Source organism: Stegodyphus dumicola, chromosome 11, assembly GCF_044657685.1.
Source record: "Stegodyphus dumicola isolate Sdum_Otavi_A_Nest chromosome 11, ASM4465768v1".
NCBI lineage: Eukaryota > Metazoa > Arthropoda > Arachnida > Araneae > Eresidae > Stegodyphus > Stegodyphus dumicola.
This window is the reverse complement of record NC_140778.1, coordinates 160,333,620-160,405,708: the sequence shown is the minus strand read 5'-3', so window position 1 is coordinate 160,405,708 and position 72,089 is coordinate 160,333,620. Positions and strand designations below refer to the sequence as shown.

At 33.2% G+C, this 72,089-nt stretch overlaps 2 long non-coding RNA genes across 2 annotated transcripts; one reads left to right on the top strand and one right to left on the bottom strand.

Annotated features, from left to right (window-relative positions):
• Nucleotides 1-35,867: 35,867 nt before the first annotated feature.
• Nucleotides 35,868-39,779, top strand: LOC146994473 (uncharacterized). The gene is made up of 3 exons (XR_015043773.1): nt 35,868-36,031; nt 38,318-38,371; nt 39,400-39,779. It is a non-coding gene; the product is annotated as an uncharacterized LOC146994473 (long non-coding RNA).
• A 638-nt stretch (nt 39,780-40,417) lies between these two features.
• Nucleotides 40,418-44,013, bottom strand: LOC146994472 (uncharacterized). The gene is made up of 2 exons (XR_015043774.1): nt 43,808-44,013; nt 40,418-41,654 (listed from the first exon to the last, which is right to left on the bottom strand). It is a non-coding gene; the product is annotated as an uncharacterized LOC146994472 (long non-coding RNA).
• Between the last annotated feature and the right edge of the window lie 28,076 nt (nt 44,014-72,089).

Here is a 72,089-nt window from a genome sequence, read left to right as displayed (position 1 = left end):
TTAAAGAAGCACGAAAATCAGTAAATGCCGAAGAATGGGATAAGGCAATGAAAGAAGAAATTGACACAGTGAAGAAAAGAAAGGTTTGGGAATTAGTCGAAAAGCCAGAAAATAAAACTATGATAGGAAACAAATGGGTCTATACGCTGAAAAGAAATGAAAAGAATCAAGTGGTTAGATACAAAGCACGTTTAGTAGCACAGGTATTCACGCAGAAAAAAGGTGAAGATTTTGATGACGTTTACAGTCCTGTAGTAAATTTTTCAATCATAAGAATATTTTTCACTATCCTGGTATGTTTATATGGATGAACTAATTGTCAGTTAGATGTAAAAAACGCATATTTATATGCAAACCTAAATGAGAAAATATATATGACTCAACCAGAGGGATTTATCGAAGAGGAAAATAAAGTGTGTTTATTACACATGGCTATTTACGGTCTACATCAAAGCGGCCGTGAATGGTTTTGTGAATTTGAAAGCACTTTAGAAAATCTACATTTTAAGAAAGTACAATGGTGTAATTGTGTTTATAAGGGTTCAAATGTAATTCTCTTGTTATATGTAGATGATATTGTGATTTTTAGTAAAGATCAATATAGTATAGATAAAGTAATTTCACAGCTGAGTAAGTTTTTTGATCTTAAAGTATTAGGCAAAACTAAAACGTTACTTGGAATTGAATTCTTAGAGAATGAGAATGGGGTTTTTCTACATCAGCAAAAATATATCGAAGAAATTTTTGAAAAATTTAAACATTTCCAGATACCAATAACTTCACTTCCCGCTAAAGGCACTATTCTTACAAAATTAGATTGTCCGTCTACAAGTGCAGAAATTGCGGAAATGCATACATTACCCTTTAGAAATCTGTTAGGATGTTTAGTTTCTGTAGCTAACAGGACAAGGCCTGATATTACATATGCAGTGAATATCTTATCACAATTTCAGGAGAATCCTGGAATTAGGCATTGGGAAGCATTGTTGAAATTGCTTGGTTATCTCAATAGTACTAAATTCTATAAGATAAACTTATCGAAAATTAAACACATAAATTTATATTGTTATTCAGATGCTGATTATGCAAGTAATAGAGATGACCGCGTGTCCATGGGAGGATTTATATTATATTTAGATGAAGTACCGGTAATCTGGAAAACTGTTAAACAAAAATGTGTAAGTTTATCAACCATGGAAGCGGAGTATATTACCTTATCGGAAGCAGCGAAGGAATTAATGTGGACGAAAAATGTCTTACAAGATGAAATTTTAAAGTTTAATTTAAGAGAGTGTAAACTATTTTGTGATAACAAGTCTGCCATTGATTTTTCTAGATCGCCAATAGAAAATCGCCGAACTAAGCACATAGACGTAAAATATCACTTTGTTAGAAGACTAGTAAATGATGGAGTGTTTCACCTTGAATTTATCACCAGTAAATTAAATACTGCGGACTTATTTACAAAAGCAGCGACTGCTGTTAATTTAAGAAAGTTTTGTTTAGATTTTTTCAGTGTTTAAAGACAGTAAGTGTTGTTTTCGTATAATAGAATTGAACTTCTGTAATTCTGTGTGTCTTTGCATGAGGAAAAGAGGGCCATTTGTTTAGTTTTCTACATGCAAATTTTGATCGGAGGTCAATCGGCGATAAGCTAACGCGGTTGCCGCTGATTGGCAGATGACGTCAAAATCGGCGGGTTGGCTGAGTATTATATATATGTACGCCGGTATCGGCGAATGTTCTGGAACTGCCAGCACTTCCACCACTCCTCCGACAATTGTAAGCTTAAACCACGCTGTGTGAAATGTGCTGGTGCACATAAAACGGGGGACTGCTCCAGTAAATTCATTGATAATGTCAAATGTTGCAATTGTAGACAAACGGGGCATCCTGCGAATTATCGTGGGTGTCCCAAATTTCCAGTATATCAGGGAGCCAAAACCCAGACCAGCAGAGGAAAACCTACTCCCTCTGTTATTAAACCCACTGCAATTAACAGTAACCCTGTCCAACCAGGTGTGTCATATGTTAATGTTGTTAGTGGACGAACTGACACAAAAGTCGAGGCTAGCACCACCAATGTTAAAATTGTTAATCGTAAAAAATCTGAGGGAAAAAATGATGTACATGTAAATAATAACAATGGTAATATTAATGATAATGTTCAGAATAGAAATGATGTGGGCCTCTCTGGTCTCTTTGAGGTCACTAAACTAGTTAAAGACATTGTTAATATGTTTAACGGAATCTCCTTTTTAACTGTATTAAAGAAAATTACTAACAAGATGCCTGCATTACAGGCAACGCAAAATACTGTTGACAAGCTATTCCTTCTTTTTGAATTGTTTGAAGAAATTTTTGGCTCTGTTAATGTAAGTAATCATGAGTAATGTATGCAATATTTTGAATGTGATTACATGGAACGCAAATGGATTATCTCAGAAAATTCATGAATTAAGAGATTTTATAAATGAGTACACTCCCGATGTTATGTTCCTACAAGAACACAAGCTTGGCCCTGCCTCACCCATCTACGTGCAGAACTATGCTGTCTACAGATCCAACAGAGCTCCTACCATTTCCCGCCCTAGAGGGGGTGGCACTGCAATCCTGATAAAACGCTGCATCCCGCATATCCCTGTCACAATTCCGCAGCTTTCGGTCGTGGAGGCCTCTGCAATCTCACTCACAACAAACACCTCCATAACATACACTTTTGTCTCCACTTATATTCCCCCGGGACGTCATGTATCTGCAGTCCGGGCTGATCTACAAATCTTACTCAATCTTGGAAAACACATTATCTTAGGTGGAGACTTAAATGCACGACACCGCGCGTGGAACTGCTATAACTCAAACGACATTGGACGTGTAATTCTAAACTTAGCCCACACGGCTGGATTACACATAGCAGCTCCGAAAACCCCAACACGGTACACCACTAGGTCCACCGGAATCCTCGATTTCTTCCTGCTCGGAAATACCAGTGTCCCACTGGATATTTCCGTGCTGGATGAGTTATCGTCGGATCATAACCCGGTTAAAATGATTCTGGACATTAGTGGGTATACCAAAACAGACAACAGAGCCTTTCGGATTGACTGGCAAAAATTTGCCAAAGCTCTCAACAACATACCATACACTCTTCCTACGATACAGTCAGGGGATGACATTGACAGTTTTATTCAGGAAATTACTCAAAAAATTTCCAGGGCGAGAGACGATGCCAAGGTAGAAGTACCTAAAAGGAAAGAGCCACGCAATAGAGAGTTGAAACTGCTTATCAAACAGCGTAATGCTGCACGGAGAAGATTTCAGCAAACCAGACACAGGGAAGATAAACAACTGCTCAATCGACTGTCGAATGCAGTCAAGTCTCTTACACGTGAACAAGCACAACACAGCTGGACCAGTTACCTTAACTCACTTTCCACAGATGATAATTCACTGTGGAAAGCAATCTCAAGGTATACTAAATGCTACAATAACATTCCGCCCCTTAAAGGCCCAACGAGGATTCACTACACTGAAACTGAGAAAGCTGAATTGTTAGCACGGCAGCTGGAATCTCAGTTTTGCACAAACAACATATCTGACACTACAACAGAAAATCTTGTTTACACCTTTCATAACAGTCTCACAACAGATACAAACATAAACAACATCCCTCCAGTCATGCCCTCGGAAGTTGTTGACTATGTCAATAAACTCAAAAAGAAGAAAAGCCCAGGATTGGACAACATTACCAATACCATGTTGAAGAAACTGCCGATCAAGATCATCTTCCTGCTTTCCAAGATCTTTACTAAAATCCTCCAGCAGCAATTTTTCCCTACTGCATGGAAGACGGCCAAAATTATACCAATCCTGAAGCCGGGTAAGACTGCATCAGATCCTGAGGCTTATTGGCCGATAAGTCTTCTATCATCTATGAGCAAACTCTTTGAAGCAACTTTATTACAGAGAATCAATAATCACCTAGAAAGCAACAACATCCTGATCCCAAGCCAATTTGGTTTCAGAAAAGGCTTGGGAACTACAAACCAGCTTTACAGAGTTGTGGAGATGATTTCAGAAGGCTTTGCTCAGAAGAAAATTACTGGAGGACTGTTTATTGACATAGCCAGGGCTTTCGATAGAGTCTGGCTGGAGGCACTCGTCTACAAAATACACACTCTGGGTTTCCCAGATTACATCACTAACATCACAAAGTCCTACCTAACAGGTAGAAATTTCGTCGTTCACGTCTCAGGAACAAACTCTACTGTACATCGCATAAGGGCTGGGGTCCCCCAGGGATCCCTCTTAGGACCCACTTACTTCAATATTTACGTGAACGACATCCCTACAACACATAACACAACACTGGCTATGTATGCAGATGACACAGCAATCCTCACAGAATGTGCATTTGCTGGTTCAGCTATACAACACTTACAAAATTACATACAAGCATTAGAGACTTGGCTTGTACAATGGAAAATCAAAGTCAACATAAAAAAGACTCAAGCCATCTTATTCACTAGGAAGGAGAAATTCAGAAGAAACCTCATGATGTATGGAAACTCTATCCCCTGGGCCAAGCAAGTCCCTTACCTTGGGGTGACCCTCAGTAAAACTTTGTCATGGAACCCACACATTACAAATATTATTAACAAGTTTCGAGCGCGTAAAGCTAAACTCTTCCCCCTAATTGCTCGAAACAGTGTTTTATCAATAGATAATAAGCTACTCATTTATAAATCCATTTTGCGTCCATTACTATGCTATGCATGCCCTGTCTGGGCGTATTCATGTAACAGATACCGAGGGAAACTACAGGTGGCCCAAAATTTTATGCTACGCCAAACTGTCAACGCAGCTTGGTATGTGCGTAACAACAAGTTACATGAGGAACTAGGAGTGCGTCCCCTCAAATCATTTTACTATAAAAATAGCCAAGAGATTTCACAATAGGCAACTCACCATCACCAACCCTGCAATTAAGATCCCTGATTATGATCAGTATGACCTCGAGAATAAAAATCGACCACTGGCCATTCTCAATGAATGGATAATGTAAGTGTACTGCATAGCATAGTAATATTCTTCTCTCTGAGCACCTTCATTATTTTTCTTTTGTTCCCATTATTACGTATTATTTGTTCTATCATGTATGCATATCCTGTATAGTAACCTTGCACCTTTATATATTATGTATGGGCATGTAGCACTTTTGTACTCCTTGCACCACTTAACTTCTACCTTGCAGGACATCAGCTCGGACAGCTTTCTGATCCTATTAGGAAAAACAAAAAACAAAAAAATAAAATAAAAAATTATAAAAATTAATAAAAATAAAAATAAAAAAATAAATAAAATAAAATAAAAAATAAATAAATAAATAAAAAAAAATCTCATGTAAATATAAATGTACATAGTCATAAAAATGCTATACATGTAATATCTGGCTAATTTTTTGCAATAATTCGCAATGTCTTGATATGTTCTACAAGGGGTAGGGCCTTTGGCCCAGGTACCCTGGTGTACCAGACACCGCTCCACTGGAGAGAGCGAATGTTCTGGTTCTCTTGTGTGATTATCAGTTAGCATTATGCTAGTTTTTCTTTCACTAAATGATTTTAAATGTAAAGGCTACAGTCTTTTATTTTAATTTACAGAATAAAGCATAAATTTTATTTAGATTAGGGAATATTATTAATAATAATAGATTAGGGAATTCCTTTATTTAAGGGAAGCAAAATATGCTTTGCCTTCATCACCACTGCCAACAATTTAAACGAGAGGCTGTGAAAGATAAAAATTTCAAATAGACAACTTCAGCAGTAGCCAATATACAGAAGCGTTTTACAAAGACAGAGAAGAATTGTGTTTAAATAGGAAGATCAGAAATTATATTAACTCACAAAGTAACTGAATAGCAAATGGTTACACATTCAGTGAAATAAGCATTGTATTTATATTATTTGTTTCCTGGTAAGTTTTCATGGATTTGTTTTTTATTATTCAGCATTGAAAGCATGCCATCGTTTGCTATCAACTGCAAAAGGCCTAGAATATTTGGTACTTCGTAATTTTTCGTCATGCAGATAGATACACATGGTATTTTTCCGTTATTCACTGACATGCCAAAATGCATGGTAGACGTATAATGGAAAGGTACTGAATGTTTAAATTCCCCTACGCACATATGAAATGCTTGAAAACAGGAAAGATGTTCTTCATTTTGCATTCCTTGTGATGCTCTAGATATTGTTTGGGTCCAAATGTCAACTGTTCAGAAGCAAATAAGTTTCATGCAATTTTACTGAAAAGAGAAATGAAAATTCATAAAATAATAATTATACAAAAATTTGTCAATTTAGTTGGAAATCTTTCACCTCAAAGCAGTCTTTCTCTAAATTTCAATACTTAGTACTGCAAAGATAAATTCTTGAAACACTGACATTAATGATCACATGTTATGAGAAAAATGAAATTACAAAAGGTTAATAAATAAATTTAAGTCTAGTATATTCTACTTTCTTATTTTACAGGTAAATAAAAAAAAGAGAGTTTCAAGTTGAAGTAAATCGAATTAAATTATCAAAAGGAGTAAATTTTGTACCGGTAAGTAATAATGCACAGTGTTATAATAATTTTTATATATTAAGTTTTGTAAATATTAATAGTATTATTAAGAAGCATGTATTTTTAAATCAGTCAATTTATACAAGTTATTTATGATTATAATTATCGCAACGAGTAAATTTTGTACCAATGCTTAATAATACACAGAACAATTATCGTAACTGATGATTTCTATGAATGATTCGAAAAGACGTTGGAATCCCCTAGTAGTGGAGTGCTAAGCCACTGAACACTGGTAGTTCGGATTAGCTGTACGGGAGTTTTGTGGTTTTCCTTACATATAATATGAATCTGAGCCAGTTTCTCTAGAGTTCTTTACAGAAGCATCCTTCCTCTGCTAGCATGCTTACATATTTACTACAGTCAAAAGTCGTTAATCCGGACTCGTCCGGACTTCTGGATTATCAATTTTTCCAAATTATAGATCATCAGTTTAAATCTGGTAAGATGGCATGCAGAAATTATAAAATTAAAAATATGAAACCGTAATTTATGAAATAAAGAACAATTATGATCTAAAGGGTATCAAAATTTACACACACACACACACACACACACACACAAAAAAAAAAAAAAAAAAAAAAAAAAAAAAAAACCTTAATATTTATTTGTTTATTTTATTAAACATTTCTTTCAATGTAAGTTGTTTAAGTTGCTTCGTTTTATGCGATAATACTTTCTCTTTAATTCTATAAACAGACATAATTTCTTCTTCAGTTAGAAAGTTCCGCTGTTGAAGTCCTATAATTGCTGTGTCGAGAATACCGACTAATTTGTCAATCGAAATTTTTTCGTTTTCAATAACCTCTGTGTCACTTTCTTCACTATCGGAAGCGAATTATAATGACGAGGAATTTTATTTAAATCATATCAAAGACGGAGTACATCGAGATGAAATACTACATTTAGTAAGAAATTATAAGCCGAATAAAATAAAAACATCTGCTCTGAAGATAACGATAGTGCTGACAGATTAACTTCCAATTCATTGCGCGCTTCCTGGAATTAATATCTTAAATTAAATGAAAATACATCACAATTAATGTGTGTATTTGGAACTCAGTACTTGTTTGGCAAATATATATTAACATTTTCTTCTCTGAAATGAGCATGGAAATATGCTACAAATTAAAGACAAATTCCATTAAAAATTTAATTTTCATATATTGATGTAATATTATTTATTATTTGAAATTTCTTTTAGGCCTCTTTTTGAGAAAGCAAACACCTGTGGTTATGATAAATTCTAAGTTTTTCTAAAAGCACAATAGAAAAAAAACAAAGCTTTAAAAATATTTTGAAAAAAGCCAAAATTTGATTGTTAAGTCTGGTGCTTTTAATGTTATCATATGACTGTTGGAACTTTTTTAAGTGTCAACTCTACCCCTACCAAAATAATAATAACACTAAAAACAGATTTTTAGTAGCATAAAGTAAACTCTTGGTAATTTCTCTGCTAAGGAACTACATGCAAATTTAAACTTTCATATTTATATATTTCTTAAAATGTGCCATGATCAAAATAACCATGGTCTAAAAATCCTTTTTTCCTTCATTTCTTAAATTAGGACTATAAGATGTGTAACTGTGAATTTATAAAGTAAAATCAAGTTTTTGTTACTGCTTTTATAATAATATTTTTATAATTTGTCTAACTATAAGTAGTATAAACTTGATCTAATCTAAGGTTATGCAATATACGGCACATAATTTACAGTTCTCAAGTCTTGTAAATCTCATAATCTAATAATTGTGTATGAATAATTGAGTATCATTACTTTTATTAATAGCATATTAACATAACTGCCGACTTTTTATTTCATATTTTATGAAAATTTTTACATTACTTAGACATTTAGTCTAACAGAAATCTGAATGTTTTGTAATAAAAGTAAGAGTATAATTTATATATAAAAATCTGAATATATAGCAAGTACTTAAATACCGATTTCAACATCTTTGAATGTAATTATAATTTAGATATAGTCTTTGCAATCATACATTGTAACTTAACTTTAGGTAGACATTAAGTGAATTACAGCTAACAACAAACGGACCTGAGATGGGTGTAAAAGATCCTTTGCTAAAACTTTATAAGAAGCGAAGGCACACTTTATGCTTACAACTCAGCCAACCCCTTGTGACAAGATAAATTTATAATGTATTTCTCCCGCCTTCTTAGCGTGCTTTTGTGGTGTAGTAGTCTGTACGCTCGGTGCGCATTCGAGACGTCCGTGGTTCGATTCCCGGTGAGAGCATGGCTCATTTTTCAAATCTCCTGCTTCCAAAAAGTACTAATATTTCTACAGTGGCGCCCGAACTACGGCGCCACTGTAGAAATGCCCGACTGCGTCAGGCATGAGGAACTTATTTATAAGGTGATTTTCTTTGACTTCAGTAGAGAAATCATTGAAATTATTTACTCCTTTATCAAAAAAGGGAAATTCTTTTTCTCCGTTGGTAAAGATTTTTCAAGTCACAGAAATATCCATGCAGGCGTGCCCCAGGGTTCAATTTTGGGACCTATAATTTATCTTTTTTATGTGGCCGATCTTCTCAGAGATCACATAAATTACGGCTGCTACGCGGATGACACCGCGTTAGCAGCTAAGTCCATGAATGCTGAAAAGGCCATTTAGAACTTACAAATCTTGATGCCACAACTTGAAAGCTGGTGTGTAAATGGCGAATGGAAATAAATGCCCAGAAGTCCCAACTTCTTTTGATCAAAAGAACTCAAACTAGGACACTAGCAAAGGCCAAAAGCAGCTTTTTAATGTAAGCATCCAAATGGTTAAAAGTGTTACATATCTAGGCATTGTCTTTAACAGAAAGCTCATTTGGTCCGACCACATCAAGAAAATTAGCAGGACTACGGGAATTATCAACCATCTCCGCCTTTACTTGGAAACTTCTCAGAATTGGACCTTTATAAAGAAAGGCATATTTACACTGCAATTCTTCGCCCGGTGTTTATCTATGCTTCATCGGTTTGGGCAGCCTATTCAGAGAATGATATTCTCAAACTGCAAGTAATGCAGAACAAGTTCCTAAGAAACATCACAAATGCGCATTTTTATGTTTCCTACAATACTCTGCACAAAGATCATAAAATTGAATATGTTGACAAGTACTTACAGCGCATGAATGACAACTGCTTTAGCAAAGCTGTCTCTTGCTCCCACCTTCAAAACTTCTATTGTTTTGATTATACAATCTTCGCTGAAGATAAAAATACTCGTCCATATGCAGCTCACCTCACCAGGGACACTAACTTTCGACTTAACTTTCAAATTGTGCCTCACATTAACTTACTATATCTCAATACTATGTGCTTCATTTGTAATTCTTAATGTCCTTTTATTTTATATTTTATATTAATTCAATTTGAAATTGCTTATTTCTCTTTCCTCGCTTTTATAAATATCATGTAGCTTGTTTTCACTTTATTGTATTACGTGCTTTTAAGGGTTCTTGTATTTTCTTCGCTCCTCGGTCTGATCATCGCTCGCCTCTCCATAGTCTGTAATTGGTTGGTTCCGAGCTTCGCGGCTATTGGTCGCCCCTCTCTTACACACTTTTGACCTTCTTGTGGCTACGCTATCATGATGAGTACACGACTTGCGCCTTTTGGTACATTTTCATTGAGCCGGATAAGTTGTGCTCTGCACGATATCCCGGCAATACTTGCACAGATTACATTAGATTCTTAGCGTGCCTTCGTGGTGTAGTGGTCTGCATGCTCGGCGAGTATTCCAGAGGTCCGTGGTTCGATTCCCGGCGAGAGGATGGCTCATTTTTCAAGTCTTATGCTTTAAAAAATCCTAATGTTTCTACAACTTAAGGTAACAGTGAGTTCAAATGTAAAATTTAAATTCAAATAAACTAGTAGCCAAAAGCTACACAAATCAGTTTAATGCGAAGTTGGCTCAAAATTTAACCGGCACGGAATTCAACAATCAGCAATTATAATGCGAGACCAAAGACTGTAAACCGTATCTTATCTAGCCACCTAGTAACATGGCCTCGAATGGCAAAACATGTTTTCTTTTACAAACTAAAAACCTCTCCTAAACTATATAAGGTATTTCTCCCACTTTCCTAGCGTTCTTCGTGGTCTAGTGGTTCAGCACGCCGGGCCGGTATTCCAGAGGTCCGTGGTTCGATTCCCGGCGAAGGCGGATGCATATTTTTCATCTTTTCTGCCTCTAAAAAAATCCTAATGACACTACAGTGGCGCCCGAACTAAAAGGGTTGGGGATGATGATTCTCCGTACCCATGATTAGGCGACTAAGTCATCTAAAACCCTAGTCGCCCTCTAAAAAGGGGAGTATATAAGGTATTTCTTCCACTTCCCTAGCGTGCCTTCGTGGTGTAACGGTAGCACGCTGAGCCGGTATTCCAGAGGTCCGTGGTTCGATTCCCGGTGAAGGCGGTTGCTGTTCGAGATTTGCAAGAACTACCCGTTCTCCTTTCTTCTAATAAACTTAAAATAAAATAACTTTACATATAAAATTCCAAAGCGTTAGATTTATTTTCAAAATCCGTAGAACTACAACAAAAATCAGATGGTTGCCACTCTTACAGTGACAAACTATGAACAGTTGCATATTTTTCATCTTTTCTGCTTCCAGTTGACCTAATGACTCTACAAATATACGCAAACGAAGTTTGCATTCTGGTGGGAAAACGGAAGGGAAAAGTGACAGTAAAGATCCGAAACTTAAAATAACTGTTTACTTAAAATAAGGGAACTTATACTTGGTTTCTCTGATTAATTATCCACTACATGAAATAGTGTACAGTAAAATGTCCGAAATCCGGACGTCCAATATCCGGAATGATCAAAACCAGCAATAACGTTTTTTCGTAGACTTTACACATGCGCATTTTATTCCGCCCTCCGCGAAATAATAAAACATCCCGATTCTTAATTTCACTTCGACACTAAATAAAATACCTTGTTATTGAAGACACAATCATTTTACATAAATTTGTACGATCAGTAATTTGGCTCCGTCGCTGCGTATCTGCTTGGCACACATTTCAAACCGTAACATTCCACATAGATACATCGTTCATCTGACGCCAACCTGACGAATCATTATTTATTATACTTTCCTTTCATCACCGCATGTTTATCAACACATGACAACTTATGTATTGATGCCTAAACATATTTTTTTTTATGTTAGTAATTGAATAATAAAGGGTTACCGTAACCTTTTATGCTGACATTACGCTTGGCGATGATTACAGATTTAAGTTAAATTCGCTAAAAAATGTTGACGAGGATTCAGACCAGGATTAGATTTTGCCGATGATACTCATAGACCCAAAGATTACATTTAGGGCTATTTGAATTAAGAATAACTCATTTGTTATTCACATAAACCCAGAACAAGCGCCAGGGCTCGTATGGCCGCACCGGGTCGCAGAATTTAGGACCCACAGAGACTGACTGCATCAGGCGGTAAAATATCTATCGTCGACCGTTATTAAGGCTTAAATATATGTGGGAATTTATTTATTCAGAACTCTGATAAGCCTTAAGCATGTGCAAGAAATAGATACAAGTATATCCAAATATGTATAGTAATCGATAGCTAAATTGATGATGATAGCCGTGAATTTTAAAAGTTTTCGGATATCGCAAAACAATGGTGAAATTTTCCAATTAACACATTTTGTAAAGAAATGCGGGGAAGCGGTAATAAATGAAGATGATATAAAAGAAGCTTTTCATTATACAGCATTGTGATGACAATGCTTCTCAATCATCAATCAATTAATGAATAGCGAAATCTGTGGTATAGTTCTAAAACAAAAACAGAAAATGCCGCTACCGATAGTGAAGAAAGTTACAGAGAAGTTACTGAAAGCGAAAAAATTTCCATTGCCAAGTTAGTCGGATTTCTCGACACAGCAGTTACAGGACATCAACAATGTAACTGAACAAGAGATTATATCTGTTTACAGAATTAAAGAGAAAGTATTAGCACAAAAAACGAAGCAACTTAAACAACTTACATTGAAAGAAATGTTTAATAAGGTAAACAAACAAATATTAAGTTTTTTTTTTTTTTTTTTGTAAATTTTGATACCCTTTAGATAATAAATGCTTCATTATTTCATAAATCAAGATTTCATATTTTTAATTTTATAATTTCTACATGCCATCTTACTAGATTTTACTTATCATATGATGCAAAAATCTAGTGCAATAATTATTTAGTTTATTTAAATGTTGACCAAAACTAAACAGCATTTCAAAAATATATTGACCATATTTTCAACCTATAGTTATGACACTTCTTCACTTCAGAAACATTAATTTTCTAAGAGATCAATTAATTTCATCTGTTAAGAATGATCACTCAGATGCTGTTTAAAAAATTATTTCAGAATGAAAGGTATTTACAATTATTATTATTACAACTTTAAAGTATTGACGTGTAAAGATTTCTTATAGTAATGATGTGAGTAGCTACTGCAATGTGAAGCATAGAAATAACAAAAATAGCATTGATTTTCAAAGTGTTTCATTTAACTCTTAATTAAAAACATTTTTTTTTTCGTTATCAAAACAAGCTTAATTTTGTTGCCCAACAGTTATTGCGAAAGGGAAAGCAAATTATAGAGATCTGTATTTAAGGAGGAAAGGATAGTATTTATGAATAAAAAGTAAATATGTATGCATGCTAGCAGAGGAAGGATGCCTCTGTAAAGAACTCTAGAGAAACTGGCTCAGAAACATATTATATGTAAGGAAAACCACAAAAACTCCCGTACAGCTGGTCCGAACTACCAGTGTTCAATGGCTTAGCACTCCACTACTAGTGGATTCCAACGTCCTTTCGAATCTTTCATAGAAATCATCAGTTACGATAATCGTTCTGTGTATTATTAACCATTGGTACAAAATTTACTCGTTGCGATAATTTAATTTTAGCTTTTAAATTATAATCATAAATAACTTGTATAAATTGACTGATTTAAAAATACATGCTTTTTAATAATACTATTAATATTTACAAAATTTAAAAAAATTATTTATAACACTGTGAATTATTACTACTGGTAAAAATATTACTCATTTTGATAATTTAAATTCGATTTACTTCAACTTGAAACTCTCTTTTTTTTATTTACCTGCAATCTAAGAAACTAAAGTAGAATATACTAGATTTAAATACATTTATTAACCTTTTGCAATTTCATTTTTCACATAACATGTGATCATTAATTTCAGTGTTTCAAGAATTTATCTTTGCAGCACCAAGTATTGAAATTTAGAGAAAGACTGCTTTGAAGTGAAAGATTTCCAATTAAATTGACAAATATTTGTATAATTAATATTTTATGAATTATCATTTCTCTTTTCAGTAGAATCGCATGAAACCTATTTGCTTCTGAACAGTTGACATTTGGACCCAGTAATTATCATTTCTGAAACTTTTTCTTCATTAAAAGACTGTTAGTTTTCAAACTTTAAAAAATTCTATAATTTATAATTTAATAACTTGCTCTAATAAGACACAAAAAGTATATTTTATAACTCATAATGATAGTGTTTCATTTAAAAACTGTTATTAGAAATGTAGGTACTTTTTCTGTTATATGGGCACTGCAAAAAACAGTGTTAAAATATGTGATAACTTGATGAAGATAGCAACAAAGTGATCAGCTAAGTCATCTTCGTTTTATGAGTGAACTGAGACAAAAATTCATGTGTTATTTATTTGTTTATTACACTTTCTTATTCTCATTAAATAAATATAATTTACTTGCCATACAGCATGGGTTGTGCATTTTTCCAATACTAACCATAGTCTTTGTGCATTTGCCTGCAATATATAAAGCATTTGTAATGAAATCTAGAAATTGTTCCTTTCGATGTCATTTCAAAACAGAAGATGTATTTTATTTCCCAGGCCTCTATGAAAGCATGCAGAACCTATTTATCAGGCCCTGTTTGACATTCTCATTCTGAGCATATGCCACAGAAATTAAAAAAAATTATGCACGATGTTCCATCGATTTAATTTAATTTCTGCTGGACATGTTTTTGGCTGTGCTAAGCAGCATTTCCTAAACAACAAAATGTTGTTCAGACCATGAACATCCTTGAAAAAGAAACTGTAACTGCAATTTTTTATATCCTGTATAGCATGGCTTTACACTGACTGCTGTTAGAGATATAGTACAAAGTCAAAGATCTAGAATATTCATGACATTGGCAATTTCAGATTTGGGATTTTGCTGCATAGTAGATCTTAAGTTTATATCCAGTAAGATGTTAATTAAAAAATTAAAAATATGAAATGGTGATTAATGAAATAACAAAGTATGTATGACCTAAACGAAATCAAAATGTACAAAAAAGAAAAGCTCAATACAGTCAAAAGTCGTTAATTCGGACACCCATAATCCGGACCTCAAAGCTACAAACTTTCTGCTACAAACTTTCGCATTGACGCACGCGCATAAGACCTTTACGGCTGCGAATACGCGTGCGCAAAATACGTTTACGAATGCGCGTTTAATGTATAACAGACGGTATAAGCTAAGCTAAAATTATCTAATTCAGTTAATGTTGCAGATTGCGTTGTTCCTTAATCTTCGAATTGGATTCGGCTTATTATTTTTTGCAGACTGTTAGAGCAATTTTATAAAAGTAAGCTTGAACTTTCGATTATGTCAAATAGAATTTCTGATATATATTTACTAATATGTAAAGGATCTACAAAGCGAAAGTATGTTTCGAAGTCCATTAAACAAAAAGTGGAATTGCTGCAAAAAATGGATAAAGGCATATCCTTTGTTTATCTAAACTTTAACGTTTGTTTATCTTTAACGCCGAGGCGCGCAATGAATTGGAAGTTGTTCTGTCAGCACTATCCTTATCTTCAGAGCAGATGTTTTTATTTTATTTGGCTTATAATTCCTTACTAAAAGTAGTATTTCATCTCGATGTACTCTGTCTTTGATATGATTTAAATCAAATTGCTCGTCATTATAATTCGCTTCCGATAGCGAAGAAAGTAACAGAGGTTATTGAAAACGAAAAAATTTCGATTGACAAATTAGTCGGTATTCTGGACACAGCAATTATAGGACTTGAACAGCGGAACTTTGTAACTAAACAAGAAATTGTCTGTTTATAGAATTAAAGAGAATGTATTATCACATAAAAAACGAAGCAACTTAAACAACTTACATTGAAAGAAATGTTTAATAAAGTAAACAAAAAAAATAATAACTTTTTTTTTTGTAAATTTTGGTACCTTTTAGATCATAATTGTTCTTTATTTCATAAATTACGGTTTCATATTTTTAATTTTATAATTTCTGCATGCCATCCTACCAGATTTAAACTGATGATCTATAATTTGGAAAAATTGATAATCCGGAATAGCCGAAGTCCCGACGAGTCCGGATTAACGACTTATGACTGTATTTATTTGTTTGCTTTTTTAAGCATTTATTTCAATGTAACTTGTTTAATTTTTTGTGAAAACACTTTCTCTTTAATTCTTTAGATAGAAATTCTTGTTCAATAGCTAAGTTGCCTGGGATTTAAAAAAAATAATAAGCTTTTTTTTTTTTTTTTTTGTAAATTTTGATACCCTTTAGATCATGATTGTTCTTTATTTCATAAATTACGGTTTCATATTTTTAATTTTATAATTTCTGCATGCCATCTTACCAGATTTAAACTGATGATCGATAATCCGGAATCGCCGAAGTCCCGACGAGTCCGGATTAACGACTTATGACTGTATTTATTTGTTTGCTTTTTTAAGCATTTATTTCAATGTAACTTGTTTAATTTTTTGTGAAAACACTTTCTCTTTAATTCTATAGGTAGAAATTCTTGTTCAATAGCTAAGTTGCTTGGGATTAAAAAAAAAAAAAAAAAAAAAAAAAAAACGAGGAGGAAGCAGTGGAATTACTACAGAGAAAAGGGATTTCTCATAGCTGAAAATTTTATAAAAATAATCCTGAAATGATATGTTTTACCAATTACGATACACCAAAATAATGTTTCAATCTTGGATCTTGCTCAGAAAAAAAGTCTCAGATCTCAGACTTGGTTTGAAGGATCGCATATAAATTTCCTTGGAGCTGTAAAATTTATGTACCATTGATACTATGGACTGACCTCAGTTGAGTTTTGTAATATGCAATACAGTTGTTGATTGGAACAATTATATGCAGAAATTTTTTTAACCATTTTATATCTAGGTATGTCTCATGCTTGTTTCTTGTTTTTCTTGGTTAATAAATGTTATTTTATCAAATCCTAGTTGATTTCTCATTTAAACTAGAACACTGCACAATCCTAAATGTTGGAAATTATTTCTTACAAATTTTAATTTTTATGAAAATTGTTAAAAAATATATAGAAGCATTTATCATGCCAGCAAATTGGAGTTAATGGCAATCGTATAGACATTGAACAGGTTAAGAGAATTCTTAATCGACATAAGATTTACAATATAGAAGCATTTACTGCAAGAAAGAATTATTTCTAATGTATCAGCTAAGTAATTTGACAATTGTAGTGTTTAAATATTAATTACATTGGCAAAATGACAATTTTATGTGCTATCTCTCTTGCAAGAAATAGATCTCATTTTAAAAGCATGAAAATATTTTAAGACTTGTTTTTAATATTTTTTCCCCTCTTATTATACAGCAAGGATTATATACACCATAAGTTTGGCATATTGTTACTATTTTAGGTTATGTGCTATTAATATGCACTAATTTAAAGGTTAAAAATGATGGCAGTTATTTTAATTAATAGTGTTAAGTTGATATAATTGCAGAACAATTTCCAAATTTTAATTAAAATCAGATTTTTTAATACATAATGAAAGCAATCTTTCATTGAACATTTTTATAAACAAATTGGTATATATCAAATGACTATTTACCATTAATTTAAATGGAAAAAGGTTCTCGGATTAGGAAAGAAAAAAAAAAAAAAAACTTTCAAATTATATTTAAACAAATTAAAATTACTAAAATATAAACTGATGTAATAAATATATAGTCTAATTAATAATATATATATTATTAATTAGTATTTAAAAGGCCAACAAGTGCATTATAATTACAGGTAGTTGAGTAATGATTATGTTAGGTATCCTAAGTCAAAGAATCTGTAAGATCTCCTTACAGATTCTTTGCCTAAGTTGTCAAAGATCTGATAGTAAGATATGCAATTCTTTTATGCAGAAAGAAGAACGAGGATCATTTAGTAGTATCTTAACCATTGCTTGAGTGTGTACTGTTCCTATGATTTCTATGCCTGTTTGCTCACAGCACTCGCAATTCAGGTTTATATTGTCTTATGGTTAGCGTAAAATATTAAAATTAATATATTCAATAAACAAACATTTTTTTTTCATACATGATCAAAGCATTTTGAAAAAATTGCGTTAGATCAGTATACTTTCTTAAAATTAAGGCGTACATTTTTGCAGTCATTACATTAAATAAAAATATTAAATGATAATTTCACTTTTTCATTCTAGAAAAATGAAAATCCATGCTTTCTTTTACTACCCTTAGTTCTTTCTGAGAGTAAATTTAAGACCTTTGTAAAAGAGAAGTGGCATAAAGGATTTAGTTATTATAGTCATATAATTTGGGAATAATAAATTTCCAAATATTAATTTTTAATGTTTAGAGATTGAGTGGGCTTTCTACTAAAAATACAGAACTTGCTGCCATTGTTCAGATATAATTTCATTTTTTCTTTCAAATTATTGAGGTCACATATGAGATTTTTGAAGAATAAACAAACAAAAACAAAAAAAAAAAAAAAAAAAAATTGAGTACTACATATATTTTTGTTTTGATGCACTGTATTCATACGATAAATCTGTATTTATTTTGAAAATTTTAGAATGAGAATTAAAGGGGTGCAAGTTGGTGGCATTTAAATTTCACTTCACTTTGTGGCATTTGTGTATACAGCAGAACTTAAATTGCGTCGGTACTTCTCAGTTTTCGAGATAAATTATAATTTCAGCCGGAGCCCTAAATAAAAGGGCTCATGCACTTTTTTTATGCAAGTGAACTACAATTTTAACACAGAAATTTTGTTTTAATAGTAAACATGTCTTAAAAATCATTCTAACTTCTGAATGCAAGCCTGTCTTTCCATCGCAATCAAGCCTTGCACAGAGATTGAGACTTTTGAGGAAAGAAAAGCCTCCAATTATATGTCAAAAGCTTATTCTCCAGGATATGCAATGAATTTATGAGAGCGGGTAAATTTTGTATTCCCTTAAAGAAGTAAAAGTGACACCCTGGTCGTGGACGTTCCATGCTAGTGACTTCCTTCTGCAGATCTGTAGACTTTCTGAATGATGTAACCAAACGGGGTCCTGCCACTTGTACCGAGAAGTTATATATTTATTCTCACGTTGTATTCAGGAAAAGTAATCAGGGAAAATTTCTGCTTGACGGCTAGAATTATATCGACAGGGCATCGCGATCAGGTAGTCTTGAACTCTTCCCTCTTTATCTTCAAAGCTACACTTTTTAGTTAAATTGCTTTCCATACCCTCATAATCCTTCTAGAATTCTCACTTTTCTCCTTAGTGGAGCTTTAATCATTTTATCTTTTTTCCTTGAGGGTGCTGGAAAAAAAAGAGTGATACTTGTGATCCCTTGGAATAGTACATTTGAATGTGTAATCAGGGTTTAAACTCAGACAGAGATTAGCTGAGCTGCTTCTTAGCATCTAAGTGTATTTGTAATTCCGGACAATGCCTCACATAAGACGAGGTCTGATACTTTTTTCCTATTTAACTATTCAAAATTAATTTAATAACTTATTAAATTTCTCTTTATCTTTACATTTTTCTTAATTCAATTAATTTAATCAAATTAATTAATTTAAATTTATTATCTAATTATTAGCTATTTTAACTATTTATTTATTTTTTCTTTCCTTCGTCACAGTCTTCCATAGGGGTCCAGCACTTCTAATTTTATAAATTAAGCCCTGGTATACAGCATGGAAAAAGAAGTCCTCAAGAGTTAATGGGAATGGAAGAGAGGTAGATGATCTTTGGATCTATCTCATGGTCATTGTTTCAAAATGAGATAGAACTGGGCAAATTCATATCGTCACCTATAATGTGTCCAAGGTTTAAACTAATGACAGACATAATCAAGTGCACTCTTGGTCAATGATTTCTTAGACGTTTTTGATGTTACTATCAGAGGAGTCTGTGATTATATTTAGAATTTAACTAAATCAAAACTTACTATGTGTTATTAATTGCTTCAACATTCGATTAATTTATTACAGTCAAAAGTCGTTAATTCGGACACCCATAATCCGGACCTCAAAGCTAAAAACTTTCTGCGCATGTGCCGCGTTGATGCATGCGCATAGACGTTTACGCGTGCGCGTAATACCTTTACGACTACGCATATGTGTGTGCGCAAGCGCAGAATACGTTTGCGCGTGCGCTGTTAATGTATAACGGACGGTATAAGCTAAAATTATCTAATTAAGTTAATGTTGATGATTGCATTGTTCCTTAATCTTCGAATTGGATCCGGCTTATTATTTTTTACAGACTGTAAGAGCAATTTTATAAAAGTAAGCTTGAACTTTCAATTATGTCAAATAGAATTTCCGATGCTGGAGCTCCCAAAGGATCTACTAAACGAAAGTATGTTTCAATGTCCATCAAACAAAAAGTGGAATTGCTGGATAAAGGCATATCCTTTGTTTATCTAACCGTTCCGAAATCTGTTTATCAATTTCACGCTGCTCTGCGTGGGGGGGAGGGGGAACGTCATGGCGCGTAATGAACTGGAAATTGATCTCCCAGCACTATCGTTATCTTCAGAGCAGATGTTTTCATTTTATTCGTCTTATAATTCCTTACTAAATGCAGTATTTCATCTCGATGTGCTCCGTCTTTGATATGATTTAAATGAAATTCCTCGTCATTATAAATATCACGAATAAAAATCAAATAGTTTTCTGGTTGCAATTTTCTAATTTCGGCTATGCGTAATGTATGCTTTATGCATGCGCACATCGAAAGAAATGTTTAATAAAGTAAACAAATAAATATTAAGTTTTTTTTTTTTGTTTTTTTTTTGTAAATTTTGTAAATTTGAAATTTTGTCATAATTGCTCATTATTTTATAAATTACGGTTTCATATTTTTAATTTTATATTATTTCTACATGTTATCTTACCAGATTTAAACTGATGATCTATAATCCGGAAAAATCGATAATTTGGAATCGCCGAAGTCCCGATGAGTCCGGATTAAATACTTTTGACTGTATTAAATAATCAATTAGTTAAGTGATTTCTCCTTCTATCGTGTCTGAATAATTTTATATTCTGAAGCTGTCATTTGAATATACATATAGAAATATAAATTTATTCATTATTCCATAATGTAATGGATAATTCTAAGCAATTGCAATCAAATGTGCTTTCGCCTTCAAAGCTTCTTAACTAGGGCAATTAAAATAATGCCGATATCTTAAGTAAAATTCATTGTACGAAATATGAGGTACTGAATATCACAAAAAGTAATAAACATATTGCTCATTGGGTAGAACAATTCTATGTTCAGATACATGTTTATGAGACTGCCTTTATCGTCACCATTTTGACGGTATTTACTAACAGTGAATTCTGTGGATGTATAGCAGAATAAAAATATTATATTATTAATTGTTATTTTACCGGCATGAAAGTAGTTGATGAACACTTCTTTCACCAAATCAATTGGGCGCAAGCAATTCCACGCTTCAGCAACATCACATCAATGTGTATGCCGAAATGAAATTTTAATCGAAGTGCACAGATTCTTTTTTACATACTCATCACGACATCTTGTATACTTATTATTTTTTAAAATTCTGACATGCAAAGCAGCTAAACATTCTTTATTTCTGAAACTAGCCTATTTCTCATTTAGTCTTGCATGTTGACACACATGGAAGACACTAGTTCGTAGGAATATCCATCGAATAAAATTTTATAAAGTTCATTTTACACTTCCTTTTGAGATACTCATGGCCATCACAAATTTGAAACATAAACCGACAGCATCATTTCCTTTTGCGAATTCGCTTGGTGTCAGAATTTCGCCAAGAGCCGATAAATTGCCAAATTTAGTTGCGGGTTGCGTTTCCTATGGAGGAAGTAAAAATACGCTGCCCGGGGCATCATACACCCCCTCGTTACGCCACTGGCTTCGGCAAAGAATATGTATTGTAGATGTTCTTTGGCTTCGGTCTCCAGATAAGTTTTTTTTTTGTTTACAATCAGAAGTTGCCTTGACAGCGCTTTGACTTTCGACACACAATTCCATACAAATCGAGAAACGTGACACTTCCACATAAAAAGAAACATTCATTGTGTAATGGACAAAAGCAATTTGTATCATTTAGTGCCGTTTATGCAAAAATCATTATATCTTTGTTATTTTTCGATAACTAACAACACCGATTTTGATGATGAATTTGTTTTATAAAATTCTAAGCTGTTGAACTACAAAAATATCAAATTTTAGCAAAAATGTTATCCTTAAAGAATGAAAAATACCTTACGTTACCTTTAAAATTGTATACGTCTTTCGATGCCCTTGATAGAGTATTCGCTACTTTTATTTTATGTTCCAAATGCCAAAATGTTTTAAATAAAAAAAAATTTTTTGTCATCCGCACGTTATTATAACATGTACTTTTTAAAAATTTTTAGAGGAGAGGCTTTATAGTAGGTCATTTTAAACTCAACATTTTATTTTTATATAACTAAATTTATAACAATTATAAATACTATCTAAATATATAATAACTGTAACATTGAATTGTAAATATGAATTGAAATCCTGTTCACAAATATGTTTATTAAACTACTTAAGCGTTCGAATTGTTCGTACTGGAAAGTAATCTGTTAAAGGTATTGTAAAGCAAATTCTATGTGATGTGTACATAAAAAAGTAATAAAGGAGAGTTTTAGAGTATGGTATTGCTGAAATTAAGGGTAAAAAAAAATCTCATAAGTACGATTAAAAGAATTTCATCCTTACATTTTATAACAACTCAGTTACAAGTTTTAGAATATAAAAAATAAATAAATAAAATAATATTAAAAAAAATATCCCCTTTTTATTCCCTTTCAGAAATATTCAGGGAAAGTTAAGTACATGAAAATGAGCACCAATATATAACGTATTTCACTATTAAAATAAAAAGTGCTCTAATTTGAAATGGACCAAATAGAGCATTAATTATAAATTGACTTAAATTTTCGATTTAAATGATGCCTCAGAAGTATGACCATCATGCCATATTTTAGAAAGTATTTTAGGAAGAAGCACTATAAATAGAAAAGAATGCATAACTTTAATATTAATAATACAATAACCTTTGATATGAATTTTTGTAATCCTTAACCGAATAAAATCGAATTATCTTAAAATTTTTTCCTAATGTAATTAATAAAGACTTGTAAAAATATTTCATTCAAATTAAACCACTATGAGCAAACTGTTCTGTGAAAAGTATACCATTTAATTCTGTTCAAAATGAATGGTTGTTTAAAAATGTATTTTTTTCACATTAGAATTCTTAAATATTGTAGAAAAAGAAAATATCTACATTTATATGTAATGTTAATGGTAAGTCATTCAATGTTTTGGTCACCACGAAGGGTTTGCCAGTGCTTCAAAGCTATGTATGGGGAAAACCAGTTAGGGCCTTTCCATCTTACTTCCTACCTCCATGGCGTTTATCGCACATAACGTAACATTACCAGCTGAATTGAAGTGTTGCTTTAAAGACGCATGAGATTGGTGAATACTAGCTACGTATTGTGTCCAAGGGATGGGAACTTTATGAATAGTACAGCTAACTGAAATATAACTTTAAGTTGCATGGTGATCTCACAAATAACCAATACATGGAACCTAATATATTTTTTAAATTTTAAACAATTTGCCACTGTTTAACTATCTGGGCAATTTAACAGTAATAATTCTTTATAATTTAAAAATTTTAACTAAATAGGTAATTGATATAATTCAAAATGCATTAATTGGATAACATATGAACATTTGTAACATTTAGTTTAAATATCACACTGAACAGCAATCAAAAACAAAGTTCAATATTAAGAATCAGCATAAATTTTAATTTGATTTGTAACATTACTGTAATAAATAAAAGATGAATCTATCACTATTGTGTTATATACCTGCACACAGAATCATTTGGTTTTTTTTAATAGCAAATTTAATTAATATGATTTAAAATAAACTTAGTCTGATTGGTAATTTGTTATTATGGCAAAGCCTCGAGGGCTATTTGCCTAAGGGTAAGAATGCCTTCATGGAGGACTTTCTAAAAGACGCTGACTCGTATTATTGACATTACACATAGGGGAAAACACTCATGCAGCCAGCCCATTCGTGGGATTCGAGCCTCGGACCGAACTACCAGTGTTCAGCAACTTTACCGCTCGGCCGCTGATGGGCCTCGTTTACTCTGAAATGCATTCAGGTTGTAATTATGAATAACTGAAGCAATATTTAAAAAAATAAAGTATTTCTTATACCATACCTTTCATGCCTATTAATGCACTTTTTAGTGATGTCAGCATCCTTTAACTTTGAAAATACTACATGCTATTCTGCATTTCATGAAGTTTATTTTTATCGAAATTTGAGGGAAAAACAAACAGCAATTATATCCCTCTTTACAAACACTAAATTGGTTTAATCAATGATTGTATATTAAAGACAGGTGAGGATCTTACAAGCGTGAGGTCACATCATGATTATCCATTATTGGTACTAATCACAATGTATCCCAACAGCATTTTGTTCAAAATGGTCAACAAGAAAGCACATAAGAGTAAAAAAATTACAGTGAATTTGAGAAATTTTATTTTTTTGTCAGTTAATGCTGAATGTCTCTTTGGTACTTTCTGATTAGCCCAACAGTAATTTTAAATAATTATAAACTCTTTTTTTTTTCTTTGCTATCATGCATTGTACTTCCATCAGAGTCTATTTTTTATAAACTTGCAATCATAAAATTGTTAAATTATATCCTTCTGTTTTATGCACATGCATCTATTCAGACACTGCTGAATTTTGCATGGCATCCTTGTTGTATTCTACAGCATTGCATCCTTTTGAAAATTATATGCTATATGCAATGTCGTATTTGTACACTGAGGTTTCTTTATCAATACTCACTTTATTTTTACATTGACAAAACTGGATATTTTACATCTATATTCAGCCTTTCATGTTAACAGTGATTACTTTATATTCATACACATAATGGAGAATTCTATATTTCCTTATGCACATAATGATTTTCCCATTTATACTTACATTTTAAGCATTTAATAACGTTTATTTGTATTTAACATCATCTGTTTTAAATTAATATCAGTTTATTTACTATGTTCACTGCCCCCATAGGAAGTGAAAGTAATAACTGGGGCACCAATCTTAAAAAAGACTAATTCAATTGTTTGTAAAATGCTTACTGGTTGTAAAATAAGTGCAGTATATATAAATCAGAATAAGTTCACAAAAATACAGCAAGACCAGTGATGCTCACTGTAGTAATATGTTATAAGTTACATGCCACAAGCATCACTAATTACCCCAGGGAAAAAAATAGCTCATAGGATATAATGTATTAATTTAAAAGTCAAACAACAAAAATCAGAGTTATATTTTAAAACCGTCACAGGACTCGTTTCGATGGTTTTACCGAACCATTATCCTCAGCTGTAAAAGTGCAAATGGATATATTGTGTTCGGTATCTTTCTGTAAAACGTATAAAATATAAGAAAATATTACATTGGCTGCATTTTTTTCACCTTTTGCCTTTAGAACTAATGTCCTACCATTTCTCTGGTTACATTTCTCATAACAGCTTGTGCATCGGCTTCTTTCTGTTATTTCTAGTCATCACCCCAGTCTATGTACAGAGGCACTTTTTTGACAATTTTGCTTTGCTGTAAAAAAAAAAAAAAAAAAAAAAAAAAGTGAAGTGTCTGCTTAGAAATTTTTGTTTTAACAGAAACTAAGTTTTGGAAAGTACAAATTATCATCTGCTACTGCACAGATATTTTTTCATGCAAAACAGCACTTATAAGAGAAGCAGTGGATGGGAACCTGTGTTTCTGCTTATTGTGAAGAAAGTTATTCGTATCTAGTTATCAAAAAACTCTGTGAAAGAGCTATGGTTTTTCTATATCTGAATCTACAATAGGTAATATTGTCAACAAGAAAGAGAAAAGAACATCAGAGTTCGGCTTCAAGTGAAAAAATTTTTCCAAATGCATCAAAAGAAAAAGCGAAGTATTTCGAATGTTGCAAAGGTAAGATTATGTTAAAAGAAAGTTCGCAAAGCCAAAGGACAGTTGAAAAATCATTAAAATTCTCCGTGTCAATTGTAAACAAAGTGATTAATGCTGATTCGAAAAGTCGAAAAAACATAATGTGCACAGTCTTTCAACATGACATACCACCAAATGCAGAATTCTTTATGAGAAAAATTTATCCAGACAGAAATGAAAAAATGTTTTCATGATAGATGAATCTTGGAAGCATTTAAATGACTGCAACAAAAAGAGATACATGATCATCAAAGAGGGAAAACAATCTTAAAACATGGTTCAAAGAATCTAAACAAAGCTTTTTTTTTTTTTTTATGATTGCTGCTGGTTTTTCATCTAAAGGAAAATTAAAAATAAAGAGAGTGGAGAAAAATGTTAAGATCACCTTCATATGTTATCAGAAACCTATTTTATACCCAGTTTTTAAATTTGAAATACATTCTCTCTACCCACAGTATCATCAATCAGTAAAACTACATCAAGACAAAGCAAGCAGCCACATTTCAAAATCTACTGTTAATTTCCTGGAGGGGGGAAGAAAAAAAAAACGAGTATCTAGGCTATACCATTAACTCATATCCCTACAAAATTTCCTGATGTATCTCTCATGGATTTTTGTGCATCTAGACTTTTCAAAAACATATTATCCAAACTTCGACTTACGACCTTCCTCGGAAAGCTGTTAAAGAGAAATGGAATAAAGTATCTGTTCCGATGTTACAAAAAAGCCTTCTTCTTTTGGAAACTATGGCGGAAAAAGATAGTGAAGAATAAGAGTTATCAAAAGAACATTTAAAACACATTTTACGTGAAATATTTGTTTAAATACAACAAAAATCATCCAAACAATGTGTGATCAGCCTCCGTATGTGTTTTTCCTGTATCTCTTCTACTTCATTTATTCCAACCATTTCCAAAACCATTGATTCTCAGAATAGTTTAACAGATACCTTTTCATTTTTGTAGATAATTCAAGAATTATTAATTAAATAAAACTAATATTTCTTCCAGAAATAAACAAATGAACGGAGAAACTATCAAATATACACAACATTTTTCAACATATCCTTCTCAGGATTTTAAGATAACACAAAATTTATAATTCTATAATAAAATTAGCCTTTACGATACCTTAAATGAAATGTACTTGAGGGAATGAGGAATATACTTACCAAGTTGCAAAACTGAAATGCTATTCTATAAGCAGATCAATATTTGACATACAGTGTAACTTACATAAGGATATTATTTTATACATTACATAAGGATTCATTTAATACTTTTAGCAAAACCTTTATTTATATTGTTTTATCACAATACCCAAGAAGTGAGATTTCAACAATTCATTAACTTTTAATTCAAATTCAACAACATAATATTCAATTCAAAAATTAAAATAATTCTAATGCTAACTTATACAATACAGAGTTTGAAATCCGGTCGTCCATTATTCGGAATGATCTAAAATCCGGACCTCAAAACCACGACCAACATTTTCTTCGTAGCCTTTACGCATGGGCATTTGATTCCCCCCCTTCGGCATAATAAGACATCTGGAGAGACCCGATTCTTAATTTCACTTTGATACTAAATAATATACCTTGTTATTGAAGAAATAATCATTTTAGCATAAATTTGTACGATCAGTAATTTTCCTCCGTATCTGCTTTGGCACACATCTCAAACCGAAACATTTCACATAGATACATCGTTGCTCTGACGCCAACCTGGAGAATCATTATTTATTATACAGTACAAAATCTGAAATCCGGACGTCCATTACCCGGAATGATCTAAAATCCGGACATCAAAGCCACAAACATTTTTTTGGGTATGCTTTAAGCATGCAAATTTGATTTTTCCTTGCATAATAAAACATGTGAAGATTTTAATTTTTAATATTGAAGATTTTCACTTAAAATTCCGATTCTTAATTTCACTTAGGCATTAAATAAAATACCTTGCTATGGAAAAACAATCATATAAGCATAAACTTGTGAAATTAATAATTTGGCACCATAGCTGAGTACAGTCAAAAGTCGTTAATCCGGACTTCGGCGATTCCGGATTATAGATCATCAGTTTAAATCTCGTAAGATGGCATACACAAAAAAATTAAAAATATGAAACCGTGTTTTAGGAAATAAAGAACAATTATGATCTAAAGGGTATCAAAATTTACAAAAAAAGAAGCTTATATTTATTTGTTTACTTTATTAAACATTTCTTTCAATGTAAGTTGTTTCGTTTTATGTGATAATACTTTCTCTTTAATTCAATAAACAGACATAATTTCTTGTTCAGTTACAAAGTTCCGTTGTTCAAGTCCCGTTAATTGCTGTGCCGAGAATACCGGCTAACTTGTCAATCGAAATTTTTTTCGTTTTCACTAACCTCTCTGTCACATTCTTCATGTCTTTATCAGCTTATTTTTTTGCAACAATTCCACTTTTTGTTTGATGAACATCGAAACATACTTTCATTTTGCACGATCCTTTGGGAGCTCCAGAATCGGAAATTCTATTTGACATAATAGAAAGTTCAAGTTTACTTTTATAGTATTGCTCTTAAAGTCTGCAAAAAATAATAAGCCGGATCCAATTTGAAAATTAAGGAACAATGCAATCATCAACATTAACTGAAATCGATAATTAGATAATTTTCGCTTATACCATCCGTTATACATAAAGCGCGCACGCGAAAACGTATTCTGCACTTGCGCACACTCATATGCGCAGTCGTAAAAGGTCTTACGCGCATGTGTAAATGCCTATGTGCATGTGTCAACGCGGCGCATGCGCAGAAAGTTTTTAGCTTTGAGGTCCGGATTATAGATCATTCCGAATTAACGACTTTTGACTGTATCTGCTTGGCATACATCTCAAACCGAAACATTCACCTATTTTATATCTCTGACAATCTTAATACGTGACAGCTTCAGTAATAACTCCTGCAGTGATGTCTAAACTTTTTTTTATATTAGCAATTGAATAACAAGAGTATGGCAACCTTGTATGCTAACTTTATGCTTGGCGATGATTATAGATTTTTAAATGCTCTAAGAAATGCCGATGAGGAAAAATTCAACAATTTTTTTTTTCATATGCTAAAAATAGATTTTGTTAATGAAACTCATATGCCAAAAGATTACATTTAGTGCCATTTTAATTAAGAACAACTGATATGTTATTCACCATAAACTCAGAAGCGGGGTCAAAATATGTCGGCACCGGACGGCAGAATTTAGGGAAGACGAAATTTTGGGAAGCACCGAGCGGCAAAATTAAGGGATGAGAAGTTTTTTATGATTTAGAGAAAGCACTGGGATGCAGAGTTTAGGTTCGGTGAAAATTTAGAACTTATGAAGGCGCTTTGTAGCAGAATTTAGAATCCGTACAGACTGCACCAGGTGGTATTTAGTGCCGGTCCTAGATAAAGCGTTAAGTATATGTGGGAGTTTATTTATTCAGGACTCAAATTAGTTTTAAGCATGTGCAAGAAATAAACATAGGTATAGTAAATAACTAAACTAATACAATTCAGGCTTAATTCAGTACGTAATAGGAGCAAGCTAAAATTTAGCGAAACAACTTGGCTTTCGTCGCCAATCTTGTGATACACAGCCAATAATTTATAACAGATGCTACTAAAACTAGGCTAAAATTATCTTTACTCATTCTAAGGCATTTCATTTCAATATAGCGGACTGCGCTGCTCCCTAATCTTTGAGTTTGATCCAGCTTAATATTTTCTGCAGATTGTTATTATTATGGCAATTTTATAAAAACTAAGCTTGAACTTTCCATACGTCGAAAAAAGTTTCCAATTCTGGAGCTGCCAAAGAATCAAGAATCTACAAAGCGAAACCATGTTTCGATGTCCATTAAACAAAAAGTGGAATTGAAAAACATGGATAAAGGCATATCCGTCTCAAAATTATGAGAGGAGTATGGCATTGGAAAGTCAACTGTATAATGACATAAGAAAAAAGGGCTAATCTTATGAGTATGGTTGCCAGAATTTAGTACATTTTAAAAATTTGGCGACTTCTACTAAGGTAGTTGCATTAATACCTAAGTACCGAAACAGATTTTGTAAATGATACTTATAGGTGGAAAGATTACATTTTGAGCTGTATGAATTGAGATTGATTTGCTATTAATGTAAGCCCAGTATCCATTTCAGAGTTTATGCTGCGACACTTGGGGAGAATTTTTAGTACTTGGAAAAACACTGAGGCAAAATCTTTATAATTTAGCAGTGGGATGTAACATTTGGGGGTGGCAAAATTTTTAGAATTTAGGGAGGCGGCAGCAGAATTTTGGACCCGCAAATAGTGCACTGGATCGCAAAATGTCTAGCACTAGTTCTGGTCAAGCTTTACGTGTATGTGGGAATGTATTTATTTGAGACTCAGATAGTCCTTAATCATATGCAGGAGATAGGCATAAATAACTAAACTAATGTAATTCTAGCCTAACTTCCTCAGCGTGCAATAGAAAATTTAACAGAACAACACATCGCCAATCTCATGATATATTGCAAACAGAGTATAGCAGACACTAGCCAAGCTTCATGACGATAGCTACAAATTTTAAGAATTTTGGATATTGCAAACAAAAAGTGAAATTTTCAAATTACTGGAATTTGTAGAGAAGGGGTAATAAATAAATATTTATATTACCCTCATTTATTACCAAGTTTTTCATTGCAATGGCAATGTCCCAATCATCAATCAACTAATAGGCAGCAAAACCTGTAATATAGTTCTAAATCCAGAAAAATCACCACCGATAGTCACAGACATGTTGTTAAAAAAGATTGGTGAAATTAAAGATAAAGTATTAGCACAAAAAAACAAAGTAAATTAAATAATTTACAATGAATGAAATGTTTAATAAAGCAAAGAAATAAATACTGAGCTTTCTTTGTAAATTCTGATTCTTCCCATAAGGTCACAAAGGTTTCCTTATTTCATAGTTTAAATTTTTAATTTCTACGTGTCATTTTAAAAGATTTAAATTGATGATTTATTATTTGAAAAAATCCCAAAAGTGGAATCATCTAGTCTGGATCTCAAACCTCGTACTGTACTTTTTTTGGCCTTTAAGTATTTTCTGTCTATGCTATTATAACTTAATTTTGTTATGCAAGATATTTTCTCTTTGATTTGAATTACAGATTTATCAACTTGAATTTGAAATTTTAAAATAAAAGTATTTATATGGTTTTCTTTTATAAATGAAGATGCTAAGTGACTTTACTGAGGAAAAAAAATACTGTAAAATACTACAATATATTTCACATAGGAAAATGTATTATATTTCATGTCTGAAATTTCTGTTTTAATTATTCTGTAATTAAATTTAATTGGTATATCAAACACTTAAAATGACAAAACGATTTTAGAAACATCAGATGCAATCATTAACTTGTATTCAGTCAACTATACATTCTGTTTATACTACCAATTAATTTTCTAAAGTGTAAGAAGCTACAGTGGGACCTCGAGATACGAGCACCTATATATATGAGAAATTCGTGATTATGAGGAAAGCACGAGTGAAAAATTCGTCTCTAAATACAAGCACTGACTCGAGTAACAAGCCAGGGTGTTGGTATGCGTGGCGAGCTTCCCGATCCGGCTCGTCTTGAGGAATCCTCTCGTCAGATCACTCAGAGTTCTTTGATCTACGCGCTTGTACGCTTACGAGTTGTTTTTAGTCCAAAGGGGCAATTTGCCCTGGAACTCTATTATTTTCGTTTTGGCATTTTGCCTTGGTTCATTATAAATGTCCTATTCACTTTTCAAATTTTTGCTAACAAGCATTATCACCCTGTATTATATTTAAATAATGAAGAATCTTCATAAATGTATGTATGCTTCTTGCGCTGTGATAAAACAAAGATACCTAGAGCCATCCAATTTTGAATAACATATGTTTCCACCCAAATATGGGAATGTGGAAGCCCAAATTTGGAATTTTATTTTTTGTTTCATATTTTGCAAAACTTTAATGAATATTTTACTTTTAATGTGAAAATATTTTTATTTCACCATGCCTCCCAAGAAGATTGTTACCTCAACTAGTGCTGCAAAATAGAAAAAGGAAGCCATGGCTGTGAAATTAAGAAAGAAATCATAGATAAACATAAGTGTGGGGTAGGAGTGATGGAATTGGCAGACTTACGACCATTCAACATCGACAATCTGCACTATTCTGGAGAAGAAGGAAGAAATTAAGAAACTTCATTTGGCCAAAGGAATTACTATTACATCCAAGCACCATGCAAACCTCCTAGAAGATATTAAGAAACTGTTGTTGGTGTGGATTAACGAGAAGCAGTTAAAAGGAGATTTGGTGTCAGAAGCTATAATTTGCGCTAAGGCTCGGAATCTTTAGATGGACCTCCTCCGAAAAACACCAGGTACGTTGACTGAAGATGAGATGGTAATGAGATTTTGGGGGTGCTGAAGGGTTTAGCTGGATTTCCATTATTTTCAATGGGGAGGTTTGATTCTAGATACAAAAAATTCACTATGCGAGTTCAATGCTGGAAAAAATTAAACTCGTATCTCGAGGTTCCACTGTATTAAAATTTTACAACTACATTTAATATTTAAAAATTCAAACTTTTAACAACACCATAAGCAAAGTGCAATTCAGTATGAAGGACTCATGTTTAGGAATGAGAGCAATGTGAGAACCACACATTCATCTCATTCTGAATAACTGAATGTCTCAAAACATTTCAACTTTCTTTCCCTCTTTTATCAGAAAACTTCTTTAATATCATGGATAAGGAAATGTTGCTTAAAGTTCGCATTTCTTTAAAACAATCTTGCGATGTAAACCATGTGGATTGCGATGTATACTGCATACAAGAAGTTTTTCTCTTATAGAAGTTAATAAATGATGAATTAAATTTAGATAAAATTACAGGTTACATACAAGGAAAAAGCTCTTAAATGCACACAATGTGTAAAGGTGCTTGTTAATTTAAATGAATGATTACATATCTCATACACACAAGGCTTCAACTCAAAAGCTTCTATTTTATGTAAATAAACATGTTCCTTCAAATTCTTCCTCTAGCCAAATTATTTGTTGCATACTTCACACAAGAGGTTTCTCTCTGATGTCGATACATGTATGGCCATTTAAACTACCCTTTACCACAAATGAATTTTTATATGTCAGGTTTGAGTTTTCTCTCGTCTGTGAATTACCATATGCTCACTTAAATACTTCTTCAGTCTGAAAAATTTGTTACATATCTCACACATATGAGGTTTCTCTCCAGTATGAATAAGCATGTGATAATGTAAATCGATTTTTCGTCTAAATGATTTGTTACATACTTCACACACATGAGGTTTCTCTCCTGTGTGACCAAGCAAATGCAAGTTTAAACCACCTTTTTGTCTAAATGACTTGTTACATAACTCACACACATAAGATTTCTCTCCTGTGTGAATAAGCATATGATTATTTAAATATCTCTTTAGTCTGAAGAATTTATTACATATCTCACAGATATGAGGTTTCTCTCCAGTATGAAAAAGCATATGATTATTTAATTCAGCTTTTCCATTAAAGGATTTGTTACATACTTCACACACATAAGGTTTCTCTTCCGCGTGAATAAGCATATGCTTATATAAATATCTCTTTTGCCCAAATGACATACTACATATTTCACACACATGAGGTTTTTCTACTGAGTGAATAAACATATGATTGTCTAAATGTTTTTTATGTCTAAATGACTTATTACACATGTCACAAACATGAGGTCTCTCTCCTGTGTGAATAAGCAAATGCTTGTTTAAAGCACCTTTTTGTCTATATGACTTGTTACATAACTCACACACATGATGTTTCCCTTCTATGTGAATAAGCATATGCTGGTTTAAATAACCTTTTTGTGCATATGATGCATTACATACCTTACACACATGTGGTTTCTCTCCTGTGTGAATAAACATATGCTTATTTAAATTACATTTTTGTCTATATGATTTGTTACAGACCTCACAATTATGAGGTTTTTCTCCTGTGTGAGCAAGCAAATGAACTTTTAAACCACACTTTTGTACATACGACTTGTTACATAACTCACACACATAACGTTTTTCTCCTGTGTGAACAAGCATATGCTTGTTTACAGTACCCTTTTGTTTAAAGGTCCTTTTACATACCTCACACATATAAGGTCTCTCACCTGTGTGAATACGCACATGCCTGTTTAATTCACATTTTTGTCTAAATGACTTGTTACATACCTCACACACATGAGGTTTCTCTCCTGTGTGAGCAAGCATATGAATGTTTAAATTGCGTTTTTTTGGTATGTGACTTGTTGCATAACCCTCACACGACATTTCTCTCCTGTGTGAATAAGCATATGCTTGTTTAAAGCACTCTTTTGTCCAAATGACTTCTTACATACATCACACACATAAAGTTTCTGTGTAGTGAAGTAGATGCACATTTACCATGTTTTCCTCTAAATGACTTACATTCCTCACACTCATGAGGTTTTTCTACTGTGTAAATAAGTGTATGTTGATTTAAATGACTTATTTCTTAATCACATCTTACGCTCCTCACATACAAAGTCAATTTGTTGTGTGGATGAGCATATGGTTGCTTAATTCATCCTTTTGTATAAATAACTTATTACATTCCTTGCACACATGAGGTTTTTCTCCTGTGTGTATACACATATGTTTGTGTAACTGGATCTTTTGTTGAAAAAAATTGCTTTATTCCTCATAAGGTTTATCTTCACTATGCATGTTTAACTTGCATTTTAGGGTAAATGGTCTGTTACATAGGTACATAAAATTTATGTACTGTGTGAATAAGCACATACATGTCTGAATTACATATCTCATACACACAAGGCTTCTTTCCTGTTTGGTTATGCATGAAAATCCTTTAAAATATTTCTTTTGTCAAATGATAGGTTACATATCTCTAGATAAGGACTATACACATAGCTATAATATTATGGTCTTGATGTTACGTAACTAACTACATGATGTTGTTCGCATTCTGTACGAAGTAAAATGCTTTGGCTTATAGAAATGTTACCCTATCTTTCAATATTTTTTCAAATAAATATATTACATTCTTTCTAAATATACAGTACTGAGTCATATCCAGAGTGCGATGATTTCCAGAAAATATTATGAAAACGAAGCTCATCGCAGTTCTCATAAATATGATTTTTTTACCTAAGTTTATATAAAACTTTAATTATGAATTTACGCTTTTCGCTTACATACTACTTTGATTTTCTAGAGTTGTTAGGCAATTCTTAACAATTTGAAGAACTTACATACTTAAACCTGCCAAAGGTATTACAGATTTCACCATAAACATTATATAAAGTATTTCCAGCAGAAAAGGACATTTAGTATTAATTTGTCATCAAATCTCTTCATTCACTCCTTTAAAAAAAAAAAAAAAAAACAAGACAGAGGCCGACGCAAAACATCTTGTTTAGCGCCCATTACGTCTTTCTGCCCGTAGGGCAAAAAATCGAGCTTAGCTAAGGGGCGAATTCAACTGCAACGCTCTGATAAATTGCAAATGTTAGCTCGCAAGAGGCGTTCCTGCTATCGTCTGCTAAAGTCGAATTCAAGTGCAACGCTTTACCGCTCTGGTAACTGATGACGTCAAAGTTGCAATGGGGAGCTGGTTTGCTCTCGTGCCAGGAGAGGTTGTCCGATAAACTACATCAATATCCAATGAGACTGCGTATCGATGTAAACAAAAAACATCAGTTCCCATGATTTCTCTGAGCTTATGGTCAAGTGTTTACTGCGTAGTAGTGTGGTGTAACGAAGTGTTCCAGCCCTGAAAACGAAAGAAATATACAGACATGTATATTTATTTTAATGTGTACAACTTTATTTACTATAGAAAATTCCCTCCAAAGTAATCTAGAGCAACAGGTGTGTGTAAAATATATTTTACTTTTCAGACAAAAATCCTTCCTTTTTCAAATATAAACCACATTTTTTTTCCCATTTTCAAATTACAGCATTTGGTTTTAATTCTTCTTATAGTAAGTTTAATTTAAAATTCAAATTTGTGTTTTTAAAATTCAAATTTTTGTTATATTTTTATTGTTCAATGCAGATGCATGATTCTTCAGTGACAGTAGGCATGTTTACCATGTGAAAATTAACTAGTTCTTGAATTATATAGTAATTAATAAGCCCATCTATGTACAAGCAGATAAGGCTGCTGAACACCGGTATCCCAGTCTCTCTTTAAATCCAGGTGAAAAAGCTAGCTGCATGAGTGTTTTCTTCATTTTTTTTAATGTATAACATGAATACTAAGTTTTCCTTAGTCTTCCATGCAGGCATTCCTTCCCTTAGACATTTATTATGTGATGAAACAGTTAAGAGAAATTTTTAGATTAATATTGTACATCGTTGGGAAAATATAAAAATGAAATTAAAGGTATTTCAATGTAATACAATAAATAAAAAATTATATGAAACCCTGAATTGTAGTAAGTGCTAATTCTAATGTGATATTAATGTAATATATACATCCAGAGTAAAGGTTCATTTATAAATTATGCTTTGTGTTCTGCTCATTATATTGTGCATTTACAGTACACTTTCTGCTTCTTAAGTGAAAGTTTGGACCCATTCTCGTTTGATATCAGTTATGTTCAGATTTATTTATTTCATAAAATTAAAAAAAAAAAAAAAATTGGCTATTAAAAGCTACAAGTGCAGAAAAAGCTTAATTTCTTTACTGTAATTGTGTCATGCTTCTTTGCTGATAATGAAAGTCGTCTTTTAATAAGATTTCTTTCATTGCATATATTAATTATATCTTTTACCATACTGGTTGCCATCTTTCATTGTGCATTCTTCAATATTTTTTGGTACTTACGTATTAACACAAACACCTGGATCAGTTTGGTGGTCTTTATAAATGAAAAGAGAAAAATACTTATCAGGAGAAGTACGTTGTTTTTGCAGCTTGCTTTTAGCATAACCAAACTATCAATATTTATCTAAGTTGGCAAAATGTTATCAACATATCAAAGGAAAAAACATTTAACAAATTTTAAAATACTAATTTGAATTATTAAATAAAAATTATATAATAGTTTAAAAAAATACATTTTCCACAAATTTTTTAGCACTTGCGCCAAGTGATCAGTTTTCACTTAAAAAAAAATCAGAGAATTACATAAACTTGATACTGCATGCCTTGTCTATGTACCAAATTCATCTCAAGTTGTTTCCATTAGAAATTTTTGTACTAAAATATTCTATTCCTGCAGAACTTTTAACACAGCTTCATCTTTTGATGGTAAGGTCCACAAAGCAGTATTTTAAATCTGAAATTAATTTGAAACAACTATTCGTATCTAAAATCCATTGGAACTTGAAATACAACATAAGGAACACATATGAAAATGATGACATTGCTTGAATGAAAAATAGTCATGAGCATGTTACCTGAAAAATTTTGATACATAATCGTTGCCAGAGTTTGGCACATTTTTGAAAATTTGGTAACTTTTATTAAGGTGGTTTCAATAATATGCAAATGTCTTTTATTCTTATGATTGCTTCATTGTATACTTTTCCCCTTTCCCTAGAGTGCAGCACAATACCACAAGTTTTCCAGCCAAATGCGGTATATATTTCAAGTTTCTATACATTTATATAAATTTTAAGAGAGTAAAATATTGACAAAAACTGCATTAAGTTTTCAACTCTTGTTTTGTTTTTCATTAAAAATTTGCTACCATTATGTATAATTCATTTTTTTAATGTAAATGTTTTTAAGTATTTGTAAGATAAAGGCAAATTACACTTATTCATTCTTTCTTTGATATAATACATGTAGCTCTTTACCTGAAATCAATGTTTGTCAAATTATTGTGCATAAATTAGAAGTATGCATGTTTAAGTCAGTTATGTTTCAGGAACTATCTTTAATGAATTGTATAGAAAATTGTGGACGAGGTGTTAGGTGTACAGGAACGTGGTATATTATAAACATGTATAGTATCTCATAGTATATAAACTCATAACTTTTATTATGCAGTATGCTTTGTATATTATTTCTGAAAGCATGTATATTTCAATCAAGATTGTTGAGTAAATTTCCTTACTTTATGCTATCTCTGAAAGCATGTATATTTCAGTCAAGATTGTTGAGTAAATTGTGCTTATTTTATGCTTTTTTCTTTTTTACATTAGAAAATTCCACACCTTTATCAGGAGGAAATCTGCAATGGCATTTAGGAATGACAAGTTTGTATCTATTACATAAAATCTAATGTTTTCTGGATTCTTCTTTTCCTCTTCCTCCCAACAAAAAAACTTTAATGGTACAAATCAGTGGTTTTCAACTTTTTGACTATAGTGTACCATCTAAGCAAAAACTGAAAAACATTAATACCACCACTAATTTTACAATGATTATTTTTCAATTCCTCAATAGAAATATTAAAAACATATATATATATATATTGCCATTTGCACATTCTTTGTATTAAATATGTACACATAAAAAACTATTAGATTAAAAACTGATGATTACTTAATTATCAAAATTAAATTTAATTAAATTAATTATTCACTTAATTATCAAAATTTCAGTTATAATACTTTAATATTTAATTTCTTTATGTCTGCTCTTATTTCATTTAATGGTAAATTAGGATCCACTTTTTATTTTGGTGAGTATTTATATTTCAAATTTAACATGGAAAAAATCATTTTTCACACAAACAGGTTGTGCGATTTACAAATTTGATAGCTTTATTTGAAATGCCTTTAAATTCTTTTTTTCGGTTCAGCCAAAAATTAACAAGTGTGTCATTTTCCAAACCTTCGAGTCAATTTCGATCAAAGGAAATTTCTATTAACTATTTTTTTCTTTATGTGATTTTTGAATTTAATATTTCAAAATACTTTTTTTCTTTGCGTACCACTGTCTGAGAACCGCTGGTATAAATTAATTATAACAGATGTAAATTAATATTTCTCATACAAAAGAGTTATTTCAATTCTTTATCGCGAACATTATATACAGAGTATGTCTTTTATTAACAAGATTTTAAGAATTTAAAATAATAATCATTAAATCCTATTGATATATAAACAGTCTTAAAAATTATAAAGGGAAAAAAATTGAAAGTTAAAGAACTCAGTATTATGAATTGTTCCTTTTTAGAGAAGTTTCATTGTTTAATTAATTATAAAAAGTGTTTTACATTATGAAATATTAAAATTAAGAATATTTGAATTTGAATGAATATTTTAAAATTTTCCCTCAGATAGAAGCTCAACTATTCGAAGCAGGAGACTGAAGAGAAAAAAGGAAGAGAGATGATATTACAGCTGCAGAAAAGGAAATAATTGAAACGCAGAAGAATATATTAATGTACTGTGTGAAATATGTGACTTGTATAAGCAATCAGTTGCAAATCAGACTGCTGTCATAGAAAATCAAAATATAATTATTAATTTATTAAAAAAATAAATCATGCATTTCAAATATTACAGTGTTTTCATTCTTGTATACATTTCTGCAGTGTGGGATTCATATTTTAATTGTAAAATTTACTACTTTCTTAATTTTATAAAATTTTGTGATTATAAAAATTATTTAAAAGAAATTCACAGATCCATTATATGACATAAACATTATAATAATTCTAATACCACTATCATAAGTCTCGTGAAAATATTTATGCATTTTACACAGCAATTACCTTTTTCCTGGAGGAAATGGGAATAAGACCTGTAAGAATTTTTAGTCAATGTATTACAAATTTTAATTTTCAGATATAACATGAAATGAATTAAATTGTTTTTCAATTATGTAAATAAGTTATATGAATGAAATGTGGTATTAAAAATTTCATTTCTTTTTATCACTGAAGAAATAACATTCGATATCCTACAGCTCCATAATAATGGCAGATAAAATTGGCATTCTAATTTCAAAGTTCTAAAAATACAGAGATGACAACTATTAAAGTATGGCTAATGTCTAGTTTACAATCACAATGTTGAGTCGCCTACTACAAAATTAAGTGAATCAAACTGTATTTATTTTCCCCCTTCTCTTTTTTTGGCTGAAAAACAATTTATTATACACTCATGATTTTACTTAAATGTATTTCTTTTAATGGCAAACCCACTGAGGTAAGTATGCAGTAAGTTATTATAGTGAATGCGTAATGATGATATAAATCTAAATTCAGCAAACAATCTTTCCCTTACTTTAATATTTTAAAATCTAGAATTAAAGGAAAAATGCATGTTCTTTAAATAATACAAGAGGATATGGAGGCATAAATCATAGGCTGTTTATTCTTTACATATTATGCTAATCAGGAATTGGAGCAAAACCCTGCTTAATCGAAGAATACGCTCACAGGAATGGTGGAGGAAAATTGAACTGTCCAATATTTGTTTTGCCCACCCTCAAGAAGACAAACAGTATAGAGTGAAATAATTGTTTTTAGGAAATACATTTAAATATCTTTGACAGAATATGTCAGTTTTAATTTGTACTATAATAAATAAACATGAAGTTCTTGTGCTATTAAATGTGCATTGTCACATGGAAATTTTCTATCTTATCCCACGGAAGGGGATGAAAAGGAAACATTTGACTTTTTGGAAGAAACTGAATTTCGATGCAGTAAATCTTATAAGTTTAAGATAAATTAAGTGCAATGCTAATTTATAGTGACTTACTATTGTAAATCATGACTGGCATACCAACACTAAAATATATATATATATCGAGCCTATTAAGTTATTTCTGGTAGTCAAGAGTTTTTAAACATAAATGATGGAAACAAGAAATTGAGAGGGAAGAACAATAATGATAAAGGTTATCAGCATGCATTTGAAACCAAGACAAATAAAATTATTTAGGATTATTATTATCAATTGAAATCATTTAGAGTTGTGAATTTAGTTACAGGTTTAAATATAAACCATGGCTTGTGGGTCACCAAGAATATATTATGAAAGTAATTTTTTTCATAATATATTCTTTGTTATCCATGAAGGGGGTTTCACCTTTGCCAGAGGTTCATTGTTGCCCACTTTGGGATTTTATTATCGAGTTTCAAAATTTAAAGATAATTCATTGTGCAATTCAATTTCAACATGCACTGACTGAAAACTTTCTGAAGGTACCAACTCATCATCTTCAAACACATCAATCTCAGGATTTTCAACACAATACCTTAAGCATATATTATGTAAAATGACCACCAGATATGACCATTTTACATATTTTGCTTTGTGAATACAATAGTGTTCCACCAGTATCGTACAGTACCCTAAATCTTGATTTAATATCTATAGCTGCACGAACTTTTCTGTGCTTCTCATTATAGAGATATTCCCGTGATAAAATGGGAATATAATCCACTATCTCCCAAAGATATGCACAATGCGACAAAATACTATCTAGATTTTGTTTGAGTCCACTCCATATAAATGCATCATGAGTATTGCCTGACCATTGTCCTATAGCATAGAGAACCTTCAGACCAGCATCCCATACCTAGAAAAACATAAATCCTAAGTCAAAAGAAAGTTTCATCTGAAATTTTAATACAGATTTTTTAACATTAAATATAGTTGATATATTAATAAATCAGTCTTTTTAAGGAGTTTACTTTCCATTTTTAACAAAAATATGTCACTGTTTTTTCATTATTCAAAAATATGCAATAAAACGTTAAAACACACACACAAAAACATTACAGCTACCCTTTTTTCATTAAATTGTAGTAATTATAGTAAATAGGTGATTCTAAAATTTATTTAATATTTTGTATTATTTAATATCTATACTTCACTATAATTATAGTATAGACAGCTTTTTGTTATTATTATTTGAATAATAATGAAACATTCTTGCAATAATTTCAAATGACTATAATATTATACTTATTATCATATATTTCTTACCTTTTCACCATTAATGGAAAATTTATTTTTCCAGTTAATGAAGACAAAACAAAAATTAATATCACCACACTCACAACATCTGCGGTTTCATTTGTATGTAACCCAAAATAATTCTTGGTAAGCTAGGTAGAATCACATTTGTGATTGCACTCCAGTTCTTTTACAGCTGGTCGAGAGAATTAACATCTACTGTATGTGGAAATAGCGAACAAAACAGTAAGAAATTGGAACAATTACCTGAGGACAACTTGTATTCATAGCATTCTAAAATGAGCTTTTGGTAAAATTTGACCGCAAATAAAACAGTAGTAATGAACGAATGTTTTTTCACGAAGTGGGTCCAATACTTTCACAGCAGGGTTATTTCATGTATTCTGCAGAGAGACTGATGTATGGTTTGTTGTAACTGCTGTATACAAATGTCTGGCACAGAATTCCACAGCAGCAGTTGGCACAACTTTCATGGATGATGGTATATATGGAGGTACCAAAAATTGGTATTATCACAGTAACTGCAAGATGGCTTATATTTCTAAAACTCAGTTAACACATTTCATGCAGAAAGAAAATATTATCCAGTTTCATACTTAAATCAAGGTCACTGAAATGTAAAAACAAACTGCTTAAGAAAACAGATGCCCCTGTAGAGGACTTTCTATGGAAAACTGGCTTTCATTCCCATTATACATGGGCAAAACCAATGTTGTGTAATATAATAATCTATTAGTACAGTAAATACATTTAATTTCTTTGGATTTATTTATGTCATGCTGCTTTTCGTGTAATTTAGTATGATAACCTTATAAGTTTATTTAATTATGATCATGGTCTACAGAAGTAAGGTTGCGAGAATATCAAGTTATTAATATTTATGTGAAAGTCTGCAATAACTTTTCATATCGTAAGAGATTTACGAATGTGTATATAACTTACATGTGTAGTTATTATGCAAGATCTATAGAAAGTATCCAAAATTACCATGACATTAATCACACTGTACAAACAGGCAAGACATTATACATTAGGAGAAAATTAACTAATATTTTGGGGGATGAAATACTATTTTACACATGGGAAGCTGAGAAAAATTCGTGCTTTTTCCCCTACAGTTACAGAATATATATATATTGTTTCATAAGAATAAAAAGTAAAGTTAAATTTAAATAATTCTCATGCGCCATTGCTGCAAAGAATGAAATTTGAATTTAACAAATATTCTCTATTCATATAAAGTTAATTTAAATTATGAAATTTTAATTGCATACATATCAAAGATTAATTATTGCTGCGAACTAATTTACTATATCACTGAAATTCTGAGAGCATATGTAAATTAAATGCACGTATCTAAAACCATGAAAAAATATATAATATATAATATTCCAAAAAACTAATCCCAAATATATACATATATATATATATATATCTCAAACACAGGCATATGCATAATTTCTGTTAGAAAAACAATTTCTCCGAGATTACGTTTTAGACTAATTAAAACAATAAATTAATGGTGATATTATTACTGCATTCCAAAATTTCGCAGTAATTAACGATTTCGATCATTACTACGAAAAAAAAACGGGATGAAAAAGAAAGAATCCTGATACAATAACATTAAAAATTTGTGTGTTTACGTATAAAAATATATAATATTCTCAAATAGGTCATTTAAGCATAGTCTTTGATTCGGAAACATTTCCAGAAGTATTTCAGTTTTCATAATCTGAAGTAAAAACAAACCTGCTTTTGCAGAGAATATCCATTGGCAGTTGCCTTCAGAAAAGGTTTCAATTCATTGAAACAAACCGATTTAATCTGAATCAACTGATGAATTCACGCTCCGACATTTCAAAAGCATTACGACTGTCTCTTAATTGCCAAGGAATTCGATCAGCATTTCTCCGATTTCTTTTAACGTCTGAGCAAAATCACTTCAGCCATCTTGTTTACAGTCGCTGTTAAGAGTTTGCGGTAGGTCAGGAGTAGCCGCAAAATTCCTCTATGGTAGTGACGTATTTTCAGTAGGCGTGTCCGAAAAGCGTTGCACTTGAATTCGGTTTTGCAATGCAAGTGCGATTACCATGACAAGCGTTGCACTTGAATTCGCCCCTAAGAAAAGGCATCAAATTATAATAACTATAAATAACTGCACGTAACTTTTTAGAATACATGAAAAAATACCGATAGGAAACTGTTAAAGAAATAAGAAATTATGATCCAAAAGTGAAAACTATTGTAAAGTGACGTATAAAGATCAATCACAATGTGAACAATATTTTGACTCCAATGTTTTTGTTTACATTTTTTTTCTTACTGCAGCTTCTAAGTAATATTGCACGAGCTTCAAGCAGATGTAATGGCTTTCGATAGAGTATGCCTGGATGCCCTCATATACAAATTACACAACCTGGGACTTCCAGGCTACATCACAAACATAATTAAATCCTACCAAGGCCAACTAGATATCTACAGGCCTGCTCCACCGATTTGTGACGTCACAATCGAAGGCGATCGTTCCTCGGTAGACGTAGCCGACTGATTCATTTATGTAGTACGCAGCGTTTTATTTCAAACTCAAGTCAAGTTAAATTAATTTTTACAACTAATATTTCGAATTTTAGGAATAATTACGTACTATGTTACATCGTAATGATGGATATTTAAATACTAAATACTGTTCTACCGATTTATCAAACAGAAAATAAAAATAAGATTCGAGTGATATTGTAAATATAGTAGAGCTGATTTAAATAAACTGAAACATATCTGAACTTTTATACAGAAATAAAATGGACACAAAATTATTTATAAAAAAATTATCGGTATGTTAATATCAATGAAAATACTATTAATGTTAGTTGTTTGATTTTGCGTTGCAGCACAAAAAACAGTATCAAGGATATTAACATTTGGATTTTTGGCATCGAAAAACTCACACTTACCTTGAATTATTCTGCAGAGTCCTTCCGTTACGGCATAGTAATTGTTGAAATCCTCTTGTAGTTTCTTCTTAAGATCAGCATTATTATCGACCATTTTCATCGTGCGAGCAACAGCAACTCCTCGAGCTTTAACTTCCGTTGAGCTCATAGAGATGGTTCTGTTTTTTGCTCTCTCTCTTGCTTGACCATTTTTATAAGTATGATTTTGAATATGTGACTAGCCGGATAGCCACCAAAATGTCAGTGGATAATAAAGGCAAATGCGTTAACAAGCGGAAGCCTCCTGCTAAAGATATTGACAGCGATGCCCAAAAAATTATTCAACATATCTCTGAATTAAAAGATACCATAAATCAAGTGCAGCAATTACTGACCACGCGCGAAAGCGTCGAATTACGACGATCTATGCAAGCGGAACTAAAAACTCAAGAAAAGAAATTACATTCATTCATCCCTAAACAAGACTTAGATCAAATTATTTCTCAATTCTGACCTCTAACTACTAGCAATAACTCACAAGATTCGACAACTGTAAAACGCCCAAAAAGATCACGTAGACATAGCGGCTTTTCCTATGATTCTCAACCGATTAGCAGCTGCTCGCGATATGATTCACTAAATAATGAAGAAATACTAGATGCAAATAATGAAGATGTTGATATGCCACTAAAAGCTGAAATGCTGAAAAAACCAAATAGCTCGTATCTTAGGGGCGAATTCAAGTGCAACGCTTGTCATGGTAATCGCACTTGCATTGCAAAACCGAATTCAAGTGCAACGCTTTTCGGACACGCCTACTGAAAATACGTCACTACCATAGAGGAATTTTGCGGCTACTCCTGACCTACCGCAAACTCTTAACAGCGACTGTAAACAAGATGGCTGAAGTGATTTTGCTCAGACGTTAAAAGAAATCGGAGAAATGCTGATCGAATTCCTTGGCAATTAAGAGACAGTCGTAATGCTTTTGAAATGTCGGAGCGTGAATTCATCAGTTGATTCAGATTAAATCGGTTTGCTTCAATGAATTGAAACCTTTTCTGAAGGCAACTGCCAATGGATATTCTCTGCAAAAGCAGGTTTGTTTTTACTTCAGATTATGAAAACTGAAATACTTCTGGAAATGTTTCCGAATCAAAGACTATGCTTAAATGACCTATTTGAGAATATTATATATTTTTATACGTAAACACACAAATTTTTAATGTTATTGTATCAGGATTCTTTCTTTTTCATCCCGTTTTTTTTTCGTAGTAATGATCGAAATCGTTAATTACTGCGAAATTTTGGAATGCAGTAATAATATCACCATTAATTTATTGTTTTAATTAGTCTAAAACGTAATCTCGGAGAAATTGTTTTTCTAACAGAAATTATGCATATGCCTGTGTTTGAGATATATATATATATATATGTATATATTTGGGATTAGTTTTTTGGAATATTATATATTATATATTTTTTCATGGTTTTAGATACGTGCATTTAATTTACATATGCTCTCAGAATTTCAGTGATATAGTAAATTAGTTCGCAGCAATAATTAATCTTTGATATGTATGCAATTAAAATTTCATAATTTAAATTAACTTTATATGAATAGAGAATATTTGTTAAATTCAAATTTCATTCTTTGCAGCAATGGCGCATGAGAATTATTTAAATTTAGTGAGTGAGTGAGTGAGTGAGTGATTATGGCGCAAAAACCAGAGATGATTATGACGCGCCAAACACAAGATGGGATGATTACAATTGAAGTCATTAAAATTCAATGAATAAAAACAAGTAGATAAATGTACCAAATCCACAGGATGAAGTCATATAAAAACAAGTTAAAAGCACATATTAAAATTCAAGACACAGTCTTCAAAACAAATTACATTAGGTAATAAAAGCCAATCTCTTTTAAATAGTAAAATAAATTACAATTGACCTCTCTTCCGATTAAACGGTCGAGAGGTAAGTCACAGCTATTAAAATATTTCTGGCGAAGATTATTAAAACATGGACACTCAATTAAAATATGATGAACAGATAAACAAACATTACAATTAAAACAAACAGGCTCATTTTCAGCTTTGAGAAGATAGTTATGTGTGACTCTAGTGTGACCAATTCTGAGGCGAGTCAAAAGAACGTCCTCCTTACGATTTCCAGAAAAATCCCAATGCTCAATTCTAGGCTTGACGTTTTTCAACTTGTTGTGATGCTGAACATCCCAAATTTGCTGCCATTTTTTTCGGACCTTTCCTCTGATGACACTGCAGATATCTCTAAAAGGGATAAGGCGACTGGACAGTTCAACAGCAGATTTGGCTGCGATATCTGCAAGCTCATTTCCCTTTATTCCAGCATGTCCAGGAACCCAGCAGTACAGGACTTCATAACCTCGAATCGTTAAATTTATATGAATTTTTAGAACATCCACAACCACAGGATTCTGATTGTTGGGAAAAGCTTCCAAGGATTTAAGAGCACTATACGAGTCTGTATAAACTATGAACTTTCTATGGCAGAGCTTTGATATGTACAAAAGACCATAATATATTGCAGTTAGTTCAGATGTTATGACTGAGCAAGCATGATGCAGGCATTTGCCCTCAATGTAATCTTCAAATACAAAAGCCGTCCCGACATGATCATTTGACTTCGATCCATCTGTGTATATCGGATAATAACTGCTATATTTCTGCCTGTGCTCAGCAAAGAATTGTCTGTAAACGATCTCGTTAGTGCTTGCCTTCACGTGATGTTTGAAAACATCAAGCAGCTGAATACGTGAATTTTCCCAAGGTGGGATTTCAAAGTTCTGTACTGCTTGGGGGGGCATATCAGAGAGGGAATGTTCCTCAATGATAGGGCGAAGTCTTAAAGGAAAGATAGGAATAGAGGATGGACGTGTTTCAAATAATATATTACACTCATTATCAAGTAAGCATAGCTTATTGGGATGTTCAGGTTGTGATAGAATATTAAAATATTGCAAAAGTGACAATTGCTCACGCCTCAGATAAAGTGATGGTTCGTTAGAGTCAACATACAGGCTCTGGACAGGAGAAGTCCTGAAAGCTCCTGAACAAATCCGCAGAGCTTGATTGTGAACAGGATCGAGTTTTAACAAAACTGATGACCGAGCGGATCCATAAACAACTGAGCCATAGTCCAGTCTAGAGCGAACAAGGGCTCTGTAAATGCGAAGCATGGAGCAACGCTCTGCACCCCAGGAGGTGTTCGCCAACACTTTTAAAATATTTAGTGTTTTTAGACACTTCTTTCTCAGGTTTAAAACATGAGAAAGGAAAGTCAATTTTCGGTCGAACGTCACTCCTAAAAATTTTACTTCGGGCGTAACTGGAATAATTGTACCATTCAAATATAACTCAGGTTCAGGATGGAGACCACGCTTCCTACAAAAGTGAACACACACAGTTTTCTGTTTCGAAAATGTAAATCCCTGTTTGTCTGACCATTCTTGGATCTTATTCAGAGCCATCTGCAGTTGCCGCTCTACATATCTCATGTCTGCTCCTCGACAGCTAATCTGCAGATCATCAACATATAGAGATCCCAAGATGGTGGGAGGAAGTTCTTTTAATACAGAGTTTATTTTTAAACTAAACAGGGTTACACTAAGCACACAGCCTTGAGGCACACCCTCTTCCTGTTGAAAAACATCCGAAAAAACAAAGCCAATCCTTACTTGAAAAGTTCTAGCGTTCAAGAAATTCTGTATGAAAATTGGTAGGTTGCCGCGCAAGCCACTCTCGTGAAGATCCCGGAGTATACCGTATCTCCATGCCTTATCATAAGCTTTCTCAATGTCGAAGAATATTGAGACAAGGTGACTTCTTCTGACAAAGGCTTTTCGAATAGATGTCTCTAATAGAAGCATATTGTCTACGGTCGTTCTCCCCTTTCGAAAACCGCTCTGATAAGGCGATATAATATTATTCTTTTCCAAGAAGTAGACTAGGCGGCTGTTTACCATCTTTTCAAACAGTTTGCAAACACAACTGGTAAGGGCAATTGGCCGATAGTTCGAGGGATTCCTCGGGTCTTTCCCTGGCTTCGCAATAGGAATGACAATAGCTCTCCTCCATGCACTGGGAAATGTACGCTCCTTCCACACTCTATTGTAAAGTGTGAGAAGGGCACTCAGTGACTTATAGGACAGATGCTTTAGCATTTCATAATACACGCCATCCAGACCCGGACAAGACCTATGTGTCTGCAACAAAGCTCTCTTTAGTTCAACCATAGTAAAGTCTCTATTGTACGGCTCAAAGTTGGAAGAGTTGAAAGCGATGGGATTTTTTTCAGAGCGTTGCTTGATAGAAAGAAATGCAGGTGAGTAATTTCGGCTGGAAGAAACGGCAGCAAATGTCTCACCAATTGTATTTGCAATTTCTTCTATGGAGCTAATCACTCGGCCATCTTTTTCCAGAAAGGAAAGTGAGTGGTCTTTATACATTCCGCATGCTTTTCGAACTCTTTCCCAAACCCGCGTACTAGGCGTAGAGGATGTTATTGAGGACACATATGAAATCCAGGAATCCCTCTGGCTCTGCCTTCTTACTTTCCGTGCATTTGCTCTGGCTCTTTTAAAAGCTATGAGGTTTCGCAGAGTAGGATATCTACGAAAAATACCCCATGCTTTTTTCTGTTTTTTCAGTGCTTCATGACAGTCGCGATTCCACCACGGTTTCGAATATTTTAGTAGTTTTCCTGATGTTCTAGGAATGGAGAGCATAGCTGCCTGAATAATAGTATTAGTAACAGCTTCAACAGCGTCATCGATATGCACACCTTCTACCATTTGATGTGTGAGCTCTGCAATGGAAGAGAAGAGTTCCCAGTCTGCCCTGTCCAGGATAAAACGAGGGAGTCTCGTCATGGGATTTGCTTCTCTTCGTGCAAGAGACACAAAAATAGGATAATGATCGCTGTTGTACAGGTCATTTCCGACACTAAAAGTGCAAAATGGCAACAGAGATGGTGAACAGATGGCAAGGTCGAGAGCATGGAATGTCTTTGTAGGCTCATGGAAGTAAGTATCCTGCCCATTATTCAGGAGACAAAGGCTATGATCTTCGATCATCTGCTCAATTTGTCTCCCTCGGCAATTTGTATCTTTACTACCCCAGAGCGGACTATGGCCGTTAAAATCTCCTATTATGATGAAAGGCTCAGGCAGCTGCTCTAAAAGACCATTTAAATCTTGCTGATCAATATGCTCATTTGGAGGCAAATACAGAGAAACGACTGTAACAACAATATCAAAATTTGTTTGAGTAGCGACAACTTGGAGGGATGTCGTCAAAGAAAGCACATTTGAGGGATAATCCAGTGAGGTGAGGAGACCTACACCTCCACTGGCACGTTCACCTGCAATGTTATCTTTCCTGACGAAAGAAAACCTCCGAAGTTTTGCCTGTTGTTCTGGTTTTAGATTTGTTTCCTGTATTGCGAAGCATACAGGATGATAAGCATTGATTATGGCTTTGATGTCGAGCAAATTTCGGTGGAAACCGCGACAGTTCCATGAGACGAGGGTGGCCATTATGATTGATGTTTGTTGTTCCTGTGTTCCTTTTTAGTTTTGCGCGGAAGCAGATGATCGGGAACTTCTAGACCGTCTTCCACTTCCATACTGTCTGAATCTGCAGATTCAGAAATAATTTTATTTGCAGAACTATTGCTGGGACTTCTATTTTTGGTTTCTATTATTGGAGGCACAGTTTTGGGTTTGCTCGGGATTGCTATTTCTTTATTTTGTATGGTATGTGTTGGATTTTCTTTGTTCTTGCTTGCAGGCTGCTGGTTTTTATTTGGTGGAGTCTGTGTACTTATGGAAGTTTGGGTGGCTATTGTGCGGGTTGATTTCACGGCATTGGCATATGATTTGTTCGATATAGGCTGTGTGCTTTGAACTTGTCTTCTGGCTTCGGAATACGAAATGTTCCTGGTAACTTTTATGGTCTGCACATCCTTTTCTAATTTCCATTTCGGACAGGAACGAGAAAATGCTGGATGGTTGCCCTGGCAATTTATACACAGTGCTGCAGCGGTGCAATTTTCGCTATCGTGGCCAACCGACGAGCATCGAGCGCACGTCAGGGTCCCACGACAGGACATCTTGGAATGGCCAAAACGCTGGCACTGGAAACATCGCATAGGGTTTGGAATGTATGGACGTACAGGACAATTGAGGTATCCAGCCTTAATATTCTTAGGCAGATCAGGCGATTTGAAGGTCAGGATCACGTGTTTGGTGTCAATCAACTGACCTTCCTTACGCATCTTGATCTTACGCCTAGCGCCACAGACATTTTGGTCAGCTAACTCGGAAAGGAACTCTTCTTCTGAAACAGAGAGAAGGTCGATTTCCGAGATAACACCTCTACAAAAATTCAGAGTTTTATGCGCTGACACAGTTATAGCTACATTTCCAAGTTTGGTTTGTGACAAAAGGGAAGCAGATTGTGTTGGCGAAACAGTATCTATAAGCAGGTCTCCAGAACGGAGACGCTTAATATTCTTTGGCTGACCTATGCATGAGTTAATGTATTTGCTTACTAGAAAAGGAGACATCTTTTGCAGTTCACCAGAAGGACAAGAGACAACTAGGAAGCGCGGATTTTCAGTAGTTTCCTTTGCATTTACATCAGTACGGGTTTTCTTACTAATAGGTTTCTCAATTATTTCTATATCTTGTTTAATTTCGTTTGGGTCAGGTTTTTTTAGTATGAAAATTGAAGCCATGTTTAAAAGAGAAAAAATTCGGGTCCGACGGCCCCGCCCACCACCGAGCCCTACAAGGGAACACAGATTCCTGTGTTAGGGCTAGCCGGACCTATACGCAAACTGAAGCCCCACAGTCGGCTTTCCCGAAAGCAGGTACTCCCGAGAGCTTGACCCCAAGCCACTGACACAAGGACTAGTGACCAGCCGATTGACACCCGTGAGGACGACTAAGGTGCTTCCCGTTTAGCTGAAGCAGAGGCCAAAGTAGTGTGTTGGGGACAGTACCTCGCCCCTCAACTACCAGGACCCTCCTTTCCAGCGACACGGGTCTCCACGCACGGCAAACACGTGGGCAGTTTTCTCGCCACTCGAAAACTAGAAACAAGGTCTGTTCCAGCCTCTCGTGACGAGCCCCAAACTCCGTAGAGAGAAACCACAAGGGAGAAGGGAAGGGAAAAAGTTCCAGCCAAGAGGAGAGGAGACGGAAAAGAGGATAGATCACTGGGGCTCCAGGATCGTGACACCCGTCTCACCAAGAAGATGATCCCCCGAAGGGCTAGGGTACCTCGGGATTGCCACACCCGTACTCACAAAAGTGAGCCCCTGAGGGCTATTTAAATTTAACTTTACTTTTTATTCTTATGAAACAATATATATATATTCTGTAACTGTAGGGGAAAAAGCACGAATTTTTCTCAGCTTCCCATGTGTAAAATAGTATTTCATCCCCCAAAATATTAGTTAATTTTCTCCTAATGTATAATGTCTTGCCTGTTTGTACAGTGTGATTAATGTCATGGTAATTTTGGATACTTTCTATAGATCTTGCATGTAGTTATATACACATTCGTAAATCTCTTATATGAAAAGTTATTGCAGACTTTCACATAACTATTAATAACTTGATATTCTCGATAACAGGTGCCTTACCTTACTTCCGTAGACCATGATCAGAATTAAATAAACTTATAAGGTTATCATACTAAATTACACGAAAAGCAGCATGACATAAATAAATACAAAGAAATTAAATGTATTTACTGTACTAATAGATTATTATATTACATGACATTGGTTTTGCCCATGTATAATGGGAATGAAAGCCAGTTTTCCATAGAAAGTCCTCTACAGGGGCATCTGTTTTCTTAAGCAGATTGCTTTTACCACATTTCAGTGACCTTGATTTAAGTATGAAACTGGATAATATTTTCTTTCTGCATGAAATGTGTTAAACTAGTTTTAGAAATATAAGCCATCTTGCAGTTACTGTGATAATACTAATTTTTGGTACCTCCATATTATACCATCAACCATGAAAGTTGTGCTAATTACTGCTGTGGAATTCTGAGCCAGACATTTGTATACAGCAGTTACAACAAACCATACATCAGTCTCTCTGCAGAATACATGAAATAACCCTGCTGTGAAAGTATTGGACCCACTTCGTGAAAAAACATTCGTTCATTACTACTGTTTTATTTTCGGTCAAATTTTACCAAAAGCTCATTTTAGAATGCTATGAATACAAGTTGTCCTCAGGTAATTGTTCCAATTTCTTACTGTTTTGTTCGCTATTTCCACACACAGTAGATGTTAATTCTTTCGACCAGCTGTAAAAGAACTGGAGTGCAACCACAAATGTGATTTTACCTAGCTTACCAAGAATTATTTTGGGTTACATACAAATGAAACCGCAGATGTTGCGAGTGTGGTGATATTAATTTTTGTTTTGTCTTCATTAACCGGAAAAATTAATTTTCCATTAATGGTGAAAAGGTAAGAAATATATGATAATAAGTATAATATTATAGTCATTTCAAATTACTGCAAGAATGTTTCATTATGATTCAAATAATAATAACAAAAAGCTATCTATACTATAATTATAGTGATGTATAGATATTAAATAAATTTTAGAATCACCTATTTACTATAATTACTACAATTTAATGAAAAAAGGGTAGCTGTAATGTTTTTTTTTTTTGTGTGTGTGTGTGTGTGTTTGTCTTAACGTTTTATTGCATATTTTTTAATAATGAAAAAACAGTGACATATTTTTGTTAAAAATGGAAAATAAACTCCCTAAAAAGACTGATTTATAAATATATCAACTATATTTAATGTTAAAAATCTCTGTATTAAAATTTCAGATGAAACTTTCTTTTGACTGAGGATTTATGTTTTTCTAGGTATGGAATGCTGGTCTGAGGGTTCTCTATGCTATAGGACAATGGCCAGGCAATACTCATGATGCATTTATATGGAGTGGACTGAAACAAAAGCTAGTATTTAAAATAGTATTTCTTTAAAATAGTATTTTGTCGCATCGTGCATATCTTTGGGAGATAGTGGATTACATTCCCATTTTATCACGGAAATATCTCTATAATGAGAAGCACAGAAAAGTTCGTGCAGCTATAGAGATCAAATCAAGATTTAGGGTACTGCACGATACTGGTGGAACACTATTGTATTCAGAAAGCAAAATTTGTAAAATGGTCATATCTGGTGGCCATTTTACATAATATATACTTAAGGTATTGTGTTGAAAATCCTGAGATTGATGTGTTTGAAGATGATGAGTTGGTACCTTCAGAAAGTTTTCAGTCAGTGCATTGCACAATGAATTATCTTTATTATTTCTCCGTTGGTAAAGATTTTTCAAGTCACAGAAATATCAATGCAGGCGTGCCCCAGGGTTCAATTTTGGGACCTATAATTTATCTTTTTTATGTGGCCGATCTTCTCAGAGATCACATAAATTACGGCTGCTACGCGGATGACACCGCGTTAGCAGCTAAGTCCATGAATGCTGAAAAGGCCATTTAGAACTTACAAATCTTGATGCCACAACTTGAAACCTGGTGTGTAAATGGCGAATGGAAATAAATGCCCAGAAGTCCCAACTTCTTTTGATCAAAAGAACTCACACTAGGACACTAGCAAAGGCCAAAAGCAGCTTTTTAATGTAAGCATGCAAATGGTTAAAAGTGTTACATATCTAGGCATTGTCTTTAACAGAAAGCTCATTTGGTCCGACCACATCAAGAAAATTAGCAGGACTACGGGAATTATCAACCGTCTTGGACCTTTATAAGAAAAGGCATATTTACACTGCAATTATTCGCCCGGTGTTTATCTATGCTTCATCGTTTTGGGCAGCCTATTCAGAGAATGATATTCTCAAACTGCAAGTAATGCAGAACAAGTTCCTAAGAAAAATCACAATTGCGCATTTTTATGTTTCCAACAATACTCTGCACAAAGATCTTAAAATTGAATATGATGGCAAGTACTTACAGCGCATGAATGACAACTTCTTTAGCAAAGCTCTCTCTTGCTCCCACCTTCAAAACTTCTATTGTTTTGATTATACAATCTTCGCTGAAGATAAAAATACTCGTCCATATGCAGCTCACCTCACCAGGGACACTAACTTTCGACTTAACTTTCAAATTGTGCCTCACATTAACTTACTATATCTCAATACTATGTGCTTCATTTGTAATTCTTAATGTCCTTTTATTTTATATTTTATATTAATTCAATTTGAAATTGCTTATTTCTCTTTCCTCGCTTTTATAAATATCATGTAGCTTGTTTTCACTTTATTGTATTACGTGCTTTTAAGGGTTCTTGTATTTTCTTCGCTCCTCGGTCTGATCATCGCTCGCCTCTCCATAGTCTGTAATTGGTTGGTTCCGAGCTTCGCGGCTATTGGTCGCCCCTCTCTTACACACTTTTGACCTTCTTGTGGCTACGCTATCATGATGAGTACACGACTTGCGCCTTTTGGTACATTTTCATTGAGCCGGATAAGTTGTGCTCTGCACGATATCCCGGCAATACTTGCACAGATTACATTAGATTCTTAGCGTGCCTTCGTGGTGTAGTGGTCTGCATGCTCGGCGAGTATTCCAGAGGTCCGTGGTTCGATTCCCGGCGAGAGGATGGCTCATTTTTCAAGTCTTATGCTTTAAAAAATCCTAATGTTTCTACAACTTAAGGTAACAGTGAGTTCAAATGTAAAATTTAAATTCAAATAAACTAGTAGCCAAAAGCTACACAAATCAGTTTAATGCGAAGTTGGCTCAAAATTTAACCGGCACGGAATTCAACAATCAGCAATTATAATGCGAGACCAAAGACTGTAAACCGTATCTTATCTAGCCACCTAGTAACATGGCCTCGAATGGCAAAACATGTTTTCTTTTACAAACTAAAAACCTCTCCTAAACTATATAAGGTATTTCTCCCACTTTCCTAGCGTTCTTCGTGGTCTAGTGGTTCAGCACGCCGGGCCGGTATTCCAGAGGTCCGTGGTTCGATTCCCGGCGAAGGCGGATGCATATTTTTCATCTTTTCTGCCTCTAAAAAAATCCTAATGACACTACAGTGGCGCCCGAACTAAAAGGGTTGGGGATGATGATTCTCCGTACCCATGATTAGGCGACTAAGTCATCTAAAACCCTAGTCGCCCTCTAAAAAGGGGAGTATATAAGGTATTTCTTCCACTTCCCTAGCGTGCCTTCGTGGTGTAACGGTAGCACGCTGAGCCGGTATTCCAGAGGTCCGTGGTTCGATTCCCGGTGAAGGCGGTTGCTGTTCGAGATTTGCAAGAACTACCCGTTCTCCTTTCTTCTAATAAACTTAAAATAAAATAACTTTACATATAAAATTCCAAAGCGTTAGATTTATTTTCAAAATCCGTAGAACTACAACAAAAATCAGATGGTTGCCACTCTTACAGTGACAAACTATGAACAGTTGCATATTTTTCATCTTTTCTGCTTCCAGTTGACCTAATGACTCTACAAATATACGCAAACGAAGTTTGCATTCTGGTGGGAAAACGGAAGGGAAAAGTGACAGTAAAGATCCGAAACTTAAAATAACTGTTTACTTAAAATAAGGGAACTTATACTTGGTTTCTCTGATTAATTATCCACTACATGAAATAGTGTACAGTAAAATGTCCGAAATCCGGACGTCCAATATCCGGAATGATCAAAACCAGCAATAACGTTTTTTCGTAGACTTTACACATGCGCATTTTATTCCGCCCTCCGCGAAATAATAAAACATCCCGATTCTTAATTTCACTTCGACACTAAATAAAATACCTTGTTATTGAAGACACAATCATTTTACATAAATTTGTACGATCAGTAATTTGGCTCCGTCGCTGCGTATCTGCTTGGCACACATTTCAAACCGTAACATTCCACATAGATACATCGTTCATCTGACGCCAACCTGACGAATCATTATTTATTATACTTTCCTTTCATCACCGCATGTTTATCAACACATGACAACTTATGTATTGATGCCTAAACATATTTTTTTTTATGTTAGTAATTGAATAATAAAGGGTTACCGTAACCTTTTATGCTGACATTACGCTTGGCGATGATTACAGATTTAAGTTAAATTCGCTAAAAAATGTTGACGAGGATTCAGACCAGGATTAGATTTTGCCGATGATACTCATAGACCCAAAGATTACATTTAGGGCTATTTGAATTAAGAATAACTCATTTGTTATTCACATAAACCCAGAACAAGCGCCAGGGCTCGTATGGCCGCACCGGGTCGCAGAATTTAGGACCCACAGAGACTGACTGCATCAGGCGGTAAAATATCTATCGTCGACCGTTATTAAGGCTTAAATATATGTGGGAATTTATTTATTCAGAACTCTGATAAGCCTTAAGCATGTGCAAGAAATAGATACAAGTATATCCAAATATGTATAGTAATCGATAGCTAAATTGATGATGATAGCCGTGAATTTTAAAAGTTTTCGGATATCGCAAAACAATGGTGAAATTTTCCAATTAACACATTTTGTAAAGAAATGCGGGGAAGCGGTAATAAATGAAGATGATATAAAAGAAGCTTTTCATTATACAGCATTGTGATGACAATGCTTCTCAATCATCAATCAATTAATGAATAGCGAAATCTGTGGTATAGTTCTAAAACAAAAACAGAAAATGCCGCTACCGATAGTGAAGAAAGTTACAGAGAAGTTACTGAAAGCGAAAAAATTTCCATTGCCAAGTTAGTCGGATTTCTCGACACAGCAGTTACAGGACATCAACAATGTAACTGAACAAGAGATTATATCTGTTTACAGAATTAAAGAGAAAGTATTAGCACAAAAAACGAAGCAACTTAAACAACTTACATTGAAAGAAATGTTTAATAAGGTAAACAAACAAATATTAAGTTTTTTTTTTTTTTTTTTGTAAATTTTGATACCCTTTAGATAATAAATGCTTCATTATTTCATAAATCAAGATTTCATATTTTTAATTTTATAATTTCTACATGCCATCTTACTAGATTTTACTTATCATATGATGCAAAAATCTAGTGCAATAATTATTTAGTTTATTTAAATGTTGCCCAAAACTAAACAGCATTTCAAAAATATATTGACCATATTTTCAACCTATAGTTATGACACTTCTTCACTTCAGAAACATTAATTTTCTAAGAGATCAATTAATTTCATCTGTTAAGAAACATCACTCAGATGCTGTTTAAAAAATTATTTCAGAATGAAAGGTATTTACAATTATTATTATTACAACTTTAAAGTATTGACGTGTAAAGATTTCTTATAGTAATGATGTGAGTAGCTACTGCAATGTGAAGCATAGAAATAACAAAAATAGCATTGATTTTCAAAGTGTTTCATTTAACTCTTAATTAAAAACATTTTTTTTTTTCGTTATCAAAACAAGCTTAATTTTGTTGCCCAACAGTTATTGCGAAAGGGAAAGCAAATTATAGAGATCTGTATTTAAGGAGGAAAGGATAGTATTTATGAATAAAAAGTAAATATGTATGCATGCTAGCAGAGGAAGGATGCCTCTGTAAAGAACTCTAGAGAAACTGGCTCAGAAACATATTATATGTAAGGAAAACCACAAAAACTCCCGTACAGCTGGTCCGAACTACCAGTGTTCAATGGCTTAGCACTCCACTACTAGTGGATTCCAACGTCCTTTCGAATCTTTCATAGAAATCATCAGTTACGATAATCGTTCTGTGTATTATTAACCATTGGTACAAAATTTACTCGTTGCGATAATTTAATTTTAGCTTTTAAATTATAATCATAAATAACTTGTATAAATTGACTGATTTAAAAATACATGCTTTTTAATAATACTATTAATATTTACAAAATTTAAAAAAATTATTTATAACACTGTGAATTATTACTACTGGTAAAAATATTACTCATTTTGATAATTTAAATTCGATTTACTTCAACTTGAAACTCTCTTTTTTTTATTTACCTGCAATCTAAGAAACTAAAGTAGAATATACTAGATTTAAATACATTTATTAACCTTTTGCAATTTCATTTTTCACATAACATGTGATCATTAATTTCAGTGTTTCAAGAATTTATCTTTGCAGCACCAAGTATTGAAATTTAGAGAAAGACTGCTTTGAAGTGAAAGATTTCCAATTAAATTGACAAATATTTGTATAATTAATATTTTATGAATTATCATTTCTCTTTTCAGTAGAATCGCATGAAACCTATTTGCTTCTGAACAGTTGACATTTGGACCCAGTAATTATCATTTCTGAAACTTTTTCTTCATTAAAAGACTGTTAGTTTTCAAACTTTAAAAAATTCTATAATTTATAATTTAATAACTTGCTCTAATAAGACACAAAAAGTATATTTTATAACTCATAATGATAGTGTTTCATTTAAAAACTGTTATTAGAAATGTAGGTACTTTTTCTGTTATATGGGCACTGCAAAAAACAGTGTTAAAATATGTGATAACTTGATGAAGATAGCAACAAAGTGATCAGCTAAGTCATCTTCGTTTTATGAGTGAACTGAGACAAAAATTCATGTGTTATTTATTTGTTTATTACACTTTCTTATTCTCATTAAATAAATATAATTTACTTGCCATACAGCATGGGTTGTGCATTTTTCCAATACTAACCATAGTCTTTGTGCATTTGCCTGCAATATATAAAGCATTTGTAATGAAATCTAGAAATTGTTCCTTTCGATGTCATTTCAAAACAGAAGATGTATTTTATTTCCCAGGCCTCTATGAAAGCATGCAGAACCTATTTATCAGGCCCTGTTTGACATTCTCATTCTGAGCATATGCCACAGAAATTAAAAAAAATTATGCACGATGTTCCATCGATTTAATTTAATTTCTGCTGGACATGTTTTTGGCTGTGCTAAGCAGCATTTCCTAAACAACAAAATGTTGTTCAGACCATGAACATCCTTGAAAAAGAAACTGTAACTGCAATTTTTTATATCCTGTATAGCATGGCTTTATACTGACTGCTGTTAGAGATATAGTACAAAGTCAAAGATCTAGAATATTCATGACATTGGCAATTTCAGATTTGGGATTTTGCTGCATAGTAGATCTTAAGTTTATATCCAGTAAGATGTTAATTAAAAAATTAAAAATATGAAATGGTGATTAATGAAATAACAAAGTATGTATGACCTAAACGAAATCAAAATGTACAAAAAAGAAAAGCTCAATACAGTCAAAAGTCGTTAATTCGGACACCCATAATCCGGACCTCAAAGCTACAAACTTTCTGCGCATGCGTCGCATTGACGCACGCGCATAAGACCTTTACGGCTGCGAATACGCGTGCGCAAAATACGTTTACGAATGCGCGTTTAATGTATAACGGACGGTATAAGCTAAGCTAAAATTATCTAATTCAGTTAATGTTGCAGATTGCGTTGTTCCTTAATCTTCGAATTGGATTCGGCTTATTATTTTTTGCAGACTGTTAGAGCAATTTTATAAAAGTAAGCTTGAACTTTCGATTATGTCAAATAGAATTTCTGATATATATTTACTAATATGTAAAGGATCTACAAAGCGAAAGTATGTTTCGAAGTCCATTAAACAAAAAGTGGAATTGCTGCAAAAAATGGATAAAGGCATATCCTTTGTTTATCTAAACTTTAACGTTTGTTTATCTTTAACGCCGAGGCGCGCAATGAATTGGAAGTTGTTCTGTCAGCACTATCCTTATCTTCAGAGCAGATGTTTTTATTTTATTTGGCTTATAATTCCTTACTAAATGTAGTATTTCATCTCGATGTACTCTGTCTTTGATATGATTTAAATCAAATTGCTCGTCATTATAATTCGCTTCCGATAGCGAAGAAAGTAACAGAGGTTATTGAAAACGAAAAAATTTCGATTGACAAATTAGTCGGTATTCTGGACACAGCAATTATAGGACTTGAACAGCGGAACTTTGTAACTAAACAAGAAATTGTCTGTTTATAGAATTAAAGAGAATGTATTATCACATAAAAAACGAAGCAACTTAAACAACTTACATTGAAAGAAATGTTTAATAAAGTAAACAAAAAAAATAATAACTTTTTTTTTTGTAAATTTTGGTACCTTTTAGATCATAATTGTTCTTTATTTCATAAATTACGGTTTCATATTTTTAATTTTATAATTTCTGCATGCCATCCTACCAGATTTAAACTGATGATCTATAATTTGGAAAAATTGATAATCCGGAATAGCCGAAGTCCCGACGAGTCCGGATTAACGACTTATGACTGTATTTATTTGTTTGCTTTTTTAAGCATTTATTTCAATGTAACTTGTTTAATTTTTTGTGAAAACACTTTCTCTTTAATTCTTTAGATAGAAATTCTTGTTCAATAGCTAAGTTGCCTGGGATTTAAAAAAAATAATAAGCTTTTTTTTTTTTTTTTTTTGTAAATTTTGATACCCTTTAGATCATGATTGTTCTTTATTTCATAAATTACGGTTTCATATTTTTAATTTTATAATTTCTGCATGCCATCTTACCAGATTTAAACTGATGATCGATAATCCGGAATCGCCGAAGTCCCGACGAGTCCGGATTAACGACTTATGACTGTATTTATTTGTTTGCTTTTTTAAGCATTTATTTCAATGTAACTTGTTTAATTTTTTGTGAAAACACTTTCTCTTTAATTCTATAGGTAGAAATTCTTGTTCAATAGCTAAGTTGCTTGGGATTAAAAAAAAAAAAAAAAAAAAAAAAAAACGAGGAGGAAGCAGTGGAATTACTACAGAGAAAAGGGATTTCTCATAGCTGAAAATTTTATAAAAATAATCCTGAAATGATATGTTTTACCAATTACGATACACCAAAATAATGTTTCAATCTTGGATCTTGCTCAGAAAAAAAGTCTCAGATCTCAGACTTGGTTTGAAGGATCGCATATAAATTTCCTTGGAGCTGTAAAATTTATGTACCATTGATACTATGGACTGACCTCAGTTGAGTTTTGTAATATGCAATACAGTTGTTGATTGGAACAATTATATGCAGAAATTTTTTTAACCATTTTATATCTAGGTATGTCTCATGCTTGTTTCTTGTTTTTCTTGGTTAATAAATGTTATTTTATCAAATCCTAGTTGATTTCTCATTTAAACCAGAACACTGCACAATCCTAAATGTTGGAAATTATTTCTTACAAATTTTAATTTTTATGAAAATTGTTAAAAAATATATAGAAGCATTTATCATGCCAGCAAATTGGAGTTAATGGCAATCGTATAGACATTGAACAGGTTAAGAGAATTCTTAATCGACATAAGATTTACAATATAGAAGCATTTACTGCAAGAAAGAATTATTTCTAATGTATCAGCTAAGTAATTTGACAATTGTAGTGTTTAAATATTAATTACATTGGCAAAATGACAATTTTATGTGCTATCTCTCTTGCAAGAAATAGATCTCATTTTAAAAGCATGAAAATATTTTAAGACTTGTTTTTAATATTTTTTCCCCTCTTATTATACAGCAAGGATTATATACACCATAAGTTTGGCATATTGTTACTATTTTAGGTTATGTGCTATTAATATGCACTAATTTAAAGGTTAAAAATGATGGCAGTTATTTTAATTAATAGTGTTAAGTTGATATAATTGCAGAACAATTTCCAAATTTTAATTAAAATCAGATTTTTTAATACATAATGAAAGCAATCTTTCATTGAACAATTTTATAAACAAATTGGTATATATCAAATGACTATTTACCATTAATTTAAATGGAAAAAGGTTCTCGGATTAGGAAAGAAAAAAAAAAAAAAAAACTTTCAAATTATATTTAAACAAATTAAAATTACTAAAATATAAACTGATGTAATAAATATATAGTCTAATTAATAATATATATATTATTAATTAGTATTTAAAAGGCCAACAAGTGCATTATAATTACAGGTAGTTGAGTAATGATTATGTTAGGTATCCTAAGTTGTCAAAGATCTGATAGTAAGATATGCAATTCTTTTATGCAGAAAGAAGAACGAGGATCATTTAGTAGTATCTTAACCATTGCTTGAGTGTGTACTGTTCCTATGATTTCTATGCCTGTTTGCTCACAGCACTCGCAATTCAGGTTTATATTGTCTTATGGTTAGCGTAAAATATTAAAATTAATATATTCAATAAACAAACATTTTTTTTTCATACATGATCAAAGCATTTTGAAAAAATTGCGTTAGATCAGTATACTTTCTTAAAATTAAGGCGTACATTTTTGCAGTCATTACATTAAATAAAAATATTAAATGATAATTTCACTTTTTCATTCTAGAAAAATGAAAATCCATGCTTTCTTTTACTACCCTTAGTTCTTTCTGAGAGTAAATTTAAGACCTTTGTAAAAGAGAAGTGGCATAAAGGATTTAGTTATTATAGTCATATAATTTGGGAATAATAAATTTCCAAATATTAATTTTTAATGTTTAGAGATTGAGTGGGCTTTCTACTAAAAATACAGAACTTACCATTGTTCAGATATAATTTCATTTTTTCTTTCAAATTATTGAAGTCACATAAGAGATTTTTGAAGAACAAACAAAAAAAAAAAAAAAAAAAGTACCACATATATTTTTGTTTTGATGCACTGTATTCATACAATAAATCTGTATTTATTTTGAAAATTTTAGAATGAGAATTAAAGGGGTGCAAGTTGGTGGCATTTAAATTTCACTTCACTTTGTGGCATTTGTGTATACAGCAGAACTTAAATTGCGTCGGTACTTCTCAGTTTTCGAGATAAATTATAATTTCAGCCGGAGCTGTAAATAAAAGGGCTCAGGCACTTTTTTAATGCAAGTGAACTACAATTTTAACACAGAAATTTTGTTTTAATAGTAAACATGTCTTAAAAATCATTCTAACTTCTGAATACAAGCCTGTCTTTCCATCGCAATCAAGCCTTGCACAGAGATTGAGACTTTTGAGGAAAGAAAAGCCTCCAATTATATGTCAAAGGCTTATTCTCCAGGATATGCAATGAATTTATGAGAGCGGGTAAATTTTGTATTCCCTTAAAGAACTAAAAGTGACACCCTGGTCGTGGACGTTCCATGCTAGTGACTTCCTTCTGCAGATCTGTAGACTTTCTGAATGATGTAACCAAACGGGAGCTTGCCACTTGTACCGAGAAGTTATATATTTATTCTCACGTTGTATTCAGGAAAAGTAATCAGGGAAAATTTCTGCTTGACGGCTAGAATTATATCGACAGGGCATCGCGATCAGGTAGTCTTGAACTCTTCCCTCTTTATCTTCAAAGCTACACTTTTCAGTTAAATTGCTTTCCATACCCACATAATCCTTCTAGAATTCTCACTTTTCTCCTTAGTGGAGCTTTAATCGTTTTATCTTTTTTCCTTGGAGTGCTGAAAAAAAAAAGAGTGATACTTGTCATCCCTTGGAATAGTACATTTTAATGTGTAATCAGGGTTTAAACTCAGACGGAGATTAGCTGAGCTGCTTCTTAGCATCTAAGTGGAATTGTAATTCCGGACAATGCCTCACATAAGACGAGGTCCGATACTTTTTTCCTATTTAACTATTCAAAATTAATTTAATAACTTATTAAATTTCTCTTTATCTTTACATTTTTCTTAATTTAATTAGTTAATTTAATGAAATTAATTAATTTAAATTTATTATCTAATTATTAGCTATTTTAACTATTTATTTATTTTTTCTTTCCTCCGTCACAGTCTTCCATAGGGGTCCAGCACTTCTAATTTTATAAATTAAGCCCTGGTATACAGCATGGAAAAAGAAGTCCTCAAGAGTTAATGGGAACGGAAGAGAGGTAGTTGATCATTGGATCTATCTCATGGTCATTGTTTCAAAATGAGATAGAGCTGGGCAAATTCATATCGTCACCTATAATGTGTCCAAGGTTTAAACTAATGACAGACATAATCAAGTGCACTCTTGGTCAATGATTTCTTAGACGTTTTTGACGTTACTATCAGAGGAGTCTGTGATTATATTTAGAATTGTGGTGATGGCGATAAGGAGCGCGCCTTGCGCCCTCCGATAAGTGTGGCAACCCTAGAGGAGAAGTTTCTTACGAGTAGCGAGCAGAGCGAAACAGGCAGGCTGTCGGGCAGTGTGCGCGAAGTTCCGAAATAAAGCTTAATTTTTATTGTGCACTATGTCTTGTTAATATTTATATTAATGCAGTAAGAACATAATCTGTGATATGGAATTCGAGGATTGGTGGTAAAAACATAACAGGAAATTACCATAATGGTAACCCGGACTGTGTTAAATCGTATGAACAGTTCTCAAGCACTTTCGGTTTTGACTACAAGCCATCACTCAAGATCTCCAAACCAGAAGTAATGGATTACATCGGTTTTCATCCTCCGAATCACAGATGAGTAGTAATTATAGATCATTTTATAATTCTGTTTTCTACTTATCATTTAATTTCATTTTCTTTAGTTAAATTTTTGCTTTTATTTTGGCTTAAAAACCTTGCACAATGTCTGATGTTCATGCCGTCCAAATTCCGGTTTATAACCGATCAGACCCATCTTTATGGTTTATTATGTGTGAAAGTACTTTTGCTCTTGCCACCCCCAAACCTATCACAGAATCCATTACTAAATATAATTATGTAGTTTCTCATCTTCCTCCAGATATCGCATCACTAGTACGGGATTTACTTATGAAACCAGACCCTATTGATCCATATGCAAAGCTTAAAACTGAGTTAATAAATCGTTCAGGAGAATCTTCTCAGCAAGAAATTCGCCAATTATTATCTGGAGAAGAATTAGGTTCTCGAAAACCTTCCGATTTGCTTAGAAATATGAAACGTCGAGCAGAATCTTTAAATGTTCCTGATAACTTAATGTTAGAATTATTCCTTCAACGTTTGCCTTTGACTGTTCAGTCTATTTTGGCAGCGGTTTCCAATTTAACTGTAGATAAAGCTGCAGAAATTGCCGACAGAATTTTAGAAGTAAATCCAACCCCAGGGACTTGTGCCGTTTCTCGCACAGTCGATCAGTCTCTTGAGGATAAATTATTTAAACAAATAGAAAAATTAAACAAACGTATTGATCGCATTTCTCTTTCTCGTGGTCGCTCGCCAAATCGCGGAGATCGCATTAAGGAAAGAAGCAATTCCAAAAGGAGAGATTATTCTGTTTGCTGGTATCATAGACGTTTCGGGAAAAAGTGTAGAGATGACAAATGTACAAAACCTTGTTCATGGCAGGGAAACGAAACCAGCAAAGAATAGAGGCGACTTATTCTTTGCCTCAAGTTTCACGTCGCCTGTTCGTTCGTGACCGTAGAACAAACCTTTCATTCTTGGTCGATACTGGCTCTGACGTGTCCTTACTTCCAGCAAATAATTCTCAAAAACGGAATTCGTCCCAACAAACACTTTTCGCTGCTAATTCTTCTACTATTCATGTTTATGGTCAAAAAACACTTTCTTTGGATTTCAAATTAAGACGACAGTTTACATGGACTTTTCTTATAGCAAATGTTAGTACACCCATTCTTGGAGCAGATTTTCTCCATTTCTTTGAATTGGTCCCTGATCTCAGAAACAAATGTCTCAAAGATTTAAAAACGCATTTTAAAACCGTCGGTTGCGTGAAAAATGCAAGCATTTATTCAGCAAAAACTGTATTTAATGATACACCATATCACAAAATTTTAAAAGAATTTCCTTCAGTTACTAGATTACCAGATCCTAACCAACCTGTTAAACATAACACCGTTCATTATATCATAACTAAAGGTCCACCTGTGGTTGCAAAACCTCGTCGGTTAGCTCCAGATCGCTTAAAAATAGCAAAACAAGAATTTCAAACTATGATGCAATTGGGGCATTTGAGACCTTCGAGCAGCAATTATGCATCCCCACTTCACATGGTTCCAAAAAAGGGAAGTCTGGAATGGAGACCTGTAGGAGATTATCGAGCATTGAACGCTCAAACAATAAAAGACAAATACCCTATTCCATGTTTAGCCGATTTTACTGCTGCATTGCACGGTACTAAAATTTTTAGTCATGTCGACCTGATTAAGGCATACCATCAAATACCAATTAACCCAGCCGACATCCACAAAACCGCCATATGCACACCATTCGGTTTATTCGAAAGTATCCGTATGCAATTCGGCTTATGCAATGCATCTGCGACTTTTCAACGTTTTATAGATGAAGTCACGCGGGATTTAGAAGGCGTTTACGCTTTTGTCGATGACTTGCTCATAGCCTCTAAAGATTCTGAGGAACATTGCAGGCATTTGAAAGCTTTATTTTCCAAACTTCAGGAATATGGACTTTGCATAAATGTTTCAAAATGCACCTTTGGTCAAACATCTATTGATTTCTTAGGTTTTCACCTTAGTGAAAACGGAATTGAACCTCTTCCTGACAAAGTCATATGTATTTTAGATTTTCCTCAACCTACCACTCTCACTCAGCTTGGCCGATTTTTAGGCATGTTTAACTTTTATAGATGTTTCATACCTAAAGCAGCACATATTCTTTCTCCTTTAATAAAATTGTTAGAAGGCTATATTAATAAAAAGAAATCTCGTTCTCGTGTTCAGGATTCATCCCCACAATTAAATTGGAACGAGAATGCTGAACAAGCCTTTATTGCTGCCAAAAATGCCATTGCTCAGGCTACCCTTTTGAGACACCCTATTCCCGGAGCCCAGCTAAGCATCTGGGTAGATGCCTCAGACGTCGCAATCGGCGGCACACTTATGCAGTTGTCTCAACAAACATGGGAACCTAGAGCATTTTTCTCTATGAAACTCAGTAAAAGTCAACAGAAATGGTCCGCGTACGATAGGGAATTATTTTCTATTTATTCTGCAATTAAGAAATTCCGACACATGTTAGAGGGCAGAAATTTTATAATTTATACGGATCAAAAACCGTTAATATACGCTTTTAAACAGAACCCTCATAAATGTTCACCTCGACAATTGCGCCATTTAGATTTTATTTCTCAGTACTCTACTGATATTAGGCATGTGCAAGGTTCAAAAAACGTCGTTGCTGACGCTCTTTCAAGAATCGAAATTGATTCCATAACAAAATCTCCATTTTTGGATTTTAAAAAATTTTCGGAAGCTCAAAGGCATGATCCGGAGGTACAAGACCTTCTCAAAAACAACACATCATCTTTGAAACTGGAATTTAAACCGTGCCAATATTCTGATGGTAATATTCTTTGTGACATATCAACCGACATTCCTCGTCCATTTGTTCCGAATTCCTTTCGCAGACTCATCTTTAATCATCTGCATAATCTGTCACATCCAGGAATTGCAGCTACTACGAAGCTTATTTGTTCTCGTTATGTATGGCCCGATATGAAACGTCATATCAAAAATTGGGTGAAATCCTGTGAATCTTGCCAAAAATCGAAAATTACTAGGCATACTAAAGCACCACTGGGCACATTCTCTCTTCCTGATGCACGTTTTTCAGAAATCCATATGGATATCGTCGGACCGTTACCTCCATCAGAAGGCAACGTGTACCTTTTGACTCTAATAGATAGATTCTCCAAATGGCCTGAAGCCATTCCCATCCCGGATATGAAAACGGAAACCATTTGCAGAGCCATCTTCAACTGTTGGATATCTCGTTTTGGCTGCCCATCGATCATAACAACAGACCAAGGTTCTCAAATGAGATCCGCACTTTTTGCAGAATTCACGCGCATTTTGGGTACGAACAGAATCACAACAACAGCCTATCATCCAATGTCAAACGGCATTGTTGAACGATTTCATCGACATTTAAAATCTTCTCTCAAGGCTCACGAGACCAATAACTGGACTGAAACACTACCAGTTGTTATGCTTGGTATTCGGACAGCCGTAAAGGAAGATCTACAGTCATCTTGTGCTGAACTGGTGTACGGCACAACTCTCAAGCTGCCTAGTGATATGATAACGTCATCTAAGAGATCTCCGTATGACACACAATTTATCACGAATCTTAGGCATAGAATGCAACAATTGAATCCAATAGCAACATCTGCACATTGCCAAGAAAAATGTTACGTAAGTGCTACCTTAAAGTCGTGTACGCATGTATACTTACGTGTCGATCGAGTAAAGCCACCTCTGTGCCAACCATATACAGGTCCGCATAAAGTTCTTTCTAGAACGGACAAAACTTTCACAATTGATGTTAACGGTCTGAAATCTACTGTGTCTATAGACCGTGTGAAACCAGCCTATTTGCTTTCGGACTCTAATTTGCCTGAACTGAAAACAAATAAAGACTTAAAGACAGTTCAGCAGAATAAATCTGCAAACGAACTCTCTAAGACACAAACTGTCACCAGATCGGGAAGACATGTTCACTTCCCTAAGAAACTTGCTTCTTACATAACAATTTAAAACACTTTTTTAAAATTCATATCTTAACATATTTCTTGTTATTTCATGTTTATTATATGTGTCAATACCTTGTTATATATTGAATTGCATTTTGATCTTTTCTAATTTTATATTCTAATTTTGTAATCATAAAAAAAATACCCGACAGCACGGATACTCTGAGATAATTTCATAACCTATGTCGTTCCTTTGAATAGCCATTAAAGGAACTGGGGGGAAACTCTGTGGTGATGGCGATAAGGAGCGCGCCTTGCGCCCTCCGATAAGTGTGGCAACCCTAGAGGAGAAGTTTCTTACGAGTAGCGAGCAGAGCGAAACAGGCAGGCTGTCGGGCAGTGTGCGCGAAGTTCCGAAATAAAGCTTAATTTTTATTGTGCACTATGTCTTGTTAATATTTATATTAATGCAGTAAGAACATAATCTGTGATATGGAATTCGAGGATTGGTGGTAAAAACATAACAGGAAATCACCATAGAATTTAACTAAATCAAAACTTACTATGTCTTATTAATTGCTTCAACATTCAATTAATTTATTACAGTCAAAAGTCGTTAATTCGGACACCCATAATCCGGACCTCAAAGCTAAAAACTTTCTGCGCATGTGCCGCGTTGACGCATGCGCATAGACGTTTACGCGTGCGCGTAATACCTTTACGACTACGCATATGTGTGTGCGCAAGCGCAGAATACGTTTGCGCGTGCGCTTTTAATGTATAACGGACGGTATAAGCTAAAATTATCTAATTATCTATTTAAGTTAATGTTGATGATTGCATTGTTCCTTAATCTTCGAACTGGATCCGGCTTATTATTTTTTACAGACTGTAAGAGCAATTTTATAAAAGTAAGCTTGAACTTTCGATTATGTCAAATAGAATTTCCGATGCTGGAGCTCCCAAAGGATCTACAAAACGAAAGTATGTTTCGATGTCCATCAAACAAAAAGTGGAATTGCTGGATAAAGGCATATCCTTTGTTTATCTAACCGTTCCGAAATCTGTTTATCAATTCCACGCTGCTCTGCGCGGCGGGGGAGGGGGAACGTCGTGGCGTGCAATGAACTGGAAGTTGATCTGCCAGCACTATCGTTATCTTCAGAGCAGATGTTTTTATTTTATTCGGCTTATAATTCCTTACTAAATGCAGTATTTCATCTCGATGTGCTCCGTCTTTGATATGATTTAAATCAAATTCCTCGTCATTATAAATGTCACGAATACAAATCAAATAGCTTTCTGGTTGCAATTTTCTAATTTCGGCTATGCGTAATGTATGCTTTACGCATGCGCGCGTTGAAAGAAATGTTTAATAAAGTAAACAAATAAATATTAAGCATTTTTTTTTGTAAATTTTGATACCCTTTAGGTCATAATTGCTCATTATTTCATAAATTACGGTTTTATATTTTTAATTTTATAATTTCTGCCTGCCATCTTACCAGATTTAAACTGATGATCTATAATCCGGAAAAATCGATAATTCGGAATCGCCTAAGTCCCGACGAGTCCGGATTAAAGACTTTTGACTGTATTGTGTTCGGTATCTTTCTGTAAAACGTATAAAATATAAGAAAATATTACATTGGCTGCATTTTTTTCACCTTTTGCCTTTAGAACTAATGTCCTACCATTTCTCTGGTTACATTTCTCATAACAGCTTGTGCATCGGCTTCTTTCTGTTATTTCTAGTCATCACCCCAGTCTATATTTGTACAGAGGCACTTTTTTGACAATTTTGCTTTGCTGTAAAAAAAAAAAAAAAAAAAAAAAAAAAAAAAAAAAAAAAAAAGTGAAGTGTCTGCTTAGAAATTTTTGTTTTAACAGAAACTAAGTTTTGGAAAGTACAAATTATCATCTGCTACTGCACAGATATTTTTTCATGCAAAACAGCACTTATAAGAGAAGCAGTGGATGGGAACCTGTGTTTCTGCTTATTGTGAAGAAAGTTATTCGTATCTAGTTATTAAAAAACTCTGTGAAAGAGCTATGGTTTTTCTATATCTGAATCTACGATAGGTAATATTGTCAACAAGAAAGAGAAAAGAACATCAGAGTTCGGCTTCAAGTGAAAACATTTTTCCAAATGCATCAAAAGAAAAAGCGAAGTATTTCGAATGTTGCAAAGGTAAGATTATGTTAAAAGAAAGTTCGCAAAGCCAAAGGACAGTTGAAAAATCATTAAAATTCTCCGTGTCAATTGTAAACAAAGTGATTAATGCTGATTCGAAAAGTCGAAAAAACATAATGTGCACAGTCTTTCAACATGACATACCACCAAATGCAGAATTCTTTATGAGAAAAATTTATCCAGACAAAAATGAAAAAATGTTTTCATGATAGATGAATCTTGGAAGCATTTAAATGACTGCAACAAAAAGAGATACATGATCATCAAAGAGGGAAAACAATCTTAAAACACGGTTCAAAGAATCTAAACAAAGCTTTTTTTTTTTTTTATGATTGCTGCTGGTTTTTCATCTAAAGGAAAATTAAAAATAAAGAGAGTGGAGAAAAGTGTTAAGATCACCTTCATATGTTATCAGAAACCTATTTT